Below are 72089 nucleotides of genomic sequence, written 5' to 3' on the forward strand. Positions count from 1 at the left end.
CGTTCTGTTTGGTGGCCTTCTATGAAGAAAGACGTTAGAGACTTTGTACTGTCCTGCGAGATTTGTTCCAGGGTGAAAACACCCAGAGATTTGCCCATGGGACAGATGATTCCTTTACCCGTGCCCAGTGTTCCATGGACCCACATCTCCATGGATTTTATTACGGATTTGCCTTTGTCTAAAGGGTGTAATTGCATTTGGGTGATAGTCGATCGCTTTAGTAAGATGGCTCATTTTGTTCCTTTACCTAAGCTACCATTTGCTAAGTGTTTGGCTCCTCTGTTTATTCAAAATGTTTTCAGACTACATGGAATACCCACTAATATTATATCAGATAGAGGAACTCAGTTTGTGGCCCAGTTCTGGAAATCATTTTGTGCCTTGCTTGACATTTAACTAAGTTTTTCATCAGCCTATCACCCACAAACTAATGGACAGATGGAAAGGATAAACCAGTCTTTGGAACAGTATTTAAGATGCTACATTTCTGAATTACATGACAACTGGGTAGAATACCTGCCATGGGCGGAATTTGCCTACAATAATTCACCACACTCTTCCTCTGGTTATGCCCCATTTTTCTGCATTTATGGGAGACATCCCAAGTCTGTTTCATTTCTGACATCATCCCACCCACCCACCCTGAGATCGGACACATTGCTCATTCTCTGAAGAGAATTTGGAAAAAGATAAACTTATCTTTGAAGTAAGCTGAGTCTCAAGCCAAGTTATTTAAGGATCGCTTCAGACGTCCTTGTAAGTTCAAGGATGGGGACAGAGTATGGCTCTCCACTAAGAACATCAAGCTCCGCCAGCCTTCCTTTAAGTTCGGACCAAGATACATTGGGCCATTTAAGATAATCAGGAAGATTAACCCTGTGGCTTTTCAGTTGGAACTGCCCAACTCTTTAAGGATACCCCGTACATTCCATGCATCCTTATTGAAGCCAGCTCTTACTTTCTGGAGGTTTCCCAGGAAACAGCCAAGCAAACCTGCCCCAGTGATAGTGGATGGTCACACGGAATTTGTGATCGAAAAGATTCTTGATTTCTAAATGGGTACAACGCCAACTCCACTATTTGGTTCACTGGAAAGGCTATGGCCCTGAAGAAAGATCATGAATACCTGCCAGGAACTTGCATGCCAATGAGTTAAGAAGAGCTTTTCATCAGAAGTTTCCAGATAAGCCTAGATTAAGGGGTTCCTTAACCCCTCCTCAAGGGGGGGTACTGTCACGAGCCGCGGTGGTACGCCACATCCTGGCGTGATCTAGCAGCCGGGCGCGTGCTCTATTTCTATGCTCTGGTTTTATTCTTTGGGATTATCCTTGTTGCATAGATGCAGGAGGGTGTAGTGACATCCTCCAACTCCAGGGGGAGCTCTCATATTATTTAAACTGGTTCATTTATATTTTTATACATGCTTCCTGGTTATGTTATTACCTATGCTAGTTCCCAGCTAGTAATTAATTAGCAGCCTCCTGAGGTTTATTGTCAGCCGCGTCCTCCTCCTTTCTGATTTGTCCATCATAGTATTTAAGGCAGTGAGGACTGGGCCTCACTGCTGGTTATAGTTCCTGCTCTGTGCATACTTACCTGCTCCCTGCTCAATTCCCCTTCTCTGCCTTTGGATTGATCTTGCTGTGTATGACCTTGGACCGTGTACTGGACTCTGCTGTATTGCCTGTGACCTCGATCTCTGCCTGTTTCCTGGATTTGTTGTTTTCCGCCAGCCCTGACCTTTTGCCTGGACTTCACCACCGCTGTATGCTATTTCACAATATCCCTGGGTTCTCCCCAGTCAGTACACATCTCACGACCCTCTGTCTGTCTGCAGCCAAGTCTGTCCCCACCACTAGGGGCTCCATTGAACACCAGACTTTCGGAGCAGATTCCGGGTTTTGTTGTACTGGCTGGAGGGGTTCCTGACACATACTACTGTGATTTTGTGCCAATCAGTCGTTTGTTGTCTGATTGGTCCGATAATCTGCTGAAAACATGGTAGTGTGTACCCTGCCTAAGATACTAACATATTATAAATGCAGAATTGTTCACAGGTGTTGTGCAAATGGTTTGTGTAGACCTAGGCTCCTATTTATCACTGAGGCTTATTATCGCATAGCCCTGTCTATTAAATGACAATATCCCTGCTCTCCCATGTGAAATGTATCTAACCAGAAGAAAAGAGTATGAATTTTATTTGTATTACAGCAGATCAAAAACAAAGAAAGAAGATTTTATTTTATATTAAAGTGGGGAATGAGGGACCTGAGGCAGCTTTTCCCTATGACGGGAGAATCCCATGCTTATTAACGATTTTCATGGGGAATCCTGTTTGACTTTTTAATTATTTATTAAATTTAGTTAGATTCCATTCAAATAGCATTGCCTTAGGAAAAAGTCCCCAGGCCAACCTGTTTGGATGCAATGGGGGCAATGTATATATTTATTTTTAAAGCCATCATGCTCAAATAGTAGGCCATTTGTAATGTGACAGTTTGGCATGTGGTTTTGAGAATCGCTGATTGATACATTGCATGTTTTAAATAAATACACAGGGCCTGATTCATTGAGGAAAGTAAAGCAAAGAAAATGAGTAACTTTGAATTTTGGTAAAACCATGTTACATTGGAGAGGGAGGTAAATTTAAAATGTGAAGACAGATTTATATTTAGGGTAGGGCATGTCCTAGGTCAACTTTAAATTTCAGTGTAAAAATTAAGCTATCAAGTATTTGTGTGCTACAGGAAAAAGCATCCAGTGTTTAACTTATGTGCAAAATAATAAACTCTTTTGCACCCCTTACATAGCAACATGGTTTTGCCAAGGTTCAAAGTTATTATTTTTTGGCTTTACTATCCTTAATGAATCAGGCCCATAATGTTTAAAAAATATGCCTTCCTAATGTCGGGGAGCAAAGCGCATGTCCACACAATCCCCCACCCACCGTCTTTTATGCCAAATTCTGACTCTACCATTTGAAAGTCACATTGTGTGTGAAAATCCCACATATATGCCCAAATTTGGCGGCCAATATGAACTGCTCCTGAGTCACTGTGGCTATTGCATAACAAACATCTAATTCTAGTGTGTGACACGAACTTCTGGGCCATAGAATTGGAAACACAGCTATGTATGCACAATGCTCACGGTAGGCATTCGTAAAGCCTTCACAAGCTGCATCTTTGAATATACAGCATCACGAGAAATGTGTGAAGATTGTGGCTCTGTGGCTGCAGCATGTTATTTAGTGTTATGCTTATTTCATTATGAACAGGAAGCTGGTTCTGTTTTTCTATTACATGCTTTGTATCACACCCCAATTGTTACATTCGTAAAGACACTGCTTCTGCCTACATAGAGTCAATAACTTTTCTAATATATGGTAAATGTTATAGCCCACATGAGACAACTACGACTATTAAATATTGAGTGACATCTTTATATTTCTATACATTACTATAGAACAGGTGATGTAGCTTGCACTGTATCTACCATATATACCAGACATTTACTTTCCTTTTCTAAATTCATCTAGGAAAATGACAAAATCTGATTGGCTGATATGGACAATGCCACATTCTCCACACAGTAACCTGTAGATAAGTTAATAACTATGGGCCTGATTCATTAAGGATCTTAACTTGAGAAACTTCTTATTTCAGTCTCCTGGACAAAACCATGTTACAATGCAAGGGGTGCAAATTAGTTTTCTGTTTTGCACATAAGTTAAATACTGACTGTTTTTTCATGTAGCACACAAATTTCAACTTTAAATTTCAGTGTACAAATAAGCTGTCAAGTATTTGTGTGCTACATGAAAAAACAGTCAGTATTTAACTTATGTGCAAAACAGAATACTAATATGCACCCCTTGCATTGTAACATGGTTTTGTCCAGTAGACTGAAATAAGAAGTTTCTCAAGTTAAGATCCTTAATGAATCAGGCCCTATGTCCTCATGGCACATGCTAAACCCCCCTAATGTGCCTCATTTACAGTTGGACATACAGTGCCTCAGTGTTTGTGTGCTGATATACACAATTCCATACTGTGCGTGCATACCAAAATGCAACCATATCTATATTTGAGTGTATCTTGGACTTGTGGCCCCTCCGGGAGAGCACTACCATCAGGTGCCCTGGTTTAGGGTATGCCCTCCCAGTCTGATAAAAGCAGAGGGTATCACCTCTGCTCATTCAATCCCATCTGCTATGGTAAGAAGCGACCCGACCACCTGCTGGCCCTGCAGCTTCTTATTCCTAGAGAGGTAGCCTGGGGGCGCACAAGCAGGGCCCTCTTAACAACATCTTGGGCCCCCGGGCACAGCAGTGCACCGGGGCCCCTATATATACATATATATATATATATATATATATATATAAAAATTAAAAAAAAGATTATATATATGGGCCCTGCAGCCCAGGGGGGCCCGTCGGAGGCAGCAAAAAAATAAAAAAACCTGGAAAAAAAAGAAGACAATACTAACCTTGCGGTCAGCTGGCGATCCGGCTCCCTCCGTAGTCTCCTCCTCCGTCGCTCTCCGCAATGGATGTCGGGCGGGCGTGATGATGTCACGCCCGACATGCACTGCGAGCGCCGTAAGGAGCAGGAGACCAGGGAGGGAGCCGGATCGCCACCTGACCGCAAGGTAAGTATTGTCTTCTTTTTTTTCCAGGTTTTTTTTTTTTTTGCTGCCTCCGACGGGCCCCCCTGGGCTGCAGGGCCCCCGGGCACCTGCCCATTGTGCCCAATGGGAAAGACGGCCCTGCGCACAAGAATAAGTTGAGTATAGAAAGGGTACACAAAAGTGTAGTACAAGCCCTGGAGAGCTGTATCTTTGGAATGTACTGAATGCCGAGGCTAAATATATGTAATAATGATGTACCAGCAGACCATCTAGCCGCTTCTGATTGTGATTACGTATTGACCCCTCCAGGTGATAGTACCTCATTCACTGTTTCTTTGGATTAATTATTTATCATTTCCATCTGGATTACTGCAGGAAAAAATTTCCATTGGATTTATAAAGCAGTAGACAACAGATATTGAGACATATGTATTTCTTAACATTTCAAAAGGATAATGCAACTTTCAAATTTATTACTAACACTGTCAAGACAATATTCGCTCTTGTGTATATATCGCAATACAATATACTGCAAACATATAGGGTAACACGACTTTTCCATCTAATGCGAACACTGTGAACCTGCATCTCTATGCTATTGTGGGGTTTAAGCAGATTTACATGTATGCCTAACGTAAACCTCACAAAGAGATATTGCTGTGTTTTCAGTTTATTGCACACACATAAGTACATATTTTTTGCAATAGAATTTTTATGCATATGTCCTGGGTGCAAAATGTGTCAGTTGCAATGTTTTTAATGTACATATACAAGCTCCAACTATCATATTTATGACAGTCGGCTTCATTACGAATATTCCACAGCCAAAGTGGAACCAAACCCTATAGTGTCTGGTAACCTCACTAACCCCTTGGCTACACCATTGACGGTTTGGCTCCATGTCAGAACACATCCTCTAATGTCAGTGGATTTTCTAAACATCCAGTTTGTAACTAATGACAAAAAAATTATTTTATAAGGTGCCACACCAAAGTACACCTGCTAGCATTTCTAATAAAAGTATTCTTATTATAATCGTTTATTTGTTAGGCGCCACAAGGTTCCGCAGCGCCACACATAGTGCAAAACAGTAGACTATACAGGGTATAACAGTACAGAACAATAAACAAAAAGTACCAATACTTCAGAAACTCCAGGCAGGCAGATGCAATAGACACGGAGCAGAAGAACGGGTAAGGAGACAGGAGGGAAGAGGGCCCTGCTCATTCGAGCTTACATACTAAGGGAGGGTTGACAGACCAGGCACAAGAGGAGCCGGTTGAGGCAATGGGAGAGAGGGGATAATGAGCGGAGGAGATAAGGGTTAAGTGGATGGGTGGTAGGCTTTGAGAAAGAGGTGAGTTTTGAGTGCACGTTTGAAGGAGCACAGAGTGGGAGAGAGGCGGATGGAGCGAGGGAGGTCATTCCAGTGAAGGGGGGCTGCACGGGAAAAGTCCTGGATTCTGGAATGGGAAGAGGTGATCAGAGTGGAGGAGAGGCGACGGTCATTAGCCGAGCGCAGCGAGCGGGGAGGAGTGTGAATGGAGAGGAGGTTGGAGATATAAGGGGCAGTAGAGTGGGAGAGAGCCTTGTAAGTGGTGGTGAGGAGTTTGAAAAGAATTCTGTAGGGGAAGGGGAGCCAGTGAAGGGCAAGGCAGAGAGGGGAGGCAGAGGAGGAGCGGCGTGAGAGGAAGATGAGTCTTGCGGCCGCGTTGAGTATAGAGCGGAGGGGGGAGAGACGAGAGTGGGGGAGGCCGGTGAGGAGGAGGTTGCAGTAATCCAGGCGGGAGATGATGAGTGCGTGTATGATGGTTTTGGTGGCCTCCTGAGAGAGAAAGGGACGGATGCGGGCGATGTTGCGTAGGCAACATCGTAGGCAATATCTTATAATATAGAAGCTATTATTATTATTATTATTATTATTATTATTGTATCTTTGTAAGGCGCCACAGTGCTCCGCAGCGCTGTACAGGAGGGAAAACATGACATACATAAAACAGGGACATACCAGGAAGTAAAAATAAATGCAGACATTAAAACAAAGGGTATGAAGGACCCCGCTCATTAGAGAGCTTACATTCTAAATCGGTGTTTCCCAACTCCAGTCCTCAATGACCCCTAACAGGGCATGTTTTCTATATCTCTTTGCTGGAGCACAGGTGTATTCATTACTAACTGACACATTTTACACTTTCTCCCTTGGTGCTCTCGTCTCCTCCTTCGGTCTTCAATATCACCTTGCCCAAGCCTGTCGTTTCCAACTACGCAACATCGCTCGCATCCGTCCCTTTCTCTCTCAGGATGCCACTAAGACTATCATCCACGCACTCATCATCTCCCGCCTGGATTACTGCAACCTCCTCCTCACCGGCCTCCCCCACTCCCATCTCTCTCCCCTCCACTCTATACTCAATGCGGCCGCGAGACTCATCTTCCTCTCACGCCACTCCTCCTCAGCCTCCCCTCTCTGCCTTGCCTTACACTGGCTCCCCTTCCCCTACAGAATCCTTTTCAAACTCCTCACCACCACTTACAAGGCTCTCTCCAACTCTACTGCCCCTTATATCTTTAGCCTCCTCTCCATTCACACTCCTGCCCGCTCCCAGCGCTCGGCCAACGATCGACGCCTCTCCTCAACTCTTATCACCTCTTCCCACTCCAGAATCCAAGACTTTTCCCGCGCTGCCCCCCTTCACTGGAATGAACTCCCTCGTTCCATCCGTCTCTCTCCTACTCTGTGCTCCTTTAAACATTCGCTGAAAACCCACCTCTTCCTCAAAGCATACCAATCATCCACATAACCCCGCCACTCGCTCTCAACTCGCTCTCCCCCTTACCTTTCTGGCTCCCCCTGTGCCTGTTCTGTTCTCCCTCCCTTAGGATGTAAGCTCACTTGAGCAGGGCCCTCTTCCCTCATGTCTCCCTACCTGTTCTTCTGCTCCGTTTTTTGCATCAGCCTGCCTGGAGTTTCTGAAGTATTGGTATTTTTGTTTATTGTTTTGTACTGTTTCACCCTGTATAGTCGACTGTTTTGTACTGTGTACGGCACCGCGGAAACCTTGTGGCACCTAACAAATAAAGGATAATAATAATAATAATAATAATAATTTTGAAAGATCCACAGGTGGTCCTAATTATTTCACTTGTGACCTGGAAAATCTGCACTGTTAGGGGTCCCTGAGGACTGGAGTTGGGAAACAGTGTTCTAAATGGAAGAGAGCACAGATGAAACAAGAGGAGTGAGTGTGGGACAGTTGTGAGGGTGCATTAGTGTGAATAGTATTATCGGGATAAGGTAAGCTCTAAAAAAGATATGGGTTTTCAGAGAGCTAAATATTTGAATGTGGGAAAGCCTGATTGATAGTGGTAGGGAATTCCATAAGTGGGGAGCAGCACAGGAGAAATCTTGTATGCGGAAATGAGAAGTGTTTACCAGAGACAAGACAAGGCGCAGGTCAGAGGTAGATCTAAAAGGGCGAGAGGGAGAGTATTTTGATATGTGGTGTTGTTGAGGGCTTTGTAGATAAGGGTGAGTCATTTGAATTGGATTCTGGAGAACACAGGGAGCCAGTTTAGGAATTTGCAAAGTGGTGCAGCAGATGTGGTGCGGTGAGAGAGGAAGAATAGTCTTGCAGCAGCGTTTAACATGGATCGAAGTGTGGTTACACGGGTGTCGGAAGTGCCAAATAGCAGGAGGTTGCAATAGTCAAGACAGGAAATGATGACAGAATGGATAAGAGTTTTGGTAGCATGTTGAGTAAGTAAACGGTGTATTCTGGCAATGGTTTTAAGGTGGCATCGACAGGACAGGGAGAAAGTCTGGATGTGAGCAATAAAGCAGAGGGCGCAGTCAAATGTGACACCAAGGCAACGGGCTTGGGAGACTGAGGGAAGATTATATGATCTGTATTGGACATGTTGAGTTTTAGGTAGCGTTGGGACAACCATGTGGAGATAGCAGAAAGACAGTTTGTTACATGAGATAGAACAGAAGGTTAGAGGTCAGGGGAACAGATATAGATTTGGGTGTCATCAGCATCAGAGGTGGTATTGGAGGCTGAATGAGCGAACAAATGCCCAAGAGAAAAGGTGTACAAAGAAAAAAGAGGAGGAGGGGATGGGACAGAGGTAGAAACACTAAAGGAGTGATTTAATAGGTAGTAAGTGAACTTGGAAAGAACTGTGTCCTGGTCATAGAGGCCAGTGGAGTGAAGGTTGTGTAGGAGATGAGGGTGATCAACAGTGTCAAAAAGCAGCAGAGAGGTCCAGGAGAATGAGTATGGGGAAATGACCCTTAGAGCAGTAAGTAGATCATTGATCACTTTTGTGAGAGCAGTTTCAGAGACATGTTGGGGGTGGTAGCCTGATTGCAGAGTCAAGAATGGAGTGAGAGAAGAGAAATTGGAAAGAAATAAAAGGTGCCTTCACCACTCATGAAGCATGTTAAAATATTTCACTATTTTATTTATTCTGCATTTAAAAGACCACTTACATGTGATTAGGAAGCACGGTGGCTAAGTGGTTAGCACTTCTGCCTCACAGCACTGGTGTCACGGTCGTCTGAATTTCTTGATCCGATTCGGGACCCTTGGGACTAGCTGGAGCAGGAGTGAAACAGAACTTAGCAGCCTGGATGAACTTCTTGCTCATGTTCGTGCTGATTGTAGAATATAGCAGGGGAATTAGCAGTCTGGAAATGTAGACAGGAACACTGCACTTGTAATGCAGTCAGGAACACTGCACTTGTAATGCAGTCAGGAACACTGCACTTGTAATGCAGTCAGGAACACTGCACTTAGGAGTGCAGACAGGATTACTGCACTTGTAATGCAGTCAGGAACACTGGAGCCAAGAACTATCCTCTGGAGAGAAGTGTGGAGAACGGGAATGCTGCAGATGACCAGAAGGGACCCAGGTAGCCGTGATATGACAGCGGCGGATGAGGTAAGTGCGGCTAAGATCCCGATTTGTGACAGTACCCCCTCCCTTACGAGTGGCCACTGGACACTTAGATTGGGGCTTAGTTGGAAACTTGCGGTGAAATTTTTTGATGAGAGATGGAGCGTGAACATCAGAAGCTTTGATCCAGGCCCTCTCTTCTGGACCATAGCCTTTCCAGTCGACTAGTTATTGTAAGGTTTTATGTCGAAACCGAGAGTCCAAGATCTCTTTAATTTCATATTCGTCACCATGTTCAGTCTGCACTTCAGGAGAAACCAGTTTGGGTGTATAAAACCGATTTAGCACCAGTGGTTTCAAGAGAGAGATATGGAAGGTGTTGGGTACCCTGAGGTAAGATGGTAGTTGTAATTTGTAGGACACTGGATTGATGACTCGGGAGATGTTAAACGGTCCAATAAAGCGAGGAGCGAATTTCATAGATGGAACTCTGAGGCGTAGATTGCGAGTAGACAGCCAGACTCTGTCTCCGGGTTTCAAGCTTGGAATGGCTCGTCGCTTTTTGTCGGCCTGAATTTTGTAGCGTTGGGACGCTTTAAGTAGAGATTCCCGTACCTGGCGCCAGTGGCCTGAAAAATTCTTTAGGAAAACTTCAGAGGCAGGTACTGAGGCTGTAGGAAGTGGAGTAAACAAGGGTACCCTGGGGTGTAGGCCATAGACCGTATGAAATGGAGTGGAAGCAGAGGATTCGTGATAATGATTATTATGAGCAAATTCTGCCCAAGGAAGCAGATCCACCCAGTCGTCTTGAGAAGAGGATATGTACAAACGGAGAAATGTTTCTAGGTCTTGATTAACTCTTTCCGTTTGCCCGTTGGATTGGGGATGATAGGCCGAAGAGAAGTTTAGTTTGATCTGTAGTGCTTGGCACAAGGATCTCCAGAATTTCGCCACAAACTGAACTCCTCTATCTGAGACGATTTCTTCAGGACACCCATGCAAACGGAAGATCTCCTTTATAAATTGCTGAGCCAGGATAGGTGCTGATGGGAGTCCACGGAGAGGAACAAAATGCGCCATTTTAGAGAATCGGTCAACGATGACCCAGATGGTATTGAAATTATTAGAATTGGGCAAATCGGAAACAAAGTCCATAGAAATATGGGTCCAGGGTTTGGTGGGAATAGGCAGAGGCAAAAGTTGACCAGCTGAAGATTGTCTTGAACTTTTATGTTGGGCACAGCTGCCACATGCGAAAACAAATTGCTGAACATCCTGATGAAGCGTAGGCCACCAGTAGCTTCTCAATATGAAAGATTGAGTTTTGCGGATGCCAGCATGACCGGCAAATCTGGAACAATGTGCCCATTGGAGCAATTTTTTACGCAGATTCTCAGGAACAAAAGTTTTCCCCTGGGGAGGTGTATTGTCGGGTCTACTGACTGCGATGCTGAGTGGGCTGATAATAGGCCGTGGATCCACAATGATGGAATCTTCTTCTTTTACCATAGAACGTGACAGAGCATCGGCCTTGTGATTTTTGGAACCGGGACGGAAGGTGACATGGATATCAAATTGAGAAAAGAATAGTGCCCATCGGGCCTGACGTGGATTCATGCACTGTGCAGTTTTAAGGTAGAGCAGATTCTTGTGATCCGTGTATATTGTGACAGGATAACGAGCTCCCTCAAGCAAATGTCTCCACTCTTCAAGCGCCAATTTGATGGCAAGCAGCTCTTTGTCCCCTATGGCATAATTTCGTTCAGCTGGTAAAAATTTTCGGGAGAAGAACCCGCAGGGATGCCATTGCTCATCAGCTGGTTTTTGGGAGAGAACTGCCCCTACTCCGACAGATGAGGCATCAACTTCCAAGTAGAATGGACAGGTTAAATCTGGTTGCCTCAGTATGGGAGCAGAAATAAATGCTTGTTTCAGAAGTTGAAAAGCAGATTGGGCTTCTTCAGACCACTTGGCAGGATTAGCTCCTTTTTTGGTGAGGGCGGTGAGTGGTGCTACTACAGTAGAGTAGCCACGAATAAATTTTCGATAGTAGTTAGCAAATCCCAGAAATCGCTGTACTGCCTTTAGTGTAGATGGTTGAGGCCAGTTAAGAATAGCTTGCACCTTCTCTGGGTCCATACGGAGACCGGTGCCCGAGATGATATACCCCAAGAATGGAATGGATTCAACTTCGAAGGTGCATTTTTCAAGCTTGCAATACAGTTTATTCCTTCTGAGACGGCTGAGGACCTCTTTAACATGTCTGCGATGGGACTGGATATCAGAGGAGAAAACGAGGATATCGTCCAAATATACCACAATAGTATGGTACAGTAAGTCCCGAAAGATTTCGTTTATGAAATTCTGAAAAACCGCTGGGGCATTGCTCAGACCGAATGGCATGACAAGATATTCGTAGTGCCCATCCCTGGTGTTAAAGGCGGTTTTCCATTCATCGCCACGCCTAAAACGGATCAAATTGTAGGCCCCGCGGAGATCCAACTTCGTAAATATTTGCGCACCTTTGACTCTGTCAAATAACTCTGTGATGAGGGGCAGAGGATACCGGTTCTTGATGGTAATGTCGTTGAGACCTCGGTAATCGATGCAGGGACGTAATCCACCATCTTTTTTTTTACAAAAAAGAACCCGGCTCCTGCCGGTGAAGAGGATGGGCGAATAAAGCCCCTTTCCAAGTTCTCTTTTACATATTCAGACATAGATTTTGTCTCAGGGATAGAAAGAGGGTAGACTCTGCCACGCAGTGGGGTTTTACCCGGAACAAGGTCAATGGGACAGTCCCAATCCCGATGAGGTGGTAGAGTTTCAGCGGCCTGCTTACTGAAAACGTCTGTGAACTCTTGGTAGGCAGAAGGAACTGGCAAAATTTCCTTATCAGAGGTGGAGCAATGTGGAAGAACACGTTGTAAACAGGACCCGAAACAAGTTGGAGCCCACGCCAGGATTTGTGGAGTCGACCAGTCAATATGGGGGTTATGCGTTTGAAGCCATGGAAACCCGAGAACCACAGGGCTAGTGGCTTCTGGGATGACCAAAAAGGTAAGAGACTCGGAATGCAGAACTCCTATTTGGAGCGTCACTGGAGAAGTCTGATGCGTAATGGTACCCCCTGGAATACGGCTACCGTCAACCGCAGAGAGAAAGATGGTCACTGGAATTTTCTCTAGTGGAATGGCTAGTTCAGCAGCTAATCTGGCAGACATGAAATTCCCAGCTGCTCCAGAATCCAGCAGGGCTGAAATGTATTGGGAGCCTTGAGCGTGTTTCAGAGTGACTGGGATAATACAGTCCTTGCCTTGTGGGGAGCGAAGAGCCACTCCTAGGCTCACTTCCTCATCGTCAGCTAGGAGGTTGTGTTTACCCGGCTTACGAGGACAATGATGTAACAGATGTCCGGAACTGGCACAGTATAAGCAAAGTTTCTCTCTAACTCGCCGTTCTCGCTCGGTGGGTAAAAGACGTGCTTTGCCTAATTGCATGGGTCCTTCAGGGAAAGGAGACGGTACACGGACCCGTTGAATAGGGTGGAACTTGGGGTGTTTCAGCTTCCTCTTTTCTAGAGCTCTTTCTCTGAACCGAAGATCAACCCGATTGCAGGTGGTAATCAATTGGTCTAGCGTTGTAGGTAAGTCCCGAGACGCTAATACATCCTTAATGTGGTCAGACAGGCCCTGCCAGAAAACCGCAACAAGAGCATCGTTATTCCAAGATAGTTCAGAGGAAAGTGTTTGAAATTGAACGGCATATTGGCCCACAGACTGCTGCCCTTGCCGAAGGCGCAGAATATCTAAAGCGGCTGACGTTGTTCTTCCAGGCTCGTCGAATATTCTGCGGAAGGTAGACAGGAAGCTATCAATGTCAAATAAAATTGGGTCAGATTTTTCCCAGAGCGGTGATGCCCATGCCAGAGCTTGCCCTGATAGTAGCGAAACAATATAAGCAGTTTTGGTACGTGCAGTGGGGAAATTTCCGGGTTGTAATTCAAAGTGTATACTACACTGGTTGAGAAACCCGCGGCAATTCTTCGGATCGCCATTGTATTTAGCTGGCGTGGGAAGATGGAGTCTGGATGAAGTAAGTAGTGAAGCAGGTATTACTGGCTCAGGTGGAGTATGGGATGGTTGACTGCGGAATAACTGCAAGGTATCCATACGTGTAGAAACATCATGCAGCAATCTCAAAATTTGCCCCTGGTTAGTTTCTTGTCTCTCAATGCGTTCAGCTAATATTTGGACATAGTCCTCCCTCGGGGTATGTTCCCCTAGCGGATCCATTAGGCCAGAACAAACTGTCACGGTCGTCTGAATTTCTTGATCCGATTCGGGACCCTTGGGACTAGCTGGAGCAGGAGTGAAACAGAACTTAGCAGCCTGGATGAACTTCTTGCTCATGTTCGTGCTGATTGTAGAATATAGCAGGGGAATTAGCAGTCTGGAAATGTAGACAGGAACACTGCACTTGTAATGCAGTCAGGAACACTGCACTTGTAATGCAGTCAGGAACACTGCACTTGTAATGCAGTCAGGAACACTGCACTTAGGAGTGCAGACAGGATTACTGCACTTGTAATGCAGTCAGGAACACTGGAGCCAAGAACTATCCTCTGGAGAGAAGTGTGGAGAACGGGAATGCTGCAGATGACCAGAAGGGACCCAGGTAGCCGTGATATGACAGCGGCGGATGAGGTAAGTGCGGCTAAGATCCCGATTTGTGACAACTGGGGTCATGAGTTCAATTCCCAACCAGGGTCTTATCTGTGTGGAGTTTGTATGTTCTCCCCATGTTTGCGTGGGTTTCCTCCGGGTGCTCCGTTTTCCTCCCACCCTCCAAAAACATACTGGTAGGTTAATTGGCTGCTATCAAAATTGACCCTAATATCTCTCTCTGTCTGTCTGTCTTTCTGTGTGTGTGTGTATATTAGGGAATTTAGACTGTAAGCTCCAATGGGGCAGGGACTGATGTGAATGAGTTCTCTGTACAGCGCTGCGGAATCAGTGGCGCTATATAAATAAATGATGATGATGATGATAATGATGATTGTTCTGGAGGTTAGTGACACTAGTCCTCCAACCCTATTTAAGTATGAATAAACAAACATAAATAGCTATTATCATTATTATTATTATTATGATCATTATTATTATTATTATTATTATTATTATTAATTATATTATTTATAGCTGCATGAGAAAAAGGAATATCTGATATCCGCATCATGACCATTACGTAAACCAACAGCAGCAGTAGTATCATCTATCCCCAAGCTATTATTTTTGCATATCTAACCTTCGTTCAGCCTCTGTCTGAATGATGGTGCAACCCACACATTCTGTCCTCCCTATGAAGTGATTATTATTATTATTACCATGTATTTACAGTGCTCCACAAAATTGTGCAGTGATGTAGAATAACACGGGTACACAAATAAGTAGCATGCTATGACACGATCATTACATGGGTAACAGAGCAGAGGTTACATAGTTAAGGGCAGACATGATGGAGGACATTATAGAGACATAGCAGCACAAAAATTGGATAAACAGAAAAGAAGATTAAAGGATAAAAGCAAAATACAGTTAGTGGGATGTAAGCAAAATATTAAGCATGGGACGTGAGAGCACGGGAACAAGAGGGAGAAGGAGGGGGCAGGATACAAGAGTAGGGGGGCCCTGCTTGTGAGAGCTTACAATCTAAAGATATATTTCCTATTTAATCCTTGGTCCATGAGGACTGAGACATACACCGATCAGCCACAACATTAAAACCACTGACAAGTGAAGGGAATAACATTGATCATCTCATTACTATATCACCTGTCAAGGGGTGGGATATATTAGGCAGCAAGTGAACAGTCTGTTCTTGAAGTTGATGTTTTGGAAGCAGGAAAATTTGGCAAGCGTAAGGATCTGAGCATCTTTGGCAAGGGCCAAATTGTGATGGCCAGACGACTGGGTCAGAGCATCTCCAAAACAACAGGTCTTGTGGGGTGTACCCAGTATGCAGTGGTTAGTACCTACCAACAGTGGTCCAAGTACAGACAACCAGTGATCCAGCAACAGGGTCATGGGCACCCAAGGCTCATTGATGCATGTGAGGAGCGAAGGCTAGCCCGTCTGGTTCAATCCCACAGATGAGCTACTGTAACACAAATTGCTGAAAAGGTTAATGTTGGCTATGATAGAAAGGTGTCAGAGCACACAGTGCATCAACGCTTGCTGCATAACTGCAGACCGGTCAGAGTGCCCATGCTGATCCCTGTCCACTCCGAAAACGCAGACAATGGTTTTGTGAGTGCCAGAACTGGTCCATGGAGCAATGGAAGAAGGTGGCCTGTTCTGATGAATATCATTTTTTTTACATCATGTAGGCAGCCAGGTGGGTGTGCATTGATTACCTGGGGAAGAGATGGTACCAGGATGCATTATGGGAAGAAGGCAAGCTGGCGGCGGCAGTGTGATGCTCTTGGCAATGTTCTGCTGGAAAACCTTGGGTCCTGCCATTCATGTGGATGTTATTTTGACATGTACCGTCTACCTAAACATTGTTGCAGACCAAGCACACCTGTTCATGGAAACGGAAATCCCTGATGGCAGTGGCCTCTTTCAGCAGGAAAATGCACCCTGCCACACTGTAAAAAATGTTCAGGTATGGTTTGAGGAAAATGACAAATAGTTCAAGATGTTAATTTAGCTTCCAAATTCCCCAGATCTCAGTCCGAGCAATGGAGGTCCCACCTCAACACTTACAGGACTTAAAGGATCTGCTGCTAACGTCTTGGTGCCAGATACCACAGGACACCTTCAGAGGTCTTGTGGAGTCCATGTGTCAGAACTGTTTTGGCGGCACGAGATAAACCTACACAAAGTTAGGCAGGCGGTTTTAATGTTGAGGCTGAACGGTGTATATGCTCAATAATAGTGTCTGCTTAAATTGTGATATGATAGTGAGTTATTTGAACACAGTATGATGATGTGACTTCATCAACTTTCTTATCCTGTTCCTCCCAATCCCAATCTTCCAGCATTTGCCTCATATGTGTAAGTGTTTAATGTGGAGACATGTCATAAACATCCAAATAGGTTGCTAAGCAGCATAATAGCACCTGGCAACAAGAACAAAAGGGGAGAGGAACACAGGTCGTGGGGGTTGGCAGAAGAAGATGTGGCGGAAAACCATTGTCACCTGAGAGAAAAGTAGAAACAAGTTGTGGAAAATTGGAATCCCCCTGTTTGCCTGCTAATGCCATAAACTGCACAACAATTTGCCTTCAATAACCATACCAGCTTTTAAGCACTGTTTTCTCATTACTCAGAAGATATTGAGATAACTCCTGCATGTGTATTCCCTTGTTATAGGGCTAATAGACTCTGGTGTTTTACATATAATAATAGCTTAAGAGTTCTGAAGCTACACCCAACATCTCAATTGGAAATTAGCTGTACATGTGTTGGGTATAGTTCCTGCCTCTGTTGCTTGGGGATCATTGTGCTAATTTAGGAAACAGAAATTTCCAAATGACTGTAGACATCCTCTTCTTATTTCCCTATCAGCTCCCGTCCCTAACCCCTGACCACAAACAAATTACTGTGGAGGAGTATTTCATTTACATTCTTCATACAGAAACCAAACAGATTTAAATAATGCTTATGTTTTCAATGTTTCAGTTATAATTTTATTTTAAACATGAACATTTATTAGGTTTTAGCTGCAAATATTGTAACTTTTCGCAAAAAAATATTATTTTACATACAGTCAAATAAATTGCCATGTCTGTCACCTCATTTTTTTATGCATTCACTTTCCAAGAAATACTATATGGACAAAGGTATTTGGCCACACCTGTTAAATATTGAATTGGGATGGTTCAATCAGACCCGTTGCCAGAGGTGTATAAAATCAAGCACTTAGCCATGCAATCTCCATTTGCAAACGTTTGTGATACAAAATGGGTCATTCTGAAGAGCTCAGTGAATTCAAGTGTGGTACTGTGATAAGATGCCACCTTTGCAATAAGACGGTTCGAGAAATTTCATCCCTGCTGAATATTCCACAGGCAACTATAAGTGATATTATTAGTATTATTAGAAAGTGGAAGCGTTTAGGAACAACAGCAACTCAGCCACGAAGCGGAAGATCATGTAAAATCACAGAGCAGGGTCAACAATTGCTAAGACGCATGGTGCGCAAAAGTTGCCAACGCTCTGCTGATTACATAACTGAAGAGTTCCAAACTTCCACTGGCATTAATGTAAGCACAAAAAATGTGTGGCAGGAGCTTAATTGAATGGGTTTCCATGGCCGAGCAGCTTCATGCAAGCTTCACATCACCAACACCAGTGCCAAGCGTCAGGGCTGGATTTCCCTGCCTAGGGCCTGGCGGTCCCCAGAGGGCCCTCCCAGAGCCGACGGTGAGCAGGGCAGGAAAGACAGAGGGGCGCTCCCCTCCGCCTGCCATTCCCCTCTGTCCAGCCGGCATAACAAACAAGAACTGCGGCCAAACATTTATTTAAGTAAAAAAAGAAAAGAAAAAAAAGTCAGCTGACCGTGCGCCAGCTCCCGGCAGTCTCTTCTCCTCTCTCCCACTGAATGTCGGGCGTGACGTCATTTTCAGTGAAGATTCGGCGAGGAGCAGGAGCATTGCTGGAGCAGAGAGGAGGAACAGCGTCAGCGCGCCATACAGGAAAAAAGAAAATAAGACAAGAAGAACAGAAGAGAACAGAACAGAAAAGAAAAAAAGGCAAATGAAAGGTAAGTTAACTTACGGAGGCACATATTTTTTCCCACGGAAGTTGCATTGAACCAGCATGCTGTCCAAGTGGTTCACTGTCTGATTGCATAAAACAGGAAGGTCTTGTTCATTAAGTAGGACTTAAGGGTCAATCCCAAACTTTGAAGGGTAATAAGCCACCCAATTCTGTTGCAAGGCTCTACAGATGGTGACTGCGGGAAAGCTCAGCTCTCTAGCCCACATCATCTTCACATTAGTGCTGGTTGGATAAGACAACAGGTAGGATAGATAGAGAAATGTGGAATAAGCATTAAGGGCACAAAGAGGCAAGAGAAAGGTGGAACAAGCAAGGATGGCACAGATGGGCAAGAGAAAGGTGGAACAAGAATTAAGGGCACAAAGGGGCAAGAAAAAGGTGGAACAAGCATGAAGGGCACAGAGGGGCAAGAGAAATGTGGAATAAGCATGAAGGGCACAGAGGGGCAAGAGAAAGGTGGAATAAGCATGAAGGGCACAGAGGGGCAAGAAAACGGTGGAACAAGCATGAAGGGCACAGAGGGTGAGGGGAAACAGGAGACATGTGGAACAAAAACATGGAGGGCACTGTGAGGGGAAATAAACAAGGGGAGCAAAAATATGGAGGGCACAGTGTGATGGTGAAGGGTGCACAGTGTGATGATTAAAGGGCAAAAGCACGATGGAGGGCAGAGTGTGATGATGAAGGGAGTACAGTGTACTAAAGAGAAAACAGTGTGAAGGAGGAACAAAAGTGATAAAGGTGGGGACATTTTTTTCTCTGCTATACTTCTCCAACTTATTTGCCAAAATACATTTTTTGTAGGAGGGAGCTGTGAGAGTGTGCGCAGGCCCAGTGTGCTTGGACTGGGCGTGCAGGGAATGAAGTGACATCATACGGAGGATCGAGGTAGACTGCGCAGAGTTGGACCAATAATAGCAACCGTCAGGGAGTGAAATAACCTTTCCTTTCATCAGCAAACGTGAGTAATGAAAAGTAATAATTATTAAAGATTAAAGCTATGTACAACATTGTTTGCACTCTTTTTCTAGTAGGTATTAAAAGTTAATATAATCCATGCTTTAAAAACAAAACAAAAAAAAGTAGTGCTATGGATTGTTTCCCGGAGGGGGGCCCCAAACCAGTATCTTGCCTAGGGCCCTATAAGGTCTAAATCCGGCTCTGCCAAGCGTCGGATGGAGTGGTGTACAGCCCACCGACACTGGACTGTGGAGCAGTGGAAATGTGTTCTGTGGAGTGACGAATCACGCTTCTCTGGCAGTCAGATGGGCGAGTCTGGGTTTGGTGGATGCCAGGAGAACGTTACCTGTCTTACTGCATTATGCCAACTGTGAATTTTGGTGGCGGAGGGATAATGGTATGGGGCTGTTTTTCAGGGCTTGGGCTAGGCCCCTTATCTCCAGTGAAGGGCATACTTCAGCATACCAAGTCATTTTGGGAAATGCTATGCTTCCAACTTTGTGGCAACAGTTTGGGGAAGGACCTTTTATATTCCAACATGACTGTGCTCCAGCGCACAAATAAAGGACTACAAAGACATTGCTTGATGAGTTTGGTGTGGAAGAACTTGGCTGACCCACGCAGAGCCCTGACCTCAACACCATTGAACACCTTTGGGATGAACTGGAACAGAGATTGCGAGCCAGGCCTTCTCGTCCAACATCAGTGCCTGACCCCATAAATGCTCTACAGAATGAATGGACACAAATACCCACAGAAACACTCCAACATCTTGTGAAAAGCCTTTCAAGAAAAGTGGAAGCTGTTATCGCTGCAAAAGGGATACAACTCCATATTGAAGTATATGTATTTGACTACAATGTCATTACAGTCCCTGACTAGCGCTAATTCGTCCAAACAGGATAGAGCAGTAAACGACACAAGAGTTCAGAATGTTCAGTCTAACAGTGTAACATTCTGATCTCTTGTGTCGGTTCCTGCTCTATCCTTGGTGTGAGCATTATTTATATGGGAAGGTGCAATATCATTTATACATCTGGTACAAGTTTATTATGTAAAGTTGAATAGTGTTATCTTGGAATCTATACTGATTGTTTCAACATACAAGTGTGCGAATAAAATATTCAGTGATTTTATTCCACAGAATTACGCTATGTGGATTTTTTTCTTTCTTCCTTCCACGTGACCTCTGGATGCCTCATCTGATTTATCCTTGAGAGGAGACTCATAGAAGCGGCGGTGGTGATTTGTATAGGAAAGCCCATTCCATGTTTTAGTCGGAGGCAAGACGACAGTGTCTGAAGCACGGTGTTAGTGGTATGAAAGATCTCTACATGAGAAGTCACCAGTAAAGGAAAGTCGATGTTTTGGATATAGAGGTATCTCTGCAGAGGGAACTCGTATACATCTACCATTGTATATATCTACCATCTTCTAGTAAGTGAACTACAAGAAGTCATGACGGGAAGAGTCCTGAAGCTTTTTAATACTTTTGCACCTGTGTATGATTTCCTCTAAGAACCCTATTAGCGCTTGTCAGTTCTTCTTTTTGTTATATGTGTGCTTATCTTTGGGGTTAGTAGGTGTGTCATCTATGAGGTAGCTACAAGCGGCTTGTTATGTTTAGCGCCTGTTTGAAGGACTGTTATTTGTTTTTGGTTTCATTACAGTCCCTGTTGGTTCAATGGTCAAGCGTCCAAATACTTTTGTCCATATAGTGTATTTTTTTGTCTCTCTTCATCAAGACAAACAAGTAGCTTATAGGAGGGGCTGCAAATACCTGGTTGTGTTTTGTTTTCACTGACTAGTATGTATTCTATCACATTTGAAAAATTGTCAGTGGGGAGGTGTGTTGACAGATATTTCCACCAAAACTAAAAATTACGTTTTGGGTGGAGTACAAACAGGTACAATAAATATCTAATGCTTACCTGCTACACTCTGTTCATGATGGATCCAATGGTCCCACGCTGCACTCTACTCCTGCTTGGTCTGTTTGAAGCACGCCTAATAGTTGTCATTGTCCCTCAGGGACCCAAACAGATCTAACAAATGATGCATTGCAGCTAAATAAGCTATTGGTTTTTAATTGAACCCTTTTGACTCCACCCAAAACTACCAGATTATCAGATGAGCACTGAGGCTGCTTCTTTCCCTGATACCACACCCCTCAATAGGTAACAAGAACACCATTATTTCAGTCTCATGGAATAGTCAGTCTAGTCACAAACTCCATCATGATTATATTCTAAACCTTCTCCTATTTTTCCACCATCTGGTGGCTCTCACATGCACACCCTTGATTTGTCTTTTTTGGTGGGGGGGTGTAAAGGGGGAGGGAGCGAGCTGACAGCTATCAGCAGATGTCAGTCCCCGGACAGTGACATCACACACTGTCGCAGCAGCCTGGACAGGAAGGAGGAGGAGTTCCAGCTCTGCACCAGCTCAGCTTAGGTGTGTATGCTGGGCTGGGAGGCTTATGATGTGTCTGGGGGGCTTATGATGTGTCTGGGGGAGTTGTGATGTGTCTAGGGGGGTTATGCTAGGCTGGGGGGATTATGATGTGTCTGAGGGGGCTTATTACGTGTGTGGGGGATTATAATGTGTCTGGGGGGTTATGATGTGTCTAGTGGGGTAATGCTAGGCTGAGAGTGCTTATGATGTGTCTGGGGGTTTATGATGTGTTTGGTGAGATTATAATGTGTCTGGGGGTTAGCTGTGCTGGCGGCAGGGCCACCTTTCCAACTGGGCACGATGGGCAGGTGCCCGGGGGCCCAGCGGGAAAGGGGGACCAAGACAGGAAAAAAACCTTACCTTTTGCGGTCCCCTGACTGTTCAGATCAGATGGTCAGGTGGCGATCCAGCTCCCTCCCTGGTCCCCTCTTCCGTGCTGTGCTTGCAGTGAATGTCGGGCATGATGTCACGCCCGACATTCACTGCAAGCACAGCACGGAGGACCGCAGAACCGAGAGACTCAGCGAGAAACAAAAGAAGATAAGGGGATCGAACTTAAGGTTAGTTAAAGGGGCTCCTATATATATATATATATATATATATATATATATATATATATATATATATATATATTAAAAAAAGTAATATTATATATATATATATATATATATAAAATCACTTCTATATTTACATATATATATATATATATATATATATATGTAAGAACACTTTTTATTTTTTACACACACACTATATATGTATATGTATGTATATATATATATATATATATATGGGCCCCGGTGCACTGCTTTGCCCGGGGACCCATAATATTGTTAAGGTGGCCCTGGCTGGGGGGGCTTATTATGTGTCTGGTGGGGCTTATGATGTTTTTAGGGGGGATTTTTACTGGTATGGCTGGCAGTTTGCGCAGCACAATGTTCACATGCCACATTGCCGGAAATTTAATATTCCCCATATTGTTACTTTATGAATAAATTAGTTTGGAGTTAAGTAATTTTCTCTCATCATTATTGAGTATATGTTTAAGGGTTTTTGAGTGCATCTTAATATTTATTGTGTATTTATCTTTGTATGGGGTTGCAGAGCCACTAGCGGCAGCCATTTCTCTTATACACTTACAATTGTGTTTCATTATGTGAGCACTTTCAAACATATATATTTATTTGATTATTTTTATCACACATATTTTACTTGTTTTAAAATTACATATTTTCCAAACAGGTCCCAACTTTCTAGGATCTATACAAGAATCCAGTATCAGGTTGTGAAAGCTGCAATAACAGGTAGGTGAGAGCAACACCATTTGAATACATAATGGGGGGTACACAAACATCGCACCGCACACATTGATGGCAATTACGGTAGAAATTTCTGTAAAAAATCTCCGCCGTGAAGTACCTCACAGACATTCCGGAGACACTTTGCAGCTAATTATATTCCCTCCATAATGTAATTTCTAAAGAGGCGCACCCACAGCCCATGTTGGCCACGCCCCCATCACTGTGTGGCGCACATCCCTTCTCTTGCTATATGTGGAGGGGGGCCCAGAAAGTTGCTGTACCGGGGTCCCAAATTCCTCTTGGCGGCCCTGCCTGTACAGGATATTCTCCCCAAACTAATAAATAGAAATAAGTATTCTAAGTTTGACAACAGACATTTAAATTAATAGGAATCTTCCTGTGTCTCTGTGTTATCAGTGTTTTTAGCTCAGGATCTTACGTTTTTGTACTTGGCACGATACAGTTGTCACCCTGCCAACATGATTCTCTTGTCATCCGCATTATTTATTAGTTCCTCTGTGAAGCCAGTCAACTATTATATTGCTGTGTTAACAATAAAGACCAGCATTTATTTTTAAACAATTACAATTTTTCATATTTGAAGCTGACACTGGTCCAATGATAAGGCTAGGAGGATGCATGCATTAATGTACAGTAAGGGTATACACAGAAACTCTAACAATCATCAGAGAAAATGTGGATTTTCTGGAGAGAAGTAAAACACTGCTGTTTGGGATGCACATTCTACCCAAAACCCATTTGCCCAATACCCTGAACCACAGAGGCCACGTGGTGTCCACATAGCAGGAGGAAAGAAGAGTCTGACTGAGGACTTCCATGATTGCTAGTGGATGAAACATACCATCCTTCTCAATATCTGTTTTTAGTCTGTATCTGTGCATACTTGTACTGTGCCACTTATTCTGAATCTAGTGCTTTGTTCTTATTATGCATTTGTATGGACGACTACATAATACCAAGCTTCTGGTTCGGTATACTGACTGCAACTTTCACTGTCTGTTCTTATTTTGTATGTACAGACAGATGCACAGTACCACTTCTCTTATTATCTCTGCTCTATGGTTATCCTCCTAGTGCCACTTCTTTTGTTCTATACGCTAGAACTTATACTGTAAAGTTCAAGGGTGTAGTTACAGCTATAGCAGCCTATACAACTGATACATGGCCCAGCAGGATAGTGTTTCCAGACCCAAAGAAAAATATGTGCATTAATTTGCCCTCCCAGTGAGATTATATATTGATTTGGACAGATTTTATAGCTGAACAGGGTAAAAGAAATATGTATAACAGTGATGGGCCCCAGGTGGCCCTCCGAGCCTTCACCTGTGCCCCCGGCTCCTTCCTGTTTTAGTGTCAGATTTGTTTGTTATAGCTTATAACACTTGTTTAAATGTCTGCTGTTGTGTTATTATAGATAAGTGGCTCTTTCTGTGATTAGGTTTATTATTTAATTTATTACTGAGATTAAGGGTAATGTGTGGCCCTAGTATATCAGGTTGCCCATCACTGGTGTATATGGATCAGACATTTGTACTAGATGGATAACAATGTAATTGGTGTATAGCAATGTTGGTTATTGAGGGATCCATTCATGTGTATAGGGGCGTCTTTTTAAAATTGTCCTTGGTGCCAGGTATGTTCTACCTGTGCCACTGAGTATTAGTTCCTTTGTTAAACATGCAGCACTTTAAGGGACAACGTTGTTCCAATTGGTTACATTTTGACAATACCCAGCAGAATGCTGTGTTTTTCTAGTAAACATTGTTTTGAAACACTCCTTTAGTTTCAAACTAAAGCTTGTAAAAGGTGCAACAATTTGTAAGTTTCTGGTCAAGCAGCTTGTTCACTGAGCAATATGAAGCATACATGCCTTCGTTAGCTTAAAGAGGACATGTCACACATCTATAATAAGTGCTTATTTGTTAACTACAGGCTATTAAAAGTGGGTCCTGAGAGGGACGGCTAAGAAGTGTGATTATTATGGTGGGTGCACTGATGTGAGACTGAATGGATGTCAAAGAAATTAAATATAGGTGACATTGACAAGATGAAGGAGCTAATACAAATGAACCTACCTGTTCTTGCAGCTTTCACTACCTGCGGCTGCTGGTTTCTTATGCTCAGTTCCTGCTTGTCTGATCCTGGAATATTGGGTCCCTATTTGGAAAAAAGAAAAATGAAATATAGAAAGTCTCAACGTTCAATCAGTAGCACCCACATTTATTAACGTTTAACAACCAGCACGAACATTAAATGAATAGTATACCCAATTTAATGAATAAACACATTTCCCTCCCCAGCAATAATTTAATAGCATTTACATTTAATAAATATAACTTTTTCCCACAACCATTCCCGACATTATTTAATTCATATTCCCAATTAATAAATAACCCTCCTTCTCCCCAAACTCAGCCTCAAATTCAATTAATAGCCCCAAATCACTCCAGCATTAAACGAAAGGTCCCATTAACCCACCTTAAATGAATAGGTCCCACTATTAAATTCAATACCCCACCATCACCCCACAAATAAATTAATAGCTCCCACCATTAAATAAGCCTCCACTGTCACCACACTATTAAATTAACCCCCTAACCTAAATGAATCCACCTCCCTCCAAGATGCACTGTGTTGTAGAGGCAGACTCTTCTGTCTGCCTCTCTTGAAGCCTGCACACATAGGATGGTGCTCCTGTCAGGTGGTACACGTCCCATGTCAGTGAAGGAGCTAGGAGGAGGTGGACACACATAAGGGAAGGGAGGGAGGAACTGATCATACGATCCACGACTGTATTAAGTAAGTTGACAGGGTATGTGGAACTGTGCTCCAAGACCCGCTTGGGCTGACATTTAGTGTGGGCGGAAGCTTTGTTATGAAGGCACCCATCCTCAAAATAATTTTAAAGCAAAGGGACAAAGTAGCTCTACACCTCTTTGTGCTGATGTGTGAATGATTTGGGTGATTATGACTAATTCAATTGTTCACTTAGGACTAATATTCAGGAGCCTTGTAAGTCAGCTTAGAGTCCTTCATACAAGTTCAGTCTTACACTAGTCCCATTCAGTATAGTAACATACACTCAGTTTACATACATACACCAGTGGTGCTTGCAGGGTCCTCCTGTTCTGCTCCTGGAATACTGGATTACCGTGCCCCATTGAATGTGACAACATCCTTAGCCCCCTTGTGAAAAATTGTACAGTGGTCAACAACATTGTCCATGCAATCCTAATAGGTTAACACAACACCCAACAACAACATGATGTCAGGTGGCTGGTTCTGGAGGGGGGGGGCAGCCTCCAGGAATTATACAGGGCCCTGGGCTAAAAGGGGGGGGGTGGGGGCAGGTAACATATCCCATCTGTACAGCATATACATTGATATCAATAATTGGGGGGTCTCCAAGTCAGTCCAGGCCCCTTACAACTATATCCCCTCTACCCCCCTGATGGTGGCCTCGCTAGCAGTGTACAGAAATGTAAGGCAGTACATCTGTCAGACTGTCACATGGGCTTATAGCTCTGGGTGTGATGCAGTGCAGTGACACTGACCGACTCTGGAAACTACATAAACACAATGTCCTCCACCTAGTAAAACTAGAAAAATGTAAGTCTTTGGCGGTGATGTATTGAAGATATTCAGTGCCATTGTTGATGGTAAGCTGCTGGGGGCACACAAATCTAAGACACAACACTACACAGTGCTAAAATGTGCTTTAATATAAGCAAATGTTTAGTCTTATTTATGTGTTACACCCCCTAGTGGCATTTCAAGGAACCACGCACCCCATTGACTTAGGCTGGTTGCTGTGCTGACAACACACCCCAGCCTGCTAGAGTGAGAAGAAGGAGTTGCTGTCAGCAAGGGGGGATTGTAGAGGAGTAAGAGAAAGAAGTACCACATGCTGGGGTTACCTGGGGGTGAATTAGATGTTTGTGGAAAGAGCAGTCATTCAGACTGATTGCTATGGTGACAACCTAGCCCAGTCTGCTAGTGACTGAGAAGAAGAAGGGGCTGTAAAAAGGGGGGAAAAGAGAAGGAGGAGAAGGTAAGAGATACAGAGTTGAAAGTGAGGCAAGAGAGGTGGTGTGATATAGCTGGAGACCTGGGACAGAGGAGAGGACGCTCCCAGGCTCCCCCGGCACTGCCTTTGAACACGAGCATAGTTGCTGCACAAGGGCAATTAATGTCATACTTGCCAACTTTCCCAGTATGTCCGGGAGACTCCCGAAATTTGGGTTGGTCTCACGGACTCCTGGGAGAGTGTCACGACTAGTATAGCGTACCTGCAATCGTTGCCACTATTTGGAAGAAGGCGCGGAGTCTAACGTGCCCCTGGTGTTCACCAGGGACCCCCGCAAGGAGGTATGGGCTTAGCTGCAGGAAACACGCAGGTCGCGGTCCTTCCACGAGTCAGATAGCGAAGTACGGGAGAATTGTCAGACAGGCAGGTTCGGCAACGGTGCGGGCAATGTAGGTACACAAGGAGAATCCGAGCGGGGTGTGAATAAAGCCGGGTCAATAACGTTCTGACAGCGAGGTACAAACGGGAGATCCAAAGGGGTAGTCAAGGCAATCCGGGTCACAATGGTCACAGGCAAACGGCAATAAACTGGAGGAAAGCAAGGGTCAGGAACAGATAGACTCAGGAACACTGGAACGCTGGAGGACAGGAAAGGACCTGAAACTCTGGCACAGGAGGTGAGGTCAGAGGGCCTTAAATAGTGCTGCTAGCCAATGCCCTCAGCACTGGTAGTGCTGTCATAGCAGTAGCGCCGTAGCGCTAGTCATACTGTAGCGCCGTAGCGCTCTCTTCAAACAGCGTCCCGTTGCCTAGCAACGGGGACGCTTCTGGTTCTGAGCTGGCCGGCCGGGCGGAAGGGGAAGTGATGCGTCTGGTTGCTAGGCAACCAGACGTTCTGTGTGGACGGGCGGGCGGCCACCGAGCGGCGCCTGACAGAGAGCAGGCAAATCTCCCGCATCCCGCTACTGCCGACCCAAAATTTGCGGTGAATAGCATCATTTTGGCCCTGCCCCCGCGACAAAACGTCATTTCCGCCGCGGGGGCAGGGCAAAAATGACGCGTTTGGACAGTCACGCACCTCTCCCGGAAAGAACTTGCCCAAAGTAGGGAAATATGATTAATATGTGCCCTGAATAAGGCAAGAGTCCCCAGAGCAGAGACCCCTGGAGAGAAGGGGGGATTGCTGCAAGTGTCAGCATGCCTACACTAAGGCAGTGGTTCCCAAACTGTGCGCCTAGGTGCCTTGGTAAGGACCAGTGGTAAGCAAGGTGGGGGACCACTTTGTAATAATTTTGGCTTAGGGGTGCCTTGACAAAATTATGGAGACCCTAAGGGTGCCTTGAACTTAAAAAGTTTGGTATCCACTGCACTAAGGGATAAAGAGCAGAGTCTCCTGGAGAGAAAGTTGAGGCAAAGAGTTGTGGGAAACCCAGAGAAGAGCAGAGAGAACACTAGAGAAGAGTGTTGCTGCCCAAGGGATTCTACCCCTGCTTGCAAAGCTGGGAGCTACACAGAGAAAGGGTTAGAGCTGCAGGTGTGTTGCAGATAAACTACCCTGTGAATCCTGCCTGTGTATGCTGGAAACAGACACATGCTGACATGTGAGTAGCTGTGGAATTACTGTGACCAGGAGAACCTGGTATGTACTGTGATAACAGCAGCAGTATAAGATATGTGCAGGAGTAAGGAGAGATACTTGCAACCATATCCATATTGCTCAATAAGAACTGAGCTGGAGAGAGGAATGAGCTGTATATATATATATATATATATATATATATATATATATATATATATATATATTGTGGCAAGAGCCCGCTACTGTTGAAGCACACGCGAACAACTTCTTCCTCTTTATGTATTTTTATTGTCAGGATGGTAAATGTTTTGACACTGTACAGATTTCACAGCAATTCTTGGAGACCCTAATAGCTAGCTAGCCATAGCTCAGCTCTCTCCAGACCAGCCAGCTTTTCCAGCATTGGTCTCAGTGCACAAATGATACAAACAAGCTTTTATACCTGATACTCCTCCCCCAGGCTTAGCTTGATGGACAGGTGGCACACCCACCTTCTCTTTAAAAGGAAATGCCCCATCACTGGCTCTGTTTGCACTAACAGACACACCCTGTCTGTTTGCTGAGAGGAAGGATTTCTCTATCATGTAAGTTAACCAAACTTAAACTATTGTTTGTTACACATAAGTTATCAATCTAGGTGCATTACTGCACAAATGTTTTACTCTACTTCCATGCTTTCTCTGCATATTGCCAGCTAAATGCCTCCCTTTGTTACAATATATATATATATATATATATATATATATATTTCTGCATTGCTGAAACCATTATGTTTATTGTGCTGGAGGAAGAGGAGTGTAAATAAAGAGTTCAGTTTGTCATAGAGATGGTCTGAGGCCCAAATTATTGTGACTTTTATTGCACTGCACCACAAAGTGACATCACCTTACAAAGAATCACCTGCATGTGGACCCCCTGGTGATTTACACCCATGCCCACCAGCTAGCCAAGGCTCGAGAAGAGGTGCACTGTGTAACCATTGCATCCCACACTACACACAGTGACAGGGGGTTACATATGTTTATAATATAACTAACATAAGCTATAATTTGTTTTTAACTCAATAACTAAATAAAAAATGTATTATCTACATGAATTTTTTTGTGGAAATGTTCACTATTCACAGTATTCAAATGCTTATTTGCCTGCAAACTACGGCCTAACCATAAGGTTCCCTCCTACACAGTGTGTGAAACACAACTATTCTTACACAGAGGGAATCAACCTAGAGATGAGTAATCACTACCAGAAATAAACTGGTTTTGGTTATCTCTTATGGTGGTCAGTTACTCCTCGATCTAACGCGTGGAACCCTAAAAGAAGACAATTTACCATCCTACCAAGTAATCTAAAGCCATCAATCTGAGAGTATATTTCACAACTTTTTTCCTGAAACTAAACCATAAAAATGTTCCTGCTCTTCCAGCATGGCTCACGGACCCCAGTTCCTCTATCTCTGAAAGAGTGAAGAAAGAATTGGGAACTGAGAATTATGGAACAAACATTTACCTTTGAGACAGCAGATCCAAAGAATGTAACTACAACTTTGGGGCAAATTGTCACAGGAACCCTGTAATTCTTGTTATGGGCAACACCACCACTTTAACTTTGTAGAATGTCTGAGAAATCTACTCCTTACCCACCAATGATGCCAAAACACTGCTGTACAGAGGAGGGGAACTGCTGCCTAAAGACTAAGGTAAGAAAACTTCAGGAGGGCAGACAGAACCACATGGGGGGGGATTAGAGAGAGAGAAGAGAGAACTACGGGGTACAGTGAATTGTGGTGGGGAGATAGAACCGGGGTGGAAGGAGTAGATAGAGAACTCTGGAGGTGAGAGAACATGGGAAAGAGAGAATGGGTTTGGAAGAACTGGCCGTGCCAGTGGTGTTTGAAGGGGAGATGATGGGGGCAGGATGATGTGGATGATAATGAGGTTGACAGGATAGTAATAGTGGTGAAGGGAACATGTTGATAGTAGAATTCTGAGAATATGAGTTGGACAATGGGAAGGAGCGGGGATTGAGGAGGGGGTGAATGAGTTTGAGGAGCGAGCATAGACAATATACTTGAGGGGGGAGACAGTGGAGTGAGATCAGGAATATGATATGTATTATAACATCTGTGAGAGGGATGAGCTGTTCAGAGAGTAAAGGCTATGTGTATAATCTACTATTTGTTAGCAGTTACCATTTAAAGGATTGTATAATCTGCCTGGCTTCTAAACTTTTAGGCTGGCTCTTAGATTTTTGCTAAGTCCTGCTTCATGACACATAGGAAAATAGAGGTAAAAATGAGAAAACTAACTTCTATATAAAGGTCAATTTCTAATGAGAGAAACATTTTTTCTTTCAGAAAATCTATTATTGTACTTTGTGTTCAGTTCAGCTACAAGTTACAGCCTCACCCACAATACTTCTACTCCTTGTGACCTTGAACACTGCGATACAGGTGAGCAACAAACACTGTCCTTGCTGCCGCTCACTGCTTGGTGCTGCCAGCTGCTTTCGGCTCCTTAGATGATTATTTCAATGTATTTCTAAGGTAAGATTATAATTTCCTTTGTCTCAGTCTAGAAACACAGCCTCAATTGGTCTCCATTGTTACTGTGAAGTTAAATAAGATTTTTCCATTTTGATTTTAGCTATGCCAGAGGTGCAATTAGTTATGTCTAACAGCTCATAATTCTGTACCACTATCAGGACGTTTTGGACACTGATACTTAACAATTGTGAACTACATCTTCTTACTACTGTCCCAAGGGACCTCCAAAGCATTGTGTTCTACAAACCAGCTACTCCTCTCTCAAAATATGAGGACATTAATCCGTCACCTTCTCAATGCAGCTTAAGGTGGAAATCAACTCTGGCTCCCAGTTTTCTTGGTACATATTTCTCAAGATTATAAAGACCCTTTGAATCTCGTTTATTATTCACCATATATGGTGCAGTTTAACTAATAATAAGGATGGGAAGGGTTTGAAGCACAGCCCCCCCCCCCCCCCCCTTCCATTGTACCTTCTCACCCCTGTCCCTCCAATGGTTTTTCTTTCTCTCCTTGTTCCCAAAGAAATCAATGACTATGCATTATGAAGGCAAAAAACATGACTCATTTGTGTGAGAAATATTATGGTGTTTAAGCATCATTTTTGTCTGACAAATTGTGTAATATCAAACACGTGATAAAAGAGACACTGAAAGTAAGAAGTAGTGGTGATGATATGTAAACATATGATTTGTCTGTATGTAAGAAACATCTGTTCTCGTGCACTGAACATCATTAAATACAATGAAACCATTTCATGTAGTGGAATCTAACTCTATTAATACCACCAACGTCTATTTAGCAGCTGGGGCTTCCGGACAGGAAGAACAGGATATGTTTATAACTTGTACTAAATGGAATTATTTTTGGTATTTAGGCATCATCACAAACACAAATGTAACCCTTCGTTTCATGAAATCTCTACATTTTATTCGGCATTATTTCGGCTTTATCTTCTGTCCTTTAGTTTAAAGTTATGGTTTCCTCTATTCTCCAATCCCAGTCGGAGTAGGACAGGCCCACCAAGATAATGCCAAATTCCCCAGGCGGCCCCACTTCTGAGGGTTCCACCCCACCCTATATCACAATTCCTCCTGACCTCGGCTCTGCTTTCAATCTAAACTGTTGAGCCCAACTGAACACTGATGAACGCAGCGTACATGACATAGCTGTATCATCCATTAGGCAACCTATGGCCCAGTGGGTGGGGGGTTGATAAACAAAGGAGGAAGGGGACCCAAAACAGTATGTTGCCTAGGGGCCATTATGGTCTTAGTCTGGCTCTGATACATGGGTATAATGTAGATGGGGGAAGGTGGTTGGAGGGCAGACTATTGACCCCCCCCCCCAGCCCCCGCATGGATTGCCCATACCCCTTCCAGCAGTACACTGATTTGTAGCCCCCATTGCCATTGCTTCCCCAGTGGGCCCTTCATACTCCAGTCGCACATTATTTCCAGTGGTTGTCTGACTGACTTTTCCTTCTAATATGTCTTAACTATTCTTTTTTCATTTTCTTTTTAGATGTGTTTTGCTAAATAAGAACCATCAATTTGTGTTAAAAACCAGATTCAGCTCACTTTTATCACATGACACATTTTGAAAGCTTTCCATAAAGGAAAACAGTTAGCACAGGTAATACACAACCTCTACACAATTATAATCTGACTGTCTCTTGTATTCTGCCAGGTGCTCAAGGGCTAATGTAGGGAATGAGGGATACTCAAATAAGCTCATTTGACCCTCCACCAAATTCACAACTTATTTTTTCTTATTTTTTATATATCTATATATATATATATATATATATATATATATATATATATATATATATACTGTGTATATATATATATATAATACAGGTACTGAGAGCAGTTAGTTGGCCCCTTACTCTTCTGATTTATTTAACACATCATCATTATTTATTTATTTAGTACAGAAAATATTTGACATTCGCAAAAGCACCTGCAACATTGGAGCTTACAGTCTAAGTTCCCTAACACACACAGACACGCAAACGGGTTAATATTGTCAACAGCCAATTAACCTACCAGTATGTTTATGGAGTGTTGAAGGAAAACAGAGCACCCTGAGGAAACCCACACAAACATAAGGAGAACATATCATTATCATCATCATCAACATTTGTTTATATAGCGCCAGCAGATTTCGTAACGTTTTACAATTGTGAACAAACATTAATAAAACAATACTGGGGTATACATACAGAGAGGTAAGAGGGCCCTGCTTGCAAGCTTACAATCTATAGGACAATGGTTTGATACATAAGGGTAAGTGCTACATCATTTTGAATATTTGTCCAACTAGAATGCAAAGGTTACAAAGTATTTAGTGGGCTGTGTGATCAGTCACACAACTATGTTGGTCAGAGGGTCGTTGTCATGTGTTAGCTGTGTAGATGGTGGTAATAGGGTAACCTAGGGAGAGTAAGAGGGTGGTTGAAGATTATTGTAAGCTTGTCTGAATCTTATAAACGCTACACAGATAAGGCCATGATTGGGATCGAATGCATGACCCCTGCATTGTGAGGCAGAAATGCTAACCACCATGCTGCCCAAGACGTGAATAAGGCTCCAACAAGCAATAAGAAAGTTAAAGTTTAATGTAATTAAGGGCGATCCTAAAGTAGGATGGTGTGGTGTATATATTTTTTCCACCATTTTTATTATTAGCCTGACCCACAGTAGCACAGGGGCTCTTACCAAAAGTGGACTATATGTAGGTGTATTTTCCCTAAAATAAAACAAAAATCTGCATGTCAAAATTATACAGCTTTGTATAATCCTTTCTAAATTCAATATTGTCAAATTGTGCTGACATATGACAGCTGAATTCCAGCTCACATGTAGATAGGTTAGAAACAACTTCAATATACACATATTTGTCCATCAACTGGCAGCAGAATAGTTATTATAATAACTAACATGTAAATCAACTTATGGATTAAGGTCTTTGAATCTTCATTATAAAAATGTAGCATTTTCTCTAAATAAAGATTTCTCAAGTTGATTGTGCATTTAAAAGAGAACATAACTTTTGGTATTACAAGTTAATTCCTTGTTCCAAAGTTGCATTGGCAGATGCTATAATTTATTTTTATTTTTTTATTAAACTGAACAATGCCTAATAAACCTGCTTAGTACAGGAGGTGCAGACTGATGTCAGTGTGTATTATGATTGCTCTTTTACACTTCACAGGACAGAAATTTACCTCCTGAAACAGTGAGCAGAATAGAATTCCATTACGGAGTGAAGAGAATCTGAATGTGACATAATCAGGGGGGGGGATTTTCTTAATTTGTTTCATTTTCCATTCAGAAAAGAATTTCCTTTCAATGCTGATACTTTTTTTCAAACAAACTTTATAAACCACTTAGCCCTCCTCTGAGAAGGAGGAGTAGAGCAGCCAAAGCCCTTTTATATGTTGTGTGTACAGAAGTTTTTCTGAAAGTGTGTTTGTTAGAGGCACAGTACTAGCATTGACTGCAGGAAGATGCACCCAGCCAGCTCTCTGTTCAGTATATCACTGCTCGTGGTCACATGTCTCTGCTCCGATGTCCTGTGCTCTGCGGATAACTTAATTGACTGTAAGTATCACATCATCTTTCATAGATGGGAGAAGGTTGTAATTATGTTAGAAACTATATGTCATGCTCTGTTTTTTTAGATTTATTAAGATATCAAAATCCATAAGGGTAATTTACCAAAAATGCGAGTATACCCAATTTTACAGGTGAGCGCATGGATTTGCAGGTCAAGGTGGTGGCTTCTGTGGGGTTGAAAGAGTTTGCACAGTCTGATAGTGGAAGTTGGATGTATTGGGGTGTTAATCATTTCGGACAGATTAGGGGCCATTGAGGAGAGTAAAACAAAAAAGTAGTAACTTTTTGATCCTGGATAAACCATGCTACAATGCAAATTAATTTATTGTTTTGCACATAAGGTTTTTTCATGTAGCACACAAATACTTGATATCATTATTTGTACACTTAAATTTAAAGTTGATCTAGGATATCCCCTACCCCCAACTATAAATCATTCCCCACATGTTAAATGTACCACCCCCTCCAATGCAACATGGTTTTGCCAAAGTGAAAGTTACTCTTTTTTTTTTTGCTTTACTTTCCTTGATGGCTCAGACCATAGTAAGTGCGTCGGTGACCCTAGTATTGAACTGAAGGGCAAAAGAAGCTTTTAGGAGAAAGGATTGTGTAAATGAGCAGGCAGGGATGGAGAGGATACAGAGTGGGAAGCAGTCCCTGTTTAAGCACTCAACCTTCTCTTTCCCACATTAGGGGGATTTCTCGGACTGGAAACCTACACTTATTCCTATAGTTTTAGTAGTGTTCTGCAATAAAAACATTGAAATACACAAAAGTGACATATAATAAAGACAGTCACAAAGTCTCCTCACTGTCATTATTAACTGAAGCCATAAATAAGCCTAAACGAGCAGTATTTTAGGAGAAACATATAAAAGTTTAAATTGATGAAGGGGTGCTGGTAAAAGAGAGGCAGGTTAGTTTCCCCACGTCCATTTCCCAGAGTATCCACAAACCTTCAAATGCCGAAACTGGGAAGTGGGTGTCCACCTAGAACTGTATTTGGCAAACAGTTAGGTGAATATTTAACAGTTAGTAAATGGCCTGTATTGTACATTGTATCCAAAGTGAAACTGGTTTGTTTATTGAAGAGAGTATAAAAGATCTCTGGCACTTTATTAAATGCACAAAAATGAAAGTTTCCATATTTCAAAAGATGTTATAAGAACTTTATTCTACAGATTTGTTTATTTGGAAATAAATATTCTCTTTGCTCCAAGCATTATGGATAAATATGATGGCCTGTATGTACTAATGTGGAGAAGAGTGGCACCCTTTGTATAGAGGGTGCAGCGCTTCGCATATTACATAGCGATCTATTTATTTATATATGGCGATAGGGCTGATATTTTGAAATGGCGATAACAGAAGAAGGATGGCAGCGGTACTTCCACTGCCGCAATACTTGTTAAATAGGATTCCACATGCATTGTATGAGGAAGCTTGCGCAGATGAGACCAAGCAAATCATACTGCTGGCGGGTCTATCGACAGCGACAGTAATGCTGAAGTATAATGTGAGGCCAGGGATAGGGTTTTTTGCTCTATAATAAATAGACCCCATAGAACAGTGATGGGCAACCGTCAGCCTACTACTGCCCCAAGCACCAGGTATATACTTTATTGTGAGATTTATTTACAGCTTATAACACCGGGGGGTAAATGTATCAAGCTGAGAGTTTTCCGGCGGGTTTGAAAAACCAATCAGATTCTAGCTATCATTTATTTAGTGCATTCTACAAAATGACAGTTAGAATCTGATTGGTTGCTATAGGCAACATCTCCACTTTTCAAACTCGCAGGAAAACTCTCAGCTTGATACATTCACCCCCGGGTCTGATAAGGTATTACAGATAGGTGTCTCTTTCTTTGATTAAATGCATTGTTTAAACTTGTTATTGAGAGTGAGGCTCCTTTTAAAGGTTAAAGGGTCAACCTCTGAAGTGTACCAGGTTGCCTATCACTTGATGTTTAATGTTAATGGGCATAATTAGTGTTTTGAATAGGTCTAACAGTAACCTGATGGATTAATATGTCCCAAATTGGAAACGACAATGAAATATACTCAGACATTTTGAACATTTTGTTTTTCTTTTCTTAAAATAAAATCCATAAACACCACTCAGAAATTATGTCACCCGTTCTCTGTGGCATTGATGCTTTTTGCATTCGTGTCACGCAAAATATAAGTGGTATCAAGCCTACAAAAAAGTACAATTAGCCCCAATTTTTGTCCACCCAATCCCCACTTACTCACACTCTATTTCTGCAATCTCATTATACCTTCAATGGGAAAACAAGCCTAAAATTAAGATGTACAATAATGATTCTGGCACTTATAATTGCAAAGCTATATTTGGTATCCGTATAATGTAGCCAGTTAAGCTTTAGGGTAAATTTCTGGGATGGCACTAAAAGCCTAAATGTAGTTTTGGCAAGAATCGTAGACAAATATATTTCTTATATTTGCCCATTTGTCTCTGCACAAAAATATGTTTTGTTCTGTTATGATATAAAAATAAATTCCTATCTGTCTGGAAAAGAAGCAAAATAAAATGTGCTGGGCCAGATGGAAAAAAATAAAAAGGTAAAACTAATACGTTGCCAAAACATAAAAGTTGATCTGCCAATAAAGGGGCAAAAACCCTCCAGTCATTAGTATTAGAAAATTTTATTTGCATTTTCCACTTCATACTTGTACGGTGACCGTCAATCAATCTGGAAATAGTCCTATGTGTTAATGGTAAGATATCTCTTCGTTATGTCTTTAGGGCAGTTATAAAATAAAATGTATGTGGACTGTGCTAAGAATAAGAATAAGTACTGGTAATCTGAACAAAAGCAATTGTAGCGACTCCTTTGCAATGATAAAATACACATTTATTGGTTATACACCTTAAAATATATATATTGTAACAACAAACATATAACATATAATATATAATAATCTCTTTAGAAATGATCTCTGTAAGACTGAGATAAATAGATTGTTTAAAAGTTCAGTTTTGTTTCTAAATTAGGCTTTACGCAGAGAGAGGGGAATGCAATAACTAACGCTGTAATGTCTCCAAATTACCACATATGTGGCTCCATGTTGAATAGGAAGACAAATGAATGTATCTCACTCACGTATCGATTCTTTGTAGTTTAGTTCTCCAATATCTGTGTAAGATTATCCTTGATATGATACAAGTAGCGCTCACTCCATGCGAGTCACATGTAATCATTCTGTCGCTGTAGTTCTATCTGTACAGTTAGCCGCTAGTGACAGCGTGATTATTTGTGAAATAGAAAATGTATTATTCCAGCAATTAACTATCAATACATATATGTAAAGAACAAATGTATCTTATATATAATAATATATATATATATATATATATATATATATATATATATATATATAGATAGATATAGTTATAGATATATATAATTTATTTATATTTTTAGTTTCAATTTCAGACACTTTGGTGAAACATTTAAGCTTGCAAAACCAAATGATGGGGGTCCTAATTTTTGATAGACCCTAAACTTACATCTATGCTCCAGACAAACAACCCCTCCCACTTCTTGGGAGGCAAAACAGGACAGGAAGGTTAGTTTTAAAGCCACAGCTGAATAACCCTTTATAAGCTGGCCGGACAAGGTTAGGCAATGTAAGCAAAAGAGAAGAGAACAATGCCCACACCCAGCCTCACCTGCATTTTTAACTGATCTGCTGAATAGCAATATAAATGCACTATAAGAATACAAAGAAAGAAATTTTTTGCCAGCGCTTGTGCATGTAGTCTCGTGTATATTATATACCTGCATGAGAGAGAGGAACGGATTATATTTTTTATCATGTTCAGTGGTCATGTTGCCTTTGAAAATGTAATACCTCCACCTAGGTCGCACATAAAAGTGTTTTTTTGTTTTTTTTAAATAGCAAGATAAGTACCTATTAAGCTTGCATCTGATAGTCATTGTTATTAGCTATCCTCCTAGAAATCATTATCTCCTTTACAAAAGCTCTCTGGTTAGCAAACAAGTATGGCTGGGTCACAGTTTTCAGCATGTCCTGCGATAGTAGACTGGGGGGAAAGAGGTGAATGATGTCATAATGCGCAGAGCAGACACAAACACAGTCTTTCTGCTACACAGAGAGAAGCTCGCTCAGCATGTCATGTGACGGCAGCGGGGGAGAAGGAAGGGGGTGATGTCACAGTGAAAACAAAAGAAGGGACAAGGGAAAGCTTGTATAGACTGACACATGTTTCATTGGATTGCTGCTTTAACTGCAGCCAAATATTAAAGTATTATCAAGAATTCCCAAAATATTCAGATCTGGCCCCACAACCAAGCTCAGCACATTTAATATTTCAATACTATTTCTTATAGCAATCCTCCCAACTGTCCCGATTTAGGTGGGACCATCCAAATTCAGACTGCCGACAGTTGAAAGATGCTGACAGGTGCCGCTTCAAGGAATCAAGCAACAGTTTAAAGCATCACTGTTGTAGGCAGAAAAGCTTGTATCATCGTAATATGTGGCGTTACTAAGTGGAAGCTTTTACGTCTTCTCTTCTCCTCTAGCGGTACTATACCTAGGCAAGGCGAGGAATTGTTGTGGTTTGCTGGAGTTGCAATAAAAACAAACACGTTACACCTCCACCATGTTTTACAGAGATAATCATTGAGATTGTATTGCTTTTATATTACAGACCGCAGGCCCATTAAAGTCCAGATAACTTGCTGTAAATCAGTGTCGCCTGCAAAGATTAAGTCACCAATAACAGAGTTCAAGATTCAGTCTCTGGCTAAACCCTGTGTTAATGCTGTTATGTAAGTATAATACTTTGTGATTTCAAGAACCTACTTTTGAGCAATTGCAGACAGTTCTACAGGGAAGTTTGTGAATCTGTGGGCAGGTGTCTATGAGGATGGGAGGTGCAGAAACAACATTTTTCAGCATGGTATTATTTAAGTCTGATAAAGGGTTGGAAGGAGTTCATTGACAAGGACATGCTATTCTTTGGCCTCAGGACACCCAGCCTATACCTCCCCACCATAGTTCTTGAAATCTCCCACTATCAACACTCAGTTCCCAGAGATCAGGGGGTAGATTTCTCAAACCCCCTAAAAAGAAAAAGTGGAGGTGTTGCCCATAGCAACCAGATTCTAGCTATATTTATCTAGAATGTGCTAGACAATGATAGCTAGAATTTGATTGGTTGCTATGAGCAACACCTCCACTTTTCCTTTTTAGCAGTTTTAGTAAATCTGTCCCACAGGTTTCTATACTTCTAAAGGGACACATTTTGCACTTTTCAATTGCATTTCAATGGGACAGTGCATTTCTAGGTGCACTCCAAAGAATGTAAAAAATTCTTCAAACGTATTACAGTGACAAGTGTGATTAACTCTTAAATCCAGCCTGGTGTCCCGTAACACTCATGATTAATTTATTGGGAAATTCTGTAAAAGTGGAGACATTAGCTCAGTATTCCTATCATTTTTACCTCCAGTTTATAAAAAGTGGTGGTATTTTATTTATAGACTATGGAGTTAGTTTACCATCTTGAGGACGGTTTTACCATTTTCATACTTTTAGTACATCTTTGTCAACATAACAAATTTTCTTTCCTGTATAAAATCTACAGAAATCTACAGGAGTCCCATAATTATCCCTTGACATTGACCAGGCAGTGTAGTTTGTACAGTAACATGGGAAAAAAAACAGTGGCTAAGTGGTTAGCACTTGTGCTTCGCAGCACTGGGGTCATGAGTTCGATTCCCGACCATGGCCTTATCTGTGTGGAGTTTGTATGTTCTCCCTGTGTTTGTGTGGGTTTCCTCCGGGTGCTCCGGTTTCCTCCCACACTCCAAAAACATATTGGTAGGTTAATAGGCTGCTATCAAAAATTGACCCTAGTCTCTACCTGTCTGTCTGTATGTATATGTCTTGTGTGTGAGTGTGTGTCTATATTAGGGAATTTAGACTGTAAGCTCCAATGGGGCAGGGACTGATGTGAATGAGTTCTCTGTACAGCGCTGCAGCGCTATATAAATAAATGATGATGATGATGAAACACCATGCAAAGATCAACATGGGTAAGGCCAGGTACACACAACAGGGTTTTCAGACGATTATTCGACCATTCGACCCAATATCACAGTAGTGTGTACACTCCAACGAGGAACTATTATCGTTCCAAAGCCCATCATATAATTTCATTTGACTTTTAAACCGGACTAAAAATCTTGTTCAATGATGGTGATCGGGACTTTTATTTTCAGTCGTTGGTAAAATCGTTAACTATATTGCATCGGGATAAATTTTCTGTAGTGAGTACCCAGCATAAATCCCCTGTCCTGACCAGTAACACAATGAAAATCTTACAACACATACGTTCCAAGTATCTCCTATTCATATGGGCCTTTCATGTTTCAGATTCCGCACTGAAAATGATGGATCCTTTTGCTCTGACCCTAAAGCCAATTGGGTGAGGAAAAAAGTTGAAGAGATGAGCGAAGGGAAAGTCAAATTACCCACAGGTAGAAAAGGCGGAAAGAAGCAGAAGAATAATAACAAGAATAAACAGAAAAGGAAAACTAAGCGCAAAAAAGCTGTGAGTATTGAATAAATATATAAATGTATAAGCTCTGTTTCACATGGAGGTGCAGTCATTTGGACATCACAATCTTTTTGCACCAGTTTGACATCCTCACATCACTACTAAGCAGTAGGAAGATCCCGCTCCTTCCATCATCCCCCGCCAGTGGCTTCCTGATTGTCTCTACCTTATTCCTCACATCGTGCCACTGCCCCTATCACGTGCAGCCCTGTCCTCAATAACATCGGAACACCATCAAAGGGGGCGGGCCTTGGTCGACCAAGGGGGCGTGTCTAGCCTTACCTGTGGGCATTTCCAGTACCGCATATGGGCTTCATTTAGAGTCGTACGCAATGTGCGTCTAAGACTTACATGAAAGAGTAGGAGTTGGAGTGTGACGCAGCTTGGTAGGGTATTACGAGTGGCATGCAACCCCAGTTGCGTCCCACTCGTAATACCTTACCAAGCTGCGACTAGTTCTCACAGCTAGCTAACTACTTGCGCCACCTAATTCCTGTCGCATTTTTCAGTCTTTTTGACGCGTGTTCCACCTGCGTCTTGATCCGACTAGGGTAGTTTTTTATGGGTAGACGCCCATAGTATCTGAATTATTCACGGTCACGCCTACATAACTCTGTGTTCCACCATTTCCCTCGTACTGAGACGCAAACTGTTGCAGTGTACACTTGCGTCTGAAATGCAGACGGAACTGCAGGGAACTGTTGCTTACTGCGTATGCCCATCAGTGGAAATGTGCAGGAAGCGCTTGAAATGGACTCTGCGTTCGACTCTAAATGTGGCCCTATGTGTGGATGTATTTGAGAGAGTAAGCAAATATGTTTTTAATTAATCAGGCATTTTGGTACAAATGTATATGGGCCATGTCCACTCATTTATTTATTTTCATTTTATCTAAGTACTTTTATGTGTGTATATTCTAATAGTTAATCCCCAGATCATATTTGTGTCCTATGGTTATTTTTCTAATTTAAAAAGTACAAAAAAAGTGCTTATTATATTACAAATTCTGGCTCCCCCCACAGAGATGACTAGCGCAACTTACCCTGCGATCACACATAGAGAGAGGAGGGGTCACACACCGATGCAAGCCAGCTTTGGTAGGGAGAGCAATTCGGGAAGTTAGCATTCTTTCCTGGCAGTCTGGGAGGTCTCCCAATATTCCGGGGAGTATCCCGGACATTCCAGGAGAGTAGGCAGCTATGACTAACATAAACACACAAGTGGGCCTCTCACAAAATTAGCTCACTCATCGACCAGCCTGGGCACACCAGTGGCGGATCCAGGGGGGGGAGGGGGGGGGGGGGCGATCGGGGCGATCGCCCCCCCTAGCAGGGGCTTGCTGCCGACAGCTGCACACTGTGCAGCTCAGTTCAGTAGTGACAGTGTGCTGCCCGGCTGCTCTGATTGTGTTTTAAACACAATCAGAGCAGCGGGACAGCACACTGCCACTGCCGAGCGGACCTGCAAATACTGTGCAGCCGCCGGCAGCCTTAGAAATCAAAAAGGGGGGGGCCTAAATCGCCCCCCCTAAAATCGCCCCGGGTATATCAACAGTCTAGATCCGCCCCTGGGGCACACACTGCTGCACATTTTTCCAAAAATAATTCTATAGCTTCAAAAAAAATGTAATTTAAACAGACATTTTGAAAGTACAAAACTGTAATATATTTGTAATATATATATATATTTTTTTTATAGATATTATTGTTCAAAAGACACTTACAGTTTTAGCAGTTCAGCTTTGGGAATACTCCTTTATGGGCAATTTTCCAGTGTTCCTGAGTTGATTTAAGTTCCCAAAAACAAACAAAACCTCAGGAATTCCAAATCATGTAAAATTGTGTCAGTGGTCTGTAATCGTCAGCTAGCGGTCAGCGCTGGCCCAGTGTGATGCTGTAACTTTTATTTTTGTAATTATGACAAGGGAAGGTTGTTATACTCCAGTCCTGTTGTGATGTGTCAAAGTGATTTGAATCTACAACAATTAGTTGTACTGACAAATACCTCTCCCCGCTTTATCCTTGTCTTAGCGTTTATTTGTAAAGTAGTAAGACTTGGTACAAAGTATATGTGCTATAATTAAAAATGCATTATAATAACATTCTACTATGAAAAATATATAGAAGCAAAATCTAATCACATGACACAAAATGCTATTTTTCTTATTTATAATGTATTTTGTTGTGGTGATGGAATGCTCTAAGGGTGTGGAATTTTTGATATGAGATCATAGTTTTGGCAGATAATTATTGTTCTTAAATAAACAGAGAAGAGTTTCTGGCCTTTTACTGGGAAGTCCCCTAGTGGTCCAATTTGGGGAAGTCCCACAGTGACCACAATTCTACTGTTTTTGAGATGAACATATAATTATGATATAATGATCTCTGTGGATAGTGTGTGGCATTTATAGAACATTAGATACAGTGGGCCTGATTCATTAAGGAAAGTAAAAGGCAAATAAAAGGAGTAAATGTTCTCCAGGACAAACCATGTTACAATACAAGGGGTGCATTATTATTTTGCACATAAGTTAAATACTGGCTGCTTTTTCATCTAGCACACAAATACTTGATAGCTTTATTTGTACACTGGAATTTAAAGTTGATCTAGGACATGCCCTACCCCAGCTATTAATCTATCCACACATTTTATATTTACCTCCCCCTCCAATGCAACATGGTTTTGCCCAGGTGTAAAGTTACTCCTTTTTTTTGCTTTTCTCTCCTTAATGACTCCAGTGTGACTTATTTACATCAGACCTGATTGTGGCTCAATGAATTATGCAGCCCTTGTTTTCATAAGATGAATGAATCTATTACTCAATCAAGGCACCTGCAAAGGTCCATCAGGTAACAGGCAGATCATTGTAGGAGGAGATAAAATGCAATTGCTGGGAGCAACATGTCAATATTTCAGAAGCAATTACAAGGACAATTGCTGAAGAGCAGATGAATCTTAGTCCAACATGTGCAGTCCTGTCCAGGTGGACCTGCTGGCCCAACAATCTTTTTTTTTTTGTATTTTGAACTTTTAATAAATAACAACTTAAAAAGTCCAGATAATAATTCTGGATATTGAGAATTGTAATGCATATACAGAATATGGGGAGGTGTACTGTACTTTTGGTCAGTACTGAAAAATAGGGACAAAATGAAATGGGCAGACAGATGTAGAGTTGGGAGGGGGCGTGTCCTAGCGGAACTCTAAAGTGCAGTGTAATAATAAAACTAGCAGTATTTGTGTACTATATGAAAAAGCAGTCACTATTTTTTATGTAAGCCACAAAAATAAATAAATGCATTTGCACCCGTTGCAATACAACAGGGTTTGTCCTTGAGGAATTTCTAAATGAGGCACCTTGTGTGTAGTAAGGACATAAAATATTATTTTACAATTTATTATTTCTGGTTTGCTTTATGTGTGAATGATTTCATAGTGATTTTTCTCTTACTTTACAAGTTACAAGTTAGTTATTTGTTAACTTGTTTTAAAAAAATAACTACCAACGTTTGTCATGAAATTAAGAAATTACATAAGTCACGTGAGACCGAAGACTATGTGAGAACTAGGACTACTTATGTCATGTGAGAGTTTTCTGGTTGGAGGTGTTTGGAAACAGACGTGTAACAACCCCTTACCCACAGCTGAGTGATGTTGCCACAATACATAGAACGTTACTTTCCTGGAAATTAGTTATGACAACTGATTGTAATCATTCTGCCTTTAGAAGATATTTTCACACCTTATTTTCTTTCTTCTAGCCTGTGACGCCTTTCTGGTTTCCGTCCACAGCAGCAGCAACGGCTCCTACATTAAGATAAGGAAATGACACAGAATCTTCTGTATTATACTCAAGCTGGACATCGTCTGAAAGACTGGCTTTAGACTATTCATCGACTTCTTCTTGATATTCAGAAGATCCCTTTATTTTATTTATGTTCCTGCTTTTATGAAATGGTTTTGTTTGTTCTTTTTTTGTTTTACTCACTGGTTGAATTTTATTACGGGGAGAAGTAGGGATGCTTATATGTTACAGTAGACTGACGTTTGTTAGAATGTGATGAATGACTTATCTCCTGAACTTTGGTTTGCACAACATTCTCTACTAGTTCTAGGTTCATTCAAATGATACAGAAATCTAGAAAGGACGTGTAAAAAACTTCTTTAAAATGTACATTTACTGAATTAATTATTTTGACAGTATTAGTGAATTTGGAATAACAGCTGTTAAAAGACATGCAGCAAGACGGCAGTAGAATCAAAGCATCGGTAATCAATTCAGCATTGGCAAACGGATTATTATACAGGGCCTGGTGAGGGTACAGTACTGGGTGGACACCTTGCTCGCATTCAACACATTAGCAATTGTTCTAGACACATTCTTCACACATTACCAGAATAAGAACAATTTCTTACCTATTGGGGTATTTTGATTTGCTATGAATATCCAGAGCTGAAAATCTGAGCCACCCCTTCCCCTGGGATAACAGAGTAATTCTATCTCTGAATTCTTTGTGTGATGTCATTACGCAGAGTTCCTATAAAAGCATGACATATTTACGGTAGCAAATACAGGGATAAAGCCAAACAGCCCCTTGCCTGTGTAGCATTTTGGGGTCACAACTAAGGTACTGCTGTTACTCCTATTGCTATACCACTGAGAGGGCTTTAATGTTAATTTGTTTTAACTTTATTTATTTTTTTATATAAATAATAATTTTCCTTGTAGAAAAATGTAATCTGACAAGGGAAGACTGCCAAGTGACAAGTGCTATTTATCTCATGTAAAGACTTTGCTATTTTCTTTTATGAAGGGTGTGATTTTATTGTAATTGTGATATGAGCCCAAAAAATTAAAACTCTTCTTTGACAGCAATATGTTTAAGGCATTTAGCCTTTTTATTATTGAAAAGTATCTTTATTTTGTATAAAGGTACAAAAAACATACGATACATTACATTGAAGTGTACTGTGTGGCAGCGCAGCTGTAAGCACAATATACCGTCAACATCATTCATACTTTTTAGTACAATACAAGACATAAGGTACAAGATATGACATACTACACTATACATCAGGTACTGCACTAACCATACAAACTTAAACAACATAACAGATTCAAATAAGCAATGGATGTGAGGGGACGGTGGGTGAGAGGATTGGGGGAATTACAAGCCTGAAGCTTTATTGAAGGACAGACACATATATAGGGGAGGGTGCATAAATTAAGGCAAGACATATCAACAAGACTTCAAACAGTGATGGGGAATGGGATGGAGGGGGTAAGGGAGGGGAAGTCACAAGCCCAAAGCTTTATTGAATAAACAAACACATTGGGGGGGGGGAGAAGAAGAAGAGGAAGACATAAATCAATCATCTTCTTCCTCAGGACTGTCAGTGGTTTTTATAGTCTCTTAGCAGGATGTGGATCTGCCTGTGAAAGTCCTGGATGGTCTTCTCCCTTTTCAAAATGAGGCGATTCCTGGCAAGCTATATAGTGTCCTTAAAGCATAAGGCGCTAGGCCTCTTTAATTGCCTCAATAGTGTGGGTCCCAGGAAATAATCCATAAAATGCGGAATGGTCACTCTGTCCTTTAGTTCGTGTTCCAAGGCATCCAACAGTGCCTGTGCCGTGGGGCAGTCCAAAAAATATGCTGTGCTGTTTCCCTTCTGGTGGCACAAAAGGGGCAGTGAATATATCTGCACAGGTTCCTGGAGTACATGAATGTCCTGAGAGGCAGATCCCCCTGAATAGCCATTCATACAATGTCTTTATGTCTACTAGTCAGCCTCTTAGAGGACACATTCTCTCACACATGTTTAGTAGTAGCAGCAGGGAGCCCTGGAACAGACTCCATAAGGTCTTTAGCTCTGATGAGCTTGTGGACAGTTACTGGTTCCACAAGTCTGGTTTAAGTCCCTCCAGAGGGTGCTCCCTCACAAATTGTCCAACATTCAGGTACAACCAAGGTGTAGTCCAGTTGTAAAGAAAGAAGCTGTCCCACTTGTCCCAAACAAGGGACCTCCATAGAGGCAGAAAAAGCGAGACATGGACTTACCAGCAGAGCAAGTGTTCTTATCAATTAAAATCCTGTAATTACAGTTACAAACATAAGACACTTATCCATTACTAGACTTACATGGGTGATTTGGGGAGATATTTTTTGTGATTGGAGATTTATAGCTTGAAGTTGATGTGAGGCTATTAATTGAAACATTGCACACATAAAAGAGACCATGGTACTACAAAGCTACTGAAAATCACTTGTGTGGCAGAACACATTGAAAACAATGAGTTATAAAACAAGCAATCTCTTTTATGAGAATAGTATTTTGAGATTCCAACACAAAAATGGCTTGTGTAGCCCGGCCCTTACATTAATTCTAGGACCTCTGCTTTTGCTTATAGCAAGCTGTAATGATGATCTCAAACAAAGTGGGCAGCACTAGTAAGCTGAATATGCTAAATGCAAAATAAAATTTGTAATGATGTAAATGATTTTCTCTGATTGTCTTTTTTAAGTGAAGGAGGTTAAAAAAGTATCAGTACAAACATTGACTTTAAATGCAAAAAAAGTTGCAATTAGCAATTAACTTTTATGTGTCTACTGCAGGTTAGACAAAGAAAGCATGTTTCTGATTGACAGTTGTGGCTCAGTGCAAATTTTGCACTTTAATGCAATCAAATACTAAGGGCTAGATTTACTAAGCTGCGGGTTTGAAAAAGTGGGGATGTTGCCTATAGCAACCAATCAGATTCTAGCTGTCATTTTGTAGAAAGTACTAAATAAATGAAAGCTAGAATCTGATTGGTTTCTATAGGCAACATCCCCACTTTTTCAAACCCGCAGCTTAGTAAATATACCCCTAAGCCTCTAACTACTGATGTGGGGACAGTATCCAGTGAGCAGTTTCAGAAATGAACTAATAGATCTCTCCCAAGTACCATCATCATCATCTATTTATTTATATAGCACCACTAATTCCGCAGCGCTGTACAGAGAACTCACTCACATCAGTCCCTGCTCTGTTGGAGCTTACCATCTAAATCCCCTAACACACTCACACACAGACCGAGAGAGACTAAGGGCAATTTAATAGCAGCCAATTAACCTACTAGTATGGCAAACACGGGGAGAACATACATACTACACACAGATAAGGCCATGGACGAGAATTGAACTCATGACCCCATTGCTGTAAGGCAGAAGTGCTGACCACTAAGCCACCGTGCTGCCTATAGTGCAAATTTTGCACTTGAATGCAATCAAATACTATGCAATGGAGCAATTTAAATGTTAGTAATTAAACCTCTAACTACTGTTGTGGGACAGTATCCAGTGAACAGTTTCAGAATTGAACTAATAGATCCCTCCCAAGTGTCCGTATCGCGGACCTCAGAAGACGCAGGGCTTACCCATAAGGGGTGGATTTTCAGCCAAACATTTTGGAAGGATCTATGTGGGACATTAGGAGGATCTTATTTGTCCAGATTCTAATTCTGAATGTCTCAGTATTGGGAACTATGCTGATGTATAAATGTTATTTGGATGATATAATCAGCGCAGTTCTCTGTTAAGCCTCGGTGATACTTCCTTACACCTTTAGAAGTACAACCAACAAAAGCAGAAGGCAAATACACACTTCAGGCTTCCTTGCAAAGGCCTCTTAGAGCTGTTTAATTGGACAAGAAAGAGAGTGTCTGTTTGCCTTCTGCATTTGTTTGTTAGTAAACAAGTTGAGAAGTGGCAATTATCCTTCTGTACAAAACGTCAAAAAGTGTTTTCAAATTTAGTTTGAATTTAAGGGATGTCCTCACTAACATTTGTAGAAAAACAATGGATACAATATTTCAAAATATCAGCACAAAGAATCAGTCACTGCATACAGGATCATGATGTAAAACTCCCCAAAAAAGTTTTTATTCTGAAAGGTATGAGCACAACATTTCATGGGGGGGAGGGGGGCTGGTTGGACCCTTCTTCAGGTTTGAACCTTAGAGGTGGATCAGTCTGTAACTGGCACCAGGATATAATAACTTAACTGAATATTACCGTGTATATTGCATTACCAAACCACCCATATTACAATAAACATCAGTATTTATAAGGTGTTGTGGGCAATTTAAGTAGGGGTGTAGCAGATTTTGGGCACTTGTATTGTCATTTCACTGATTTTTTTTGTGCCAAGACGGCATCTATACACGAATAGATTGCAGGTATTTAATGATACACATAAACTTCAATTGAACAATGGGTTTGTCCATAGGCACAATTGGGCAGGTGTATTCTTGCACTGAACGCAGAGCAAAAACACAAAAACAGGTGACTTTGTGAGCAGGATATTTATGATATGAGCAAAATTGGTGTTATATAGATTTTTAGTATCCATACCCCTAGACACACTGGACATTAAAAGATAGGGCAGGGACGTCCCACCCCCCTCCCCAAATAGTACCCTTCAATGCCACATGCACTTGCCGCTGGTACACGCAGCATTGAAGCGGTATCACTTACTGGGACATATCTCTCGACTGCCCCAAATTAAGACAAAAGTGCTCATATGAAGGATGACGGGACAGTCCCTTAATATACGGAGGGCGTTACGTAGACCACTAAACCACACATGATATTGTGTAGTTGTCTGTTCAATCCTGGGCTCCTCTTATAGCATAAATAGAAAAGAAATAAACCAGACCTTGGTTAATACTGTATTTTCCAGGGTACCATTTAAATGGCAATATAAATAAACTATATGCCTACAAAACACAACTATTGTCCTTACCCCTGCAAATATGTACATGTCTGTACATGTCTAGTGCAGTAAAAATATGAGGTATTGGTTCATATTTTGATCAAAACATTTAAGCCCTCAACCCAACATTAAGGATCCTCATTTTTGAGAGTCCCTATATGCACATGTTGGCTTTAGACAACACTGAAATGCAGTTAAAATTCTGTTCATTCACCTCTCAAGCAAGGAAAATGATATGTGACAAATAACCTTTATTTAGCTGGCTGGACAGCAGCTTAGACAGCATTAGGCAATATCTATGCAAGCAAAATAGAAGGAAAAAGTAAGCGCTTGGTTAAACCTGTATTTTGCAAAGTACTAGCAGCAAGGCAATATAAATGCTTTATATAAACAATAAATAACAAAAATATATCTTTATTGCCCCACTCTGATATAGAGAGCTCTTGTCAACCCTCTACTGAATGAAGATCTCAGGTAGACTGTTCTAAGACATAATTTTATACCTGGGTTGCACATAGATAGGTCTTGCAAAAGGGTCACAATCCCATCTACTACAGCAAACAATCCTGGGAAAATATATACACGTTGGAGTCCTGCCGGGCCAGGCCAACTCATTTGATGAAAATAAATTACATAGATTTTTACGTTTCTCTTCCCACTTTAATTTCACTTAGTTATACAGACAGTATTTTTTTGTTCACATTAGTGTTTTAATTGTTATTTCCCCTATTTCTTTCTATAGTGCAGTGTTATTAATAAACACCTACAATCTTCTTTTTTACTTGACCTGATAGGTAGGGGGGAAAAATCCACAGGGGAAAATAATATTCGAAACACTAAAGCGGTCAAAAATATTTCTTAATTTAAATAAGGGGGCACAATCATTTATTATTTTATATAAAAGGGCATAGTTATTTCTTACATTTTCTAAGGTGGAACAAGATTTATTTTATTGCCCTGGTATTCAGCAGCCAGGGGTACTAGGAGGTGACCAGTGATACTTAGCATTGCCGGGCATCTCTAGGTGGACCAGGTCAGGGCCATCTTTTCCATTGGGCACAATGGGCAGCTGCCCGGGGGCCCCATAGGCACGGCTCTTAATGAGAATAAATAATCCTGCAAAAGAAAAAAACCTGCAAAAAAAAACCCTACAAGGGTCACTGAGCAAGTACTGTGCATCTATCTATCTCTATATATCTATATCTATATATGTATCTGTATACATCTATATATCTATATCTATATCTAGGGGCCCCGGTGAACTTCTTTGCCCGGTGGCCCATAATGTTGTTAAGATGGCCCTGGACCAGGTTTAGATTTTTTGCATTCTTAGCACATAAAAAATTCAGATGGCGGTGTCTAATGTGTTGGTTTATTTTCCTGCAACTTGTTAGCAATTTTGCCTTTAGTACACATCAAAAAACTGCTGTTTACATAAACCACCCTTTAGTAAATCACATGTGCTAGTGACATAGATATGTGTGATACTGAGAACAACCACACTGTGGCAGCAAACTACAAATAGATATTCACACTATATGAGTTTCTCTACATCTGTGTTTGTGAGCAATGATCAACCTCAGGTTAAATTAATCAGATGAGTTTTTCAAACAGTTCTATGCAGATTATGGGGCTCATGTAAAGTTGGATGCAACGTACGTTTACCGTGATTTACTTAGACTTCCCAGACGTAGGTATCTAAGGAGACATGTGTCTTAGAATAGTACACTAATTGTGCACATTTCGTGAGATGTGCTTAAAGCAATTCTTATATTAGTGTTTGATGAGCTTTATAGTATAACTAAAATAGTTCAGAGAAAAGAAGAAAAAAAGGGGAATATATGTATAAACACTTTACATAAACTCCTATTTGCCTAATGATAGTAAGCTTGTGAGCAGAGCCCTTCTACCTCTCAGTCTGTCTGTCATGCCCGGCCTTTTTTTATTACTGCGTTTGTTCCCATTTGTAAACCGCTACGGAGTATGCTGGCGCTATATAACAGGAACACACTGAGAGGGGTTTCCAGTTATCCAGAAATCCAACCTTTCTCTGATCAAGGAACCTTCCAGTTAGTATGTATATTAAAAGTACTTTAATACATTGTCTGCGATCAAGGTACCGTTTACATGAGCATCAGCCTTTGCTTTAATAAACATTGGCCTCAACAAAATGGCCTCTGTCACTTTTTTCTCTAGTGTATTCAGTTTACAGTTTTGGATATAGTGCTCTAGCATTTGTGTGACATATAGAAAATACAGAAAGTAAATGATCTGTTCTCATCTGCAGTCTGATGTGAAGCACTGAGTAAATGACTATAACACTAATTGTAAAAGTTTTTTTTAAATTGGGTGTGAGAGGAGATTAATATTAGTTTAATAGAGTAGTCTTAATTTGTTTATATTTAGATTTATGGAAAGCAGTGTTTACATTAATGCACAGCTTACTTTATATCTTCTTATATTCTTTTTCATCTAATATTTTATTACGTGTATGTACATTTTACTGTTCAAATTCTAGTTTTCATATCTGCCTAATTTCTGTGTTGTATGCAATTCTGAATTGTTCTGCTATGTTGTAAGTATGGACACTGCACAGTACCACTTCTCTTTATGGCATATTGATAATGTGTATATGGACACTGCACAGTACCACTTCTTTTTGTCATTCTCATGCTGTACATTTGGTCACTGCACAGTACCACTTCTCTTTATGTCATTTTCATGCTGCTCATATGGACCATGCACAGTACCACTTCTCTTTATGTCATTTTCATGCTGTACATATGGACCATGCACAGTACCACTTCTCTTTATGGCATTTTCATCTATTACATATGGACACTACACAGTACCACTTCTCTTTATGTCATTTTCATGCTGTACATATGGACCATGCACAGTACCACTTCTCTTTATGGCATTTTCATCTATTACATACGGACACTGCACAGTACCACTTCTCTTTATGCTTTTTTCATACTGTATATATAGACACTGCACAGTACCACTTCTCTTTATGGCATTTTCATCTTTTACATACGGACACTGCACAGTACCACTTCTTTTTGTCATTCTCATGCTGTACATACGGACACTGCACAGTACCACTTCTTTTTGTCATTCTCATGCTGTACATACGGACACTACACAGTACCACTTCTTTTTGTCATTCTCATGCTGTACATATGGACACGGCACAGTACCACTTCTCTTTATGTACTTCTCAGCCGCCATTATGTGGGCTCCATGCTTTATATTTGTTCTGGGCGCCTCCTATCGTAAAACTGTCTCTGGTTCTAGAATGAAGAACCGCCGCTAGTTTCATGCTCTGACCAGAGCTGGATTAAGACTCCATGGGGCCCTAGACAAGATACTGGTGGGGGCTAGCGTCATCTGGGCCCCTGGTCAAAACCTCAAATTTCCTGGTAAAATTTCCTAAATATTTACTTAAGACAACGGAACACATACATAAGATTATAAATGTAACATGAAAGCTGACAATCTAACTCCCCTGTGTTATTTTCTTTGTACGTTCAGTCTGCAGTTTGTATAATACCTGGTGTGCAGGTCCCCGGTGCAGTACCTCCTGCACCACTACCTACCACTTACCTCTTGGGTATTTTATAATAGAAAATATTCATACATTTCCCTTGCAGAAAGCAGTATGGAGATATTCACAGAACACATATTACATTTTATTCCCACTTAGCACAGGATTAAGAAAATTTATATCATACTTAACTGGGATTTTCCTCTCCTGTGCGGACGCAGATACCAAAGGGTTAATATTCCCTACCACGTAATGAACAGGTCATGGTCCTAACTCAGAAACAACTTCCCCCTCCCCTCTATCTACCCTGACTAAATGGCTGGTGGACCTGGAGTACAGGGAGGGAATTATGGGAAAATCGTCCCTGCGCATGAAATGCCAAACGCGGAAGACAGTAACTGCCTCGTTCACTCTGTTATGTCCATTCACCTGTCAAGCAATGAGGATGATATGTGACAAATAACCTTTAATTAGCTGGCTAAGACAGCATTAGGCAATATTTTTATTATTATTATTATTATTATTATTATTATTATTATTATCGTTTATTTGTGAGGCGCCACAAGATTTCCGCAGCGCCGTACACAGAACAAACAGTAGAATATACAGGGAGAGACTATACAGAATAATAAACAAAAAATACCAATACAGGCAATATATATGCAAGCAAAATAGAAGGAAAAGCGCTTGGGTAAACCTGTAGTTTGCGAGGTACTAGCAGCAAGGCAATATAAATGCTTTATATAAACAATAAATAACAAAAATATATCTCTATTGCCCCACTCTGATATAGAGAGCTCTTGTTCCCCCTCTACTGAATGAAGATCTCAGGTAGACTGTTATAAGACATGATTATATTCCTGGGTTGTACGTAGATAGGTCTTGCAAAAGAGTCATAATCCGTTCTCATACAGCAAACAATCCTGGGAAAATGTATACGTGCTGGGGTCCTGCTAGGCCAGGCCATTTAATGAGCTAGATCTTTAGGTTTATCTTCCCACTTTACTGTCACTTATTTATAGACAGTAGTTTCACTTCGTAGAACTAAGAAACATATTTTTCTGTCCACGTTAGTGTTCTGAATACTATTTCCCCCTATTTTTTTTCTATAGTGCAGGGTTATTAATAGAGATGGTCACTGACCCCCGTGTTTTGGTTTTGGATTCGGTTTTGGATCTGGATTACCGTCGTGTTTTGGTTTTGGTTTTGCAAAACTGCCATTGCGTGTTTTGGTTTTGGTTTTGGTTTTGGTTTTGTTTGGTTTTGTTTTGCTATTTTGTTGGAAAATCAATGTTTTTGGGCCTAAAATAACCCAATTTAGTGCTCCAACTGTTTCATAGATAAGTAATCTAATTGTAGAGGTAATAAATCATCCAAAAAACAGTTTAATTCCTGGTAGGTAGGCCTTCATTTATTCTACACACAAAACAGATTGTCTTGCTCTCCATCTATGCATATTGGCAATGCAGCCATCGTCTTTGGATGTACAGTATATTACACCCTACACTTATAGTAAAATATGAAAAGAAATGGAAAAAGGCAGTTTGCTTTCTGTCTCTATAGGCCCCCCTCCACTTGTTTAAAAAACCGAAAAATTCAGCCGTTATAGACTGTACAATATTAATTGAAATGGACAAAGCCAGTTTGGTTTCTGGCTCTCTAGGCCCCCCTCCACTTGTCGAAAATACAAAAAAATTCAGCCGTTATAGACTGTACAATATTAATTGAAATGGACAAAGCCAGTTTGGTTTCTGGCTCTATAGACCCCCCTCCACTTGTCGAAAATACAAAAAAATTCAGCCGTTATAGACTGTACAATATTAATTGAAATAGACAAAGCCAGTTTGGTTTCTGGCTCTCTAGGCCCCCCTCCACTTGTCGAAAATACCAAAAAATTCAGCCGTTATAGACTGTACAATATTAAGAGCAATGGACAAAGCCAGTTTGGGGTTACTCTGTCTATGACACCCTACCCTTAAGGATAAATTGCCCAAACAGCAGCCTTTCAAGACGTACGTGATTGTAACAATCCTGACCAGGTTTTGTTACTTTCCCTGTCTGCTCCGTTTTTCTGTGCATCACATGACTCACACTCAGGGCGTGGTCACTTTACCTGCTCTACTTAAACTCAGCACTGACATCTGCTCACTGTCAGTGCAACTTGTTGCTAGCCTGATTCCTTGGACTCCTGTGTATCCTGTGTCTTCCTGTGTATGAGTTTCAGTTCTCTACCTAGTGTTGGAGCACTTCTACTGGGATTTCCCTGCTGCAAGTATCATCTTGTGCTTATTACCAAGACTTTGTTTTCTCTCTATTGTGCCTCTACTGATTTACAGCCTGCTGCAAGTCTGTTCATGTGCATATAACAAGACTGTTATTGTGTTTATCCTTGTCACGCTCCGCCGTGGCTATTGGACACCTGCATATTATAATCTGTGCTGTGAATAGACTGCTATTGTGGTTATCACCTTGTCACGCTCCGCCGTGGCTATTGGACACCTGCATATTATCATCTGTGCTGTGAATAGACTGCTATTGTGTTTACCACCTTGTCACGCTCCGCCGTGGCTAATTGACATCTGCATATCATCATCTGCATATTTATATATATATATATATATATATTTTTTTTTTTTTTCATTGAAGTATTGAAGAACTACATCGTGTCTTGCCTCCTTATTCTGAACCTAGTAGACTCGGCATCTGGTCGTGTACAGGCCTGCTCTGACTATCAGACCTGTAACTACCAGCACCGTAACAGTTTGCACTGACCCAAGAAAGGAAAGGAACACCATGGACGATCCCACTACCAAGGACCTATTTCAACACCTAATAGGGAGAGTGGAAAAACAAGAGACCAATCAAGATCGTCTCATGCAGTTCTTACAGGATGTATCCTCTCGTCTGGATTCTTTTCAGGACACTCTGGCATCCTCCCATAAATCTAAGACATCTGCTGAGTCTTCTGCTAACACAACTACCATGTACCCACAAATTCCTAATCCTCCTATGTACGATGGGAACCCCAAGTCATGTAGAGGATTCATGAATCAGTGCGCAATTCACTTCGATTTATTGCCCAGAAACTTTCCTACGGATAGGGCAAAAATTGCCTACATTTTGTCCCTTCTTTCTGGTCAAGCCCTGGCCTGGGCCTCACCCCTATGGGAGAAGAATGACCCCTTGCTGCAAAATGATACAGAATTTCGGACAACCTTCAAAAACATTTTTGATGAACCTGGTTGGCTTTCCAGTGCAGCTACAGGAATTCTTCGTTTACGACAAGGCTCTCATTCTGTGGGACAATATGCTATTTTATTTAGGACAATGGCCTCCGAGATGCACTGGAATGACAAAGCGCTCGTGGCCACGTTCTGGCAAGGCCTATCTGATCAAATAAAAGACATGTTGGCTTCCCGTGACCTCCCATCTTCCTTGGATGATCTGATCTCATTGTGTGTCAAAGTAGATCTTCGATTCAAGGAGAGGGTTCAAGAAAAGGAACAGATTCGGTGTCCTAATCATCGCCCTGTTTTCCATAACTTAGGGGCCGCTAAGCCCCCAAAAGAACCCATGCAAGTGGGTAGGTCCTGCCTCTCTCCAAGTGAGAGAGAGAGAAGATTTAAAAATAATCTGTGCCTCTATTGTGGAGGGAAGTCCCATCACATCAGTAGTTGTCCTACGCGTCCAGGAAAACGCTCAGACCAAACAGAGCAAATGGGAACCCCGTTAGGTCTGTTTGATTTTTCCCTCAACAGTTCTCATCACAAAGAGAACCTCTTGTTGTCTGTTTTTCTGTTTTTTGGGAATCTCTCTATTCCGCTGGATGCTTTTCTGGATTCTGGTGCAGCCTGTAATTTTATTGCCGCCACTGTGGTTGAAAAATATCATATTTTTACTACACCACTAGAACGTCCTGTACGCCTCACAGCCATCAATGGCAGTAATATTCCAGGAGGCTTCATTCAGTTCCGGACGGTTCCCCTTACCCTTCAAATTGGAATCCTGCACCAGGAAAAAATATCCTTCCTAGTTCTTCCCAAGACCATCAATTCCCTTGTGTTAGGTCTGCCATGGTTACGTCTCCACTGCCCAACTCTGGACTGGCATACTGCTCAAATTTTGTCCTGGGGATCACGGTGTCAGTCTCACTGTCTGAAGAAAGTAGTACCTCTTCATCTAACCACTGCATTGTCATTACCATCTTTACCTCATCAATACCAACAGTATGCAGACGTCTTCTGTGAAAAGGAGGCAACCAAGCTTCCCCCTCATCGCATTTGGGATTGTGGAATCAAGCTTTTTCCTGACAAAACTATTCCTCGTGGTCGTGTATATCCCCTTTCTCTTCCTGAGACCCAGGCAATGTCTACATATATTCAAGAAAACCTGCAAAAAGCCTGATTCCTTGGACTCCTGTGTATCCTGTGTCTTCCTGTGTATGAGTTTCAGTTCTCTACCTAGTGCTGGAGCACTTCTACTGGGATTTACCTGCTGCAAGTATCATCTTGTGCATATTACCAAGACTTTGTTTTCTCTCTATTGTGCCTCTACTGATTTACAGCCTGCTGCAAGTCTGTTCATGTGCATATAACAGGACTGTTATTGTGTTTATCCTTGTCACACTCCGCCGTGGCTATTGGACACCTGCATATTATCATCTGTGCTGTGAATAGACTGCTATTGTGGTTATCACCTTGTCACGCTCCGCCGTGGCTATTGGACACCTGCATATTATCATCTGTGCTGTGAATAGACTGCTATTGTGTTTACCACCTTGTCACGCTCCGCCGTGGCTAATTGACATCTGCATATCATCATCTGCATATTTATATATATATATATATATATATGTTTTTCATTGAAGTATTGAAGAACTACTGTCACGGGCACTAGGAGTCTTTGCCCAGAATATTACCAGATGATGGACTTACCAGAGTAATATAGTTGGTACTATGGTTCTCTGCTAGCAGGGTGACAACGGAACAGGAGAAACAGCAGATGGTGAGAGAATGCTCGAGGAAAGTCTATGACTAGCAGCAACTGGTAATGAGTAGATTACTGTACACGAGGAACCAGATGGACAAGGAAACGTGAGGAAAGTCAGTGGTCTGCGTATAGCAAGTTGTACCACTGCTATAGTGAGGAGGAATGTCCAGGAGTAGCGAGGAGGTAGTGAGAGTCAGCGGTCTGCGTATAGCAAGTTGTACCGCTGTCTATAGTGAAGGAATGGAATCCAGGTGAAGTAGGTAACGGGGAAGTCAGTGGTCTGCGTATAGCAAGTTGTACCACTGCTTATATGAGAGGATACTTGAAACTGGTGTCACAGGGAACAGGAGTCAGTGGTCTGCGTCAGCAAGTTGTACCACTGCTATATATATGTGAGGAGGGGAACGAGGAGATGAATGTAAAGCAGAGTATACACGGGGCACACAGAACTTGATCCCACGATGATATCCACAATACAACGATAACTGACAAGCACTGCTTGAAGTATACAAAGTCACAATAGCTATCCCGGCAATAGGAAACAAGTCAATGGTAACAATAGCTTCAGTGGATAGGAGGCTCCGGAAGAGAACACAACTCAGTCCAGATGGATATGCAATACAAAAGCAAAGTCAATGGAAAGTATGCATACCGCGGTTCAGGAGAGCAGGCTGTCAGAGAGACATGCAGGGATACCTGAACGGCTGAAGGCCGGCAGGAGGAGAGACCACTGGAGGGTGGAAGCGGTAATCAGGTTGGTGCAGCGCACGGCAGGTAATCCAAAATCAACGAAGCAATACTCAGGAAGCAGTAGTAAGTGGAACTGGAAACATGAAGAACACGGAGAGTTGAGGCTGTCTGGTATCCAGTAGTTAAGGTGGAGGCAGCGGAGAGAAGGCACGCTGAACACGGGAGAGTAGAGGCGGTCTGAAACCCTGTAGTAGTAACGGAGGCAGCGGAGAGCTGACACGATAAACCCAGGAGCGTTCAGACAATCAGGAACTCTGTAGTAGTAACGGAGGCAGCGGATAGGAATCAGCTGAGTGCAGGCACGATGAACACAGGAGAGTTGAAACGAACAGGAGTCCGTTAGTAATAGCAGATAGGAATCAGCTGAGTGCAGGCACGAGGAACACAGGAGAGTTGAAGTGGTCTGGAAACCCCAATAGCAGTAAACAGGAATCAGCAGGAGCTGAATACACGAGGAACACAGGAACACCTTCAGAGGCTCATGGGGAATGAGACTCCAAGATCAGACAACCAGGTAATGATCACAGGTGGTTTAAATAGGGAGGGTTGCCTGATCATCCAATCAATTAAAAGCAACAGGTACTGAAGGTTTAATAAGGGCTGCACATGCGCAGACCCTCAGGATGGCGGACGGCCACGGTTCCTGAACACAGGAGAAATGACACTCACAGTCCGGTGAGTGACAGTACCCCCCCTTTTAAAGGTGGGCACAGAACACCTGGAACCGGGTTTGTCCGGAAACTTGGAATAAAACTTCTTAAGAAGAGCTGGAGCTTTGAGATCTTCTGCTTTAATCCATGACCGCTCTTCAGGACCAAAGCCCTTCCAATGAACGAGGAAACGAAGAACTCCTCGCAAAATTTTTGCATCCAATATGTGAGTAATCTCAAAGTCCTCCTCTTGATGAACTTGAACTGGCCGAGGTGCTGAAGGAGGGACCGAGAAACGGTTGATGATAAGAGGTTTGAGCAAAGACACATGGAAGGCATTGGAAATACGAAGGTTCTTAGGTAGTAGAAGTTTGAAACAAACTGGATTTATCACTTGAATGATCCTATACGGACCAATAAAACGAGGAGCGGACTTCATAGATGGGACCTACAAACGAATATTTTTGGTTGATAACCAAACACGATCTCCGATTTTAAGTGGTGGAATAGCCCGTCTCTTTTTATCTGCAAAAGACTTATATCTGGCAGATGTCTTCTTTAAACAGGTTCTGACCTGAGACCAAATATTTTTGAAGGTCTGACAAACAGTCTCTACAGCAGGAACTTGGGTGGAAGGGAGGGCAGGAAATTCCGGAAAAGACGGATGGTGACCGTAAACCACAAAGAATGGAGTTTTAGAAGATGATTCATGATACATGTTGTTATGAGCGAATTCAGCCCATGGAAGCAAATCTACCCAGTTGTCTTGGTTGGCTGAAGAGAACATCCTTATAAAAGTCTCAAGATCTTGATTGACCCTTTCGGTTTGTCTGTTAGATTGAGGATGGTAGGAGGATGAGAATGATAATCGGATACCCAAGGTCTTACAGAGGGCCCGCCAGAATCTGGAAACGAATTGTACTCCTCTATCTGAAACAATCTCGGAAGGACATCCATGAATACGGAAGATTTCTTTGATGAAATAATCAGCCAGAGTAGATGAAGAAAGTAAACCTGTCAAAGGAACGAAATGTGCCATCTTCGAAAATCTGTCCACCACTACCCAAATAGTATTGCACTTTTTACTAGGAGGAAGATCAGTAACAAAGTCCATACTAATATGGGTCCACGGCTTGGAAGGAATGGGTAGTGGTTGAAGCAAACCCGCTGGAGTTCTGCGGGGAGTCTTAAACTGGGAACACAAATCACACGCAGCCACAAAATCTTTGACATCTTTCCTCATAGAAGGCCACCAGTAACTTCGAGAAAGAATTTCAAAGGTCTTGCGTTCACCAGAGTGTCCAGAAAAACGAGGAGAGTGAAACCACAAAAGGATTTTCTTCCTAAGAGCAGGAGGCACGAGGGTTCTCCCAAATGGTAGCACCTTAGTGGAAGAAGCAGCCAGAGAAATACATTTGGGGTCTAATATAGAGTGGTTGGGACCATCTTCAACGTCTGAGGACGTCACAAAAGCTCGAGATAGGGCGTCTGCTTTTTTATTTTTCGCAGCTGGTTTGAAGGTTATGATTAGTTCAAAACGAGAAAAGAAAAGAGACCATCTTGCTTGACGAGGATTCAAACATTGAGCAGACTGTAAATATGACAAATTTTTATGGTCAGTAAAAATTGTCACAGGATGACGAGCTCCCTCCAACAAATATCTCCATTCTTCTAATGCTACTTTTATAGCCAGCAACTCCTTGTCCCCGATGGTATAATTCTTCTCCGCAGGCAGAAGACCCCGAGAGTAAAAGGCACAAGGATGGAATTTTTGTTGCTCCGATCTTTGGGAGAGAATGGCTCCTAAACCAACATTAGAGGCATCTACCTCTAGGAAGAAGGGAAGCGTCACATCAGGTTGTCGAAGAACAGGAGCAGAGGAGAAGGACTCTTTGAGAAACTGGAAGGCTTGAAGAGCCTCAGAGGACCATTGTTTAGTATTGGCCCCTTTACGAGTTAGGGCCACAATAGGAGATGCAATCGAGGAAAAATCTTGAATGAAGCGTCTATAGTAATTGGCAAAACCTAAAAAACGCTGAATTGCACGAAGAGTAGTTGGCTGAGGCCAATGTAACACAGCATTCACCTTTTCTGGATCCATCTGAAGACCAACTCCGGAAACAATATATCCCAGAAATGGAATCTGGGGCAACTCGAATGAACATTTTTCTAACTTGCAGAATAATGAATTTTTCCGGAGTCTGGAAAGGACCTCTGCCACATGTTGATGATGAAAAGGCAGGTCCTGCGAAAAGATCAATATGTCGTCCAGATAGACGACGACACAAACATATAACAAGTCCCGGAAGATCTCATTAATGAAACCCTGGAAAACAGCGGGGGCATTATATAACCCGAAGGGGGATTACTAAATATTCATAATGCCCGTCTCTGGTGTTGAAAGCTGTCTTCCATTCGTCACTGGACCTGATTCGAATTAAATTGTAGGCACCACGAAGATCCAACTTGGTAAAGATCCGGGCTCCCTTGATACGATCAAATAACTCAGTAATTAATGAAATGGGATACCGATTTTTGATAGTAATGGCATTAAGTCCACGGAAATCTATGCAGGGGCGTAATGACCCATCCTTCTTTTTTACGAAGAAAAACCCTGCTCCAGCGGGAGAGGTAGAAGGTTGAATAAATCCTCGCTGGAGATTCTCTTGGATGTATTCAGATGTAGCTTGAGTTTCAGGTAACGAAAGTGGATACACACGTCCCCTGGGAGGAGTCTTGCCAGGTTGAAGATCAATCGGACAGTCCCATGAACGATGAGGAGGAAGACGTTCAGACTGAGTTTTATCAAATACATCGGCAAAAGAAGCATACTGAGGAGGAAGTCCCGGTGAACTAGGTGAAATGGAGGATTGCTGTATTTTGAGAGGAACGACTTGAGAGAGGCAATGATGATGACATTCAGGCCCCCAAGACATAACTTGAGGAGTGTGCCAGTCAATCTGAGGAGAGTGACGTTGAAGCCATGGAAGGCCTAATACAATAGGACTGGTTGTAACAGGAAGAATTAAAAATGAAATTTCTTCCTGGTGTAATACACCAATTTGAAGGGTTACTGGAGACGTACTCTGGGTGATGAGACCATTAATTATGCGTGATCCATCGATGGCAGTCACAGTAATAGGTATTTTCAAAGTAATCACTGGTAGGGACCATTGATTCACGAGGGATTTAGAAATAAAATTTCCTGCAGCTCCAGAGTCAATAAGTGCTTGGGACTTAAAGGATTTGGTAGCAAAGGAAACTGTAACATCAAAAGCACAAACTTTTAATTTCGTAGAACATGGAGAGGACTCCAGGGACCCTAACTTCACCTCTCCAGAACTGGTTAGGGCCTGGCATTTCCCGATTTTTTTAAGGCATGAATTGAGCATATGAGTAGAATCAGCACAATAGATACAAAGTCTATTTTTTTACTCTTCGGTCCCTCTCCTCTGAAGTTAATTTGGAGCGACCTATCTCCATGGGTATCACCGGAGATGAAACTGGGCGAACTTGAGGACTTGAGCGAAGAGGTGCTTTAAATGAAGTTGTTTTTTCAGACTCTCTTTCACGAAATCTCATGTCTACACGGTGGCAAAGAGAAATCAAATCTTCTAGAGAAGTAGGTAATTCTTGAGTAGTCAGTGCATCCTTAATTTTATCAGAAAGCCCCTGCCAGAAGGCGGCAATTAACGCTTCAGTGTTCCACTGAAGTTCAGAGGCTAATATCCGAAATTGAATGACGTACTGGTCTACAGTACGAGAACCCTGACGTAGACGGAGGATGCTGGATGCAGCGGAAATAACACGACCAGGTTCATCAAATACACTTCGAAACGTGGAAATAAATTTGACACTATCTTGCAATAATGGATCATTAACTTCCCACAGAGGGGAAGCCCATGCGAGAGCTTGTCCGGAAAACAAGGAAATGAGATAGGCCACTCTGGAACGATGAGTAGAGAAATTGTGAGGTTGAAGCTCAAAATGAACTGAGCATTGATTTAGAAAACCCCTGCATGGTTTGGGGTCTCCATCATATTTTGACGGAGTAGGCAGGTGAAGCGTGGAAGCAGTAGACACCTGGGATGGCACTGGGGAAACGGAGGAAGGCACAGGAGCATCAACAGTAGCTGTGATATTTTGCACAGACGTTCTTTGGGAGGCTAACGCCTGGTAACACCGCAGCAAATGTCGCTGGCGAACATCCTGTTGTTCAATACGGGTAACCAGATGCTGCAGCATCTCTTTAGCTGTAGGTTCCACACCTGGGTCTGTCATGGCCTGATCTTACTGTCACGGGCACTAGGAGTCTTTGCCCAGGATATCACCAGATGATGGACTTACCAGAGTAATATAGTTGGTACTATGGTTCTCTGGTAGCAGGGTGACAACGGAACAGGAGAAACAGCAGATGGTGAGAGAATGCTCGAGGAAAGTCTATGACTAGCAGCAACTGGTAATGAGTAGATGAATGTACACGAGGAACCAGATGGACAAGGAAACGTGAGGAAAGTCATTGGTCTGCGTATAGCAAGTTGTACCACTGCTATAGTGAGGAGGAATGTCCAGGAGTAGCGAGGAGGTAGTGAGAGTCAGCGGTCTGCGTATAGCAAGTTGTACCGCTGTCTATAGTGAAGGAATGGAATCCAGGTGAAGTAGGTAACGGGGAAGTCAGTGGTCTGCGTATAGCAAGTTGTACCACTGCTTATGTGAGAGGATACTTGAAACTGGTGTCACAGGGAACAGGAGTCAGTGGTCTGCGTCAGCAAGTTGTACCACTGCTATATATATGTGAGGAGGGGCACGAGGAGATGAATGTAAAGCAGAGTATACACGGGGCACACAGAACTTGATCCCATGATGATATCCACAATACAACGATAACTGACAAGCACTGCTTGAAGTATACAAAGTCACATTAGCTATCCCGGCAATAGGAAACAAGTCAATGGTAACAATAGCTTCAGTGGATAGGAGGCTCCGGAGGAGAACACAACTCAGTCCAGATGGATATGCAATACAAAAGCAAAGTCAATGGAAAGTATGCATACCGCGGTTCAGGAGAGCAGGCTGTCAGAGAGACGTGCAGGGATACCTGAACGGCTGAAGGCCGGCAGGAGGAGAGACCACTGGAGGGTGGAAGCGGTAATCAGGTTGGTGCAGCGCACGGCAGGTAATCCAGAATCAACGAAGCAATACTCAGGAAGCAGTAGTAAGTGGAACTGGAAACATGAAGAACACGGGAGAGTTGAGGCTGTCTGGTATCCAGTAGTTGAGGTGGAGGCAGCGGAGAGAAGGCACGCTGAACACGGGAGAGTAGAGGCGGTCTGGAACCCTGTAGTAGTAACGGAGGCAGCGGAGAGCTGACACGATAAACCCAGGAACGTTGAGACAATCAGGAACTCTGTAGTAGTAACGGAGGCAGCGGATAGGAATCAGCTGAGTGCAGGCACGATGAACACAGGAGAGTTGAAACGAACAGGAGCTCTGTAGTAGTAACGGAGGCAGCGGAGAGCTGACACGATAAACCCAGGAGAGTTGAGAAGATCATGAACTCTGTAGTAGTAATGGAGGCAGCGGATAGGAATCAGCTTAGTGCAGGCACGATGAACACAGGAGAGTTGAAACGAACAGGAGTCCGTTAGTAATAGCAGATAGGAATCAACTGAGTGCAGGCACGAGGAACACAGGAGAGTTGAAGTGGTCTGGAAACCACAATAGCAGTAAACAGGAATCAGCAGGAGCTGAATACACGAGGAACACAGGAACACCTTCAGAGGCTCATGGGGAATGAGACTCCAAGATCAGGCAACCAGGTAATGATCACAGGTGGTTTAAATAGGGAGGGTTGCCTGATCATCCAATCAATTAAAAGCAACATTACTGAAGGTTTAATAAGGGCTGCACATGCGCAGACCCTCAGGATGGCGGACGGCCACGGTTCCTGAACACAGGAGAAATGGCACTCACAGTCCGGTGAGGGACAACTACATTGTGTCTTGCCTCCTTATTCTGAACCTAGTAGACTCAGCATCTGGTCGTGTACAGGCCTGCTCTGACTATCAGACCTGTAACTAACAGCACCGTAACAGTGATATGGAAATGCCACATGTCCCTTTCCTCTTTGGGGATAGATTGCACCCTACACTTACATAGAAAGTTTTAAAAAGATGTTATCATCATCATCTTCAGCTTCATCCTCACCCTCATCAGTGTGTACGTCACCATCACAGACTATAAATTTATCGCTGCTTGAATCCGCCATTAGAGAACAGTCAGTGCTTGGATGTCTTGGATGGTGAAGGCCTTCCTCGTGGAAGATGTAATTCATTTTTATAAACATAATTTTCTCCACATTTTTGGGAAGTAACCTTCTACGGCGATCATTGACTAAGTTCCCTGCTGTGCTGAACACTAGTTCAGAGTACACACTAGAGGGGGGGGCAGCTTAAGTATTGCAAAGCAAGTTTGTACATGGGTTTCCAAATGGCCTGCTTTTCTTCCCAGTAAGGAAAGGGACTGTCTGACATTTCCATATTAACTACCTCTTGAAAGTAATCCTCCACCATCCTTTGCATGTTTATACTTGTATTGGATGGAGTTATGGGTAAAGTGACACATTTTTTTGAAAAATCCTTCAAACCAGCCCAGATGTTAAATTTTTCTGGTCTGCCCCCTGCGTCTTCCCTGCTTCTTTTTGGGAAATTTAATTTTTTACAAGCAGCAGCAGCTTGAGAAAGTGAAGGAGGACACGTGAAGGAGGACACGTCGTCAAGCCGAGGCCCAGTTCAGCGGCCAACTTGCTGAACAATAGCTCCTTGCAAAAGTTCACATCTCACTCATTTAAAAGTAAAGACTCAATGTAGGTTTTTAAACCTTGGATCAAGCACAGTGGCCAAAACGTACTGATCCGAGTTCAAGATCTTAATAACTCGAGGATCATTGTGAAGCGAATTAAGTACTTGATCAACAAGGCCAACATACTTTGCTGAATTGCTTGCTTTCAGCTCCTCCTTCATTTTCCCAAGCTGCTTTTCCAATAGTCTAATTAAAGGAAGGACTTGGCTCAAACTAGCAGAGTCTGCACTCACCTCACACATCACAACTTCAAATGGTTTCAGCATCTTGCACAGCACTGAAAGGATTCCCCACTGTGCAAGAGTGAAATACATCCCCCCTCCTTTCCCAATGTCATGGCTTGTGCAATATGCTTGGATGGCTTTGCGCTGTTCCTCCATCCTCTGAAGCATGTACAGGGTGGAATTCCACCTAGTTACCACCTCTTGCTTAAGTTGGTGGCAGGGCAAGTTAAACTGCTCTTGGAGCTGCTGTAATCTACTACATGCTGTGGCTGAATGCCTGAAATGGCCTGAAATTTTACGGGCCACCAAAAGCATCTCCTGCACCTCACGGTTATTTCGTAGGAAGCTCTGCACCAAGTTGATGGTGTAAGCAAAACAGGGAATGTGTTGGAAATCACCCAGCTGTAATGCTCACACTATATTGTTGGCGTTATCGGAAATGACATACCCTGGGGAGAGTCCAAGTGGTATAAGCAATGCATCAATCACATCTCTCAGTTTGCATAACAAATTGTCAGCTGTATGCCTGTTAGTGAAGCCGGTGAAACAAAGAGTGGCCTGTCTGTGACAAATGTTACGTAGTGGTGTACATGCTGCTGCTGTTCCTGCTGGTGAAGGTGAATGACCAACCCAGTGGGCTGTCACAGTCATATAGTCTTTGGTTTGGCCACTTCCACTTGTCCACATATCTGTGGTTAAGTGGACAGTGGGCAGAATGGCATTTTTCAGCGCAATCTCTACATTTTTACACACTTTTTGGTATAGTTGTGGAATTGCTTTACGGGAGAAATGGTGTCGCGAAGGAATTCTGTAACGCGGACACAAAACCTCAATTAACTGTGAAAAACCAGCTGCGTTTATTGTGGAGATTGGACGCAGATCTAACACTAACATTGCAGCCATGGCGTCTGTGATTCCCTTGGCGACTGGGTGACTGCTGTCATATTTGCTTCTCCTCGCAAATGATTGTTTCACAGTTAATTGCTGAAATGTAGGACTGCTCATTTTCTTGACCTGCCTCTGGAATGACGATTGACCCCCAGCAGCAGCAACAGCAGCAGCAGTGGGACTAACAGTTCCTTCAGAAGAATCAATAATAGTGCAGGAGTCATCCAGCCTTAAGTGGGATGCCGGGCTTACTCCGAGCACTACTAAGGATATTGATGAGGATGGTGTGGTGTGTGTATTTTGTAACCGTCGGGATGTCGGTGAGCGGAGGGTTTTAGCTGATGATGGAGTGCTTGTAATTTTTTTGGGAAGAACTTTCAGCTTTTCCCAACACTTTGCCATGAACTCTCGTTAAATGGCATAACATAGACGAGGTTCCAAGATGGTTAAGGTCCCTCCCTCGACTGACTGTGGCTTGGCATACACTACAAATGACTATACAATTGTTGTCTGGATTTGGGTAGAAATAATTCCACACATAAGAAGTGGATTTTTTTGTTTTATGCCCAGGCATGACAATGGCCTTTTTCTTGTCACGTGCCAGAACTGCTGCCACTGGTGCAGGACTTACACAAACAACCTCATCCTCATCAATATCCTCATTAGCGCCCTCGTCGCCTACACAAATCTCCCCCTCATCCTCTTTTAATTCCAAAGTGGCATCCTCAAATTGTGTATCACCGGCTACACTCGGGCTATTAAGGCACACATCAGCAGAATGCTCACCATTAGACATCCCACTGTTGGATGGACTCTCCATAGGGATTGGTGTCATTTGTGAATCAGAGCAAACATTATCCTCTAATGCCTTACTGTTATCTTGCAGCTCGGTTTTGACGCGTAACAGTAGTTGTACACCAACTGTAGGCTCGGTAACTTTTTGTGATCTGCCACTAATTGCCAAAGGTGAAGGCCTCATTCTCTCTTTGCCACTGCGTGTGAAGAATGGCATGTTGGCAATTTTTTTTTTTATCGGCACTTAACTTTTGCTCAGTAACACTTCTTTTTCAACACAGTAAAAAAAAAAATTGATTTTGTTTTTTGGACTGATTTCGAAACACTCTGTAGTTTGACATCGCCTTGCCCAGATGACGTACTGGGAACACTAACATCAGGACTGGTGACAGAACCTGGTTGCTCATTCTGATCATATGTGGACTGCTTTGAATCCATTCTGAGCGCAAAGCACTTGTAGTGCTAAAAATTAGTTGGTAAATACTGCTGACAGATATGACTTTTGACAGCCAGAAATATTTATGCACAATTATGGGGGACACCCCAAAAGCACTGGGGAGTGCCAAATATTATAAAAATAAAATAAACCTCTATCCTCCTCTCTTCTCTAGCGATTTTTGTTACAGCAATTGAAATAAGAATATTGTATTCTCTGTCCCTGCTCTAATCAGCCTGTGACTACACCCTGCTCTCTCCCTCTGTCAAATGACCGAGCCACGAGATCCGACAACGTCACAATGACGTTCGGCCTCGATTTGGATTCGGAGCGGGCGGAAGAGTACCGCGCTACTCAGCTCGGTACTCGGATAGGCGATATTCGGATGTATTCGGTTCTCTGGGAACCGGACCCGCCCATCTCTAGTTATTAATAAATACCTACAATCTTCTTCTTTTCATGACCTGATAGGTAGGGGAACAAAATGCACAGGGAAAAATAATATTTAATATACAAATGCAGACAAAAAATATTTCTTTTTTTAAATAAGGGGGCACAATCATTTATTCTTTTATATAAACGGACATAGATATTTCTTACATTTACTAAGGTGTCACAAGATTTATTTTATTGCCCTGGTATTCAGCGGCCAGGGGTACTAGGAGGTGACCAGTGATACTTAGCATTGCCGGGCATCTCTAGGTGGACCAGATTCATGGCTGAGTAGTCCGGGCTGTTACAGTCGTGGATGAAGTTTTTATTTACCGTATATACTCGTGTATAAGCCGAGTATTCAGCACATTTTTTATGCTGAAAAAGCCCGCCCTCGGCTTATACTCGAGTCAATAAGTTTTCACATTTTTTTGTGGTCCTTGGCTTATATTCGTGTCGGCTTATACTCGAGTATATACGGTATATATATTTATATATATATATATATCTACTATATAAATGCCTAGTGGCGTGTGTGGAAAAAAAACCAAGCTGCAGCGCCACCTGCTGGGCAGAGTTATACACTGACCTATATATTTCTTGAAGGAGAAGTGACAGTTGGGAGTGGTTGGTGGTTGCCGGGGGTGACAGTGGGGAGTTTTTAACACCTTAAGTAGCTTGATGAAGGATGTGGTGATGAAGATGAAGGAGGAGGTGATGGAGAAAAATGATGAGGTGGTGACATGTGGACAAAACCACGTTAAAAAAGGGCGCTTGCGTCGGGAAGCAACGCTCTTCCCCTGAGGAGGCCTGGGCTAGGCCCAAATGCATGACAAGAACCTTTTTAACACCTTAAGTAGCTTGATTTGACTAGAATGCATGAGTATCATGCACGGGTTAACTTGTGTGTGTGTGTATATATATATATATATATATATATATATATATACATATATACACAGCATTCCGCATCTTGTAATGAGACCTGCATATATATATATATATTTATATATATATATAATCACTTTTTTCTTTAATGTACTTGCTCTGCCACCCTAAACTTACCTTTCAATCGCCTTGTTCACCAATTGCACCCCCTTCTTCTCTTCTTTTTTCTTATTTTCTGCTTTCTGCTTCTTTGAATTTTGCTTGTTTTTCAGATGCATCTCGCGTCGTGGCTCCTCCGTGCTGCACTCCTCAATGAAAATGTTGGGCATGATGATTCAGTGTGAGCGCAGCACGGAGGAGGGGAATAGAGAAAAAGCCAGATCTCCACCTGACCTGACCGCATGACCACAAAAGGTAAGTTGTTTTTCTTTACCGGATTATTTATTCTAATTAAGAAAGAGCTCTGCCTATGGGGCCCCTGGGCACTTGCCCATGGTGCCCAGTGGAAAAGACGGCCCTGGATCCCAGTGCTGTGAGGCAGAAATGTTAACCACTGAGTCACCATGCTGGCCACAGGCACCTTGTTGCCCTGTATGACAATACCTTTCACTTGGCAGCATGCAATTACACTTTTGTGTGTACTGATCGATATAAGCTAAATATAGCCTGAATTGCCAACAATAACACGATGTAACATTGTTTAGAGTCCCCATAACTTCCAAAATCTGGCAAATGACAAGAATCATGTTTGATACTAAGCACTTTCCTAAACCACCACAAGAGGGGGTACTGTATTGTAATTTAGAAAAGCTGTGCCCAGCAAGAATTTTTTTATTTTTGCAAACTGGAGAAAAGGGGGGTGGGGGGGGGAAACACTTTTTATTCAACATTTTAACTTCTCTCCCGGGCAGTCCTGCTCCAGTCTGCATAGCAGGAGAGCTACACGGTATCAGGAAGCTGGCTCTGTAGCAGGCAACACATATATATATATATATATATATAAGATCTTCGATCTCACATATCAGTAGAGTAGAATATACATGGGTAAATTGCTCGATGCAATGCATCCTTACCTAGATGCTTTTGGAGTTACAATCATATAGTGTAGTACCAGAGTGCGACTCAGACCGCGAGGGTCAGTTTAGATTACCTACAACTCCGCTATATTATATATATAATGATCAGTGTATCTTATATTACTATCTGTATCTATATTATAATTTGCATGTCTATTCATAGATTTCTCATGGAGTTACAATATCTGAACATAACATTAGAATGTAACCTAGTCCATGAGCGTTTATCTATAACTCCGTTATTGCAGCACGGTGGCTAAGTGGTTAGCACTTTTGCCTTACAGCACTGGGGTCATGAGTTCAATTCCCAACCATGGCCTTATCTGTGTGGAGTTTGTATGTTCTCCTTGTGTTTG

The 72089-nt window shown here is 42.2% G+C and overlaps 1 long non-coding RNA gene across 1 annotated transcript; it reads left to right on the forward strand.

The window, feature by feature from the left end:
* Positions 1 to 21679: 21679 nt before the first annotated feature.
* LOC142142644 (uncharacterized) lies at positions 21680 to 30349 on the forward strand. The gene is made up of 3 exons (XR_012689258.1): positions 21680 to 21728; positions 22971 to 23032; positions 30083 to 30349. It is a non-coding gene; the product is annotated as an uncharacterized LOC142142644 (long non-coding RNA).
* The last annotated feature ends 41740 nt before the right edge of the window (positions 30350 to 72089 follow it).

This window comes from Mixophyes fleayi, chromosome 3, assembly GCF_038048845.1.
Source record: "Mixophyes fleayi isolate aMixFle1 chromosome 3, aMixFle1.hap1, whole genome shotgun sequence".
Lineage (NCBI taxonomy): Eukaryota > Metazoa > Chordata > Amphibia > Anura > Limnodynastidae > Mixophyes > Mixophyes fleayi.